The 52,500-nt window shown below is 36.1% G+C and overlaps 4 protein-coding genes across 4 annotated transcripts in view; 2 read left to right on the forward strand and 2 right to left on the reverse strand.

Moving 5' to 3' along the window:
* The window catches only part of LOC109060991 (signal recognition particle subunit SRP72-like), a 10,974-nt gene extending 9,426 nt beyond the window's left edge, over positions 1-1,548 (forward strand). The window contains exons 16-18 of the mRNA XM_019078140.2: positions 323-360; positions 438-597; positions 825-1,548. Coding sequence (XP_018933685.2) covers positions 323-360; positions 438-597; positions 825-996 — 370 coding nt within the window. The 3' untranslated portion in view covers positions 997-1,548. The remainder of the gene's footprint in view (positions 1-322; positions 361-437; positions 598-824) is intronic.
* Positions 1,549-3,336: 1,788 nt separating this feature from the next.
* On the forward strand, positions 3,337-7,335 carry LOC109060995 (ADP-ribosylation factor-like protein 9). The gene is made up of 4 exons (XM_019078146.2): positions 3,337-3,794; positions 4,813-4,981; positions 5,138-5,313; positions 6,655-7,335. The coding sequence occupies exons 1-4, from the start codon at positions 3,588-3,590 to the stop codon at positions 6,829-6,831; spliced, it is 729 nt and encodes a 242-aa protein (XP_018933691.1). The 5' UTR covers positions 3,337-3,587; the 3' UTR covers positions 6,832-7,335.
* Positions 7,336-16,706: 9,371 nt separating this feature from the next.
* LOC122139609 (homeodomain-only protein) lies at positions 16,707-21,943 on the reverse strand. Its single transcript, XM_042737950.1, has 3 exons — positions 21,928-21,943; positions 21,566-21,847; positions 16,707-17,055 (listed from the first exon to the last, which is right to left on the reverse strand). The coding sequence occupies exons 2-3, from the start codon at positions 21,719-21,721 to the stop codon at positions 16,978-16,980; spliced, it is 234 nt and encodes a 77-aa protein (XP_042593884.1). The 5' UTR covers positions 21,722-21,847; positions 21,928-21,943; the 3' UTR covers positions 16,707-16,977.
* Positions 21,944-39,122: 17,179 nt separating this feature from the next.
* The window catches only part of LOC109063798 (protein transport protein Sec24B-like), a 22,620-nt gene continuing 9,242 nt past the window's right edge, over positions 39,123-52,500 (reverse strand). Inside the window, exons 5-24 of the mRNA XM_042737951.1 lie at positions 49,773-49,856; positions 49,521-49,684; positions 49,256-49,440; positions 49,036-49,138; positions 48,080-48,206; positions 47,497-47,606; positions 47,303-47,415; positions 47,103-47,221; positions 46,485-46,540; positions 46,090-46,296; positions 44,599-44,722; positions 44,352-44,510; positions 44,056-44,229; positions 43,831-43,941; positions 43,283-43,458; positions 42,938-43,075; positions 42,060-42,164; positions 41,869-41,961; positions 40,204-40,308; positions 39,123-39,348 (exon numbers count right to left, since the gene is read on the reverse strand). Of these exons, the coding sequence (XP_042593885.1) occupies positions 39,235-39,348; positions 40,204-40,308; positions 41,869-41,961; positions 42,060-42,164; positions 42,938-43,075; positions 43,283-43,458; positions 43,831-43,941; positions 44,056-44,229; positions 44,352-44,510; positions 44,599-44,722; positions 46,090-46,296; positions 46,485-46,540; positions 47,103-47,221; positions 47,303-47,415; positions 47,497-47,606; positions 48,080-48,206; positions 49,036-49,138; positions 49,256-49,440; positions 49,521-49,684; positions 49,773-49,856 (2,567 nt within the window). The 3' untranslated portion in view covers positions 39,123-39,234. The remainder of the gene's footprint in view (positions 39,349-40,203; positions 40,309-41,868; positions 41,962-42,059; positions 42,165-42,937; positions 43,076-43,282; positions 43,459-43,830; positions 43,942-44,055; positions 44,230-44,351; positions 44,511-44,598; positions 44,723-46,089; positions 46,297-46,484; positions 46,541-47,102; positions 47,222-47,302; positions 47,416-47,496; positions 47,607-48,079; positions 48,207-49,035; positions 49,139-49,255; positions 49,441-49,520; positions 49,685-49,772; positions 49,857-52,500) is intronic.

Consider the following 52,500-nt stretch of genomic DNA (forward strand, 5'->3'; position numbering starts at 1 on the left):
ATATATATATATATATATATATATATATAGTATATATATATATATATATATATTTCATTAAAATATTAAATTAAAATCTCATACTAAATTATTTAGCATTTTGTTTGTAGCCCTTGATCATTACACAAGAAAACCTAATGTGTTGTTGCATATTCATTAAAATATAACATTAAAATCTCAAGGGGGCTTTAAGTAAATATTTTATGTCTAAGGGTTTGGCTGACAAATGTCTGGTCTACATGAAACCACTTGACATTTCTAGCCTGTATTTACAGTTCTTTTGCTCTCTTGTTCATTTAACACGTTGTTCTTTTTATTTCAGTCCAGAGGGTGTTAAAAAGAAGAAGAAAAAGAAGAAAGGTATGTCTGCTGCTGATCTCCAAATATTTAATTAGCACTAGCAAAGAATACAAAGTTGTTCATATTTTTGTGCTCAGGTAAACTGCCCAAGAACTACGACCCCAAATCGACCCCCGACCCGGAGCGCTGGCTGCCGATGCGAGAGCGTTCGTACTACCGCGGCAAGAAGAAGGGCAAGAAGAAGGAGCAGGTCGGCCGCGGCACACAGGGAGCAACATCTGGAGCGTGTGCCGAGCTGTAAGTGTACCATACTGCATATGCTACTCCACGCCAGTGTTGTTTTAGTATCATCTTACTGTTTTAATTAATATTTTAAATCAAAAAAAAAAAAATTTTCAATTTCAGTCAAGTTTTAGTCATATTGTTGTAAAATGAAATTATTGTTCGTCCTATAAAGAAGAATTTTTTTTTTAACAAATGAACCGGAAGCAACATCAGAAATACTATTGGCGTGTGTTTTTCAGAGACGCCAGTAAAAGCGCCAGCAGTCCGCCCACCTCCCCTCGTCCCGGCTCAGGAACAGGCACCGCCACGAGCAACGCGGTTCCCCCGCGACAACAGAAACCTGCTGCGGCCGGAGCCACTCGCAAGAAGGCTCCGCAGAAGAAGAAGAAAGGAGGGAAGGGAGGATGGTAGATAGACGAAACGATTTCATCTAACATTTGGTTTGTTTTGTTTTGAAACTCTGAGAAACCGTTGTAATAAAGACGCCGCCACCTGCTCCAGTGGCCTGGAGGATGAAATGCAAACGTTTTAGTCATTAAATTCTGAAGGATGTGGAAAAGGAATGTGATTTTTGATTGGTGTCGTATGGATAAATTGGGAATCCGTTGTCAATGCATTTTTTTAACCATCCAATCCACTGTATACATGCATTACTATCTATGTTAAAGAGTCTGGGGCATTTCTCCTTTGCTTTTTTTCTTTTTTTTTTTTTTTTTTTTTATAATATTTGCTTTTTTTGCCCCCACCCCCCATATGTTCTGGACCTGGAGGATTTCTCTGTTCATCTTTTGTCTGCTTGGTACATGAACGCTTAATAAAGCAAGTGGCTGTTTATGCAAAGCTGAGATATTTATTTTTTAAATCCAGTACTCAACGCTGATTATAATTTTTGAACAAACTCTCCTCAGAAACAGATCTCCAGTGTTATGTCTTAATAAAGAGATTCCTGGAAAAAGCAGTGAACTCTGAATGTCTTGCTCGTTCATATGTAAACTCCTAAAGATCTGTGCAGTAAATATGTTACTGTTCTATATGTTATTGTTCTTTTTATGCACTGGTCCATTTCGAGATTTTAAACTATTTTGCTTCCATAACATGTCCTCTTTCAGACTAGTGGAAAGAAAACATCCAAAATACACATTTATATGTTTACTTTATTACTCTAATCTATTTGTGTCTGTAAATTTCAGTAAATCTTTAATAAGAGTTTTTATTTTTCATTCACTAAGCCAAAAAACTTTACTTTAGTAGCATTTGCATAAAGCAAACTTTACAGTTTTATTCTTATCTATATACTGAAGGCTTTTACAGAGGAGTTTGTTCATAAATCATTTACTGGATCATGTGTATAAAATTTATTCCCTCTATTTCTGGCTGTTGACAGATTTGAAGTGATAAAAATACATGTTTAAACAGTATTTCAGTAAATGTAATACAATGCAATTGTTAAAACAGTAGATTTATTACTTGCAGAAACCAGAGTTAGTTCTGCTTGCTTTATCTGTCTTTGTATTTTTAAATCCTGGTGGATAAAAAAAAAAAAAAAAAATTGAACATTTTAGTACAAATAAATGCATTGTACAGCTCAAATCTGGATGGGATTTTTTATTTTAGAAGTCAGAAAGAGCTTATGACAGGAGCCCCCAGTGCAGAAGAAAGTACGGACATACTGCAACATACATAACACTGTAGAAATGGAATATAACACAAATATAAGAAGATAAACAGAAAATCAAATAATAATAATGCACTATATACAAACGTAGAAGTGTGAAAAAATGTACAGATGTACAGATATGTGACCCTGGAGCACAAAACCAGTCATAAGTGGCACAGGTATATTTATAGCAACAGACATACTAAATACAATGTATCAGAAATAATTAATAATACTTCTATTACAAAAAAACTTATTAGGATATTAAGAAAGATCATGTTCCATGAAGATATTTCGTAAAGTTCCTACTGTAAATATATCAAAACTTAATTCTTGATTAGTAATATGCATTGCTAAGGACTTCATTTGGACAAATTTAAAGGTGATTTTCTCAATATTTTGATTATTTTGATTTTTTTGCATCATCAGATTCCAGATTATTAAATAGTTGTATCTCAGCCAAATATTGTCCGATCCTAACAAACCATACCAAAATTTTAAAAAATTGACCCTTATGACTGATTTTGTGGTCCAGGGTCACATATGCTGATTTACAAATGTACAAATTCCAAATTCTATGTATAAATATGCCAGTTTTTAGTCGTTTTTCATACTGAAATACTTCAAATATTATTATTACATCATAACAATGAAAAAATATGTCAGTATTACCGTCATTTTAGTCGTTTTTCATACTGAAATACTTCAAAGTTTGGTATTCTTTTAGTATGTTGACATCATATCAATGTATAAATAACATTTTGCACAGTGTGGTCGGTCTCTCACAGCTGGTTTTATTTGTAGATGATATGTTTCTTCAGCAGGTGGCGCTGTGTGTGTTCGAGGCGCGCGCCCTCTGCTGGAACCGTCGTGAGTTACTTGAATCAAACATGTCTCCGACGAGTGTGTGCCTTTAAATTAAAAAGACTGGCTCCCGGCGGCAGGTTTGTTTATCTCAGGAGATTACTTGAGCTTTAACTCCCGCTGGTTTAAATCAAACTCAAACTCTCTCGCGATCTGTTGTGATTACCTCACATCTCACGAGACCGCCGCTTTTGTTGTTGATCTCCAGGAAACGCAAACACTCGGGTGACACCTTTTCCGTTTTGGTGGAAAGACGAGAAAATACATTTAGCGCTTTTATATTCCTGCAAGAGTTAATTCTGTTTTTCGCTCGGGTTATTTCCACTCACCGGAAATATCGACCTCTTGAGTTTCTAATCCACTTGTGGCTTCGCACCGAGGCTCGCGTGTGGCGCATCACGTCCGGGGGCATGTAACAAAAAGTATCGTATTTGTTTATATTTAGCTTGCTTTGATTTGGAGGCACGAATTGAGCGTGAATATGCCCGGTGCGCGCGAGATCGGGTTGGTGGGCGCCGCGCTCGCGCTCACGGGAGGAGTCGCGTGCGCTGTGTGCTATCTGATGAGTAAAACACAAAAACCCCAGAAACCAGTCAAAGAGGAGCTGAATGAGGACGGGAGCAGGAAAGAGCACGTGCATAAAGCGCCCAAGACCGACACTGCGCTAAAAACGCCCATAATATCAGAGGTTTGTGGGTTTTGATCCAGTTTTATCCTCTTGGACATTCTTTTACCCCAGTGTTTTAGTTGCACTCGAGGCCTCAAAGCAGTAAGGTATGCCAAAATTAAATTAATTTCAGTTTACAGTGACGTGGTTTGAAATGTCATTCATAATTATTATTTGAACAGGCGCTTAATAGATCATGCATATCTATATCCTCTGAAATAGTAATATTCAGCTATTCTAAATTTTGATATTCATTAACAAAAATAAAAATAATAAAATTTGAATCAAGTTATATATATCATGGAACTTTAATGAATAAATAAAATAAATAACTAAAACCAATAATAATGTAGAAATGTTAATGTTTTTTTTTAAATATAATTTTTAATAATAAATATATAATAAAATAAATAACTAAAACCAATAAAAAAAAAAATAAAACAAAAAAAAACAATATATATATCATGGAACTTTAATGAATAAATAAAATAAATAACTAAAACCAATAATAAACATAATGCTTGAATAGTATACATGGAAATAGCCACACTTAATATTATGATAATATTTATTTATTTTTAAATGTATTAACATTCTAATTTATAATACTTAACACATGCTTAAATAAATGCAAAGTAATAGAAATATGCAACACTGATTAATGTTTTAATAAATGTACAATAATATTATAATATAAATGTATAATAATAAGCTATATATCTTTCAATATAAATAATGTTACATGAAAGTTAATATTACAAAATTATTATGATTTTTTTTTTTTTTTTCAAATAATTTTAGTGTCACCTGGGAGTTGATTTTAAACATTCACTCAAAATAAATTAGCATGCAGGGTTTGTATTTTCGAGCATGGTGCATTGATCAAATCAACTGCTTTTGGTTTATTGTGAGGATCTCCTGTAGTTTAATCCGTCTCGTTCTGTGTGTCAGGAGACATGTGAAGCAGCTTTACTCTCCCATCAAGCTGTGATTTCAGTAAAGTACCGGTAATGCTATGTTTGTTCTCTGTGTTGTTCAGCCCAGGACAGCAGGTACTCAGGTGCTGGTTTTAGGTCTGGACGGAGCAGGAAAGACTAGCTTACTGCACTGTTTTGCCACGGGCAGCCTGGAACAAGATGTGTCCCCCACTCAGGGCTTCAACGCCATCTCCATCAACAAGGAAAAGCTTCAGATCGAGTTCTTAGAGAGTAAATACAGCTCATTTACACACACATACTGTGATTGCTGTAGATCAAACAGTATGGTGCTAACAACACCAAAAAGTCATACAGTAAGTTTATTTTTGTTTTAAGTGAATAGTGTAACAGTGTAATCGTGTCTTTCGTGCGTCCTCTGTCATGCAGTTGGAGGTACGGAGAAGCTGCGTGATTACTGGCGAATGTATCTGTGTAAAGCGCGTGTTCTGGTGTTTGTGGTGGACTCGTCTGACCTCGAGCGATTCCCTCTGGCTAAACGTCTCCTGCACCAGCTCCTGTCGGCCGACCCCTGCCTGCCTCTAGTGCTGCTCGCCAACAAGCAGGTAATCCTCTCTCAGCACGCTCCGTCTGATAGAGTGCGTGTCAGGACCATCTGGACACTCAGACGTGAGGTTAAGGTGCTGAGGCAGTGCGGCTTTTCCTGTTGACGCACCGAATATCTGTTGTGGCAAACACACCTTTAATGGCAAACATGAAATCACACTAACCCAACAATAAATCAGACTTCCCCATTAAAATTTCACTAATCATACATTCAACAATCCTTCAAACAACATTTTTGCAACAATATATTGAATTTTGAAATCATTCTAATAGGTTACATAATGCAAAAGTGTGCATTATCAATGGCTTTTTTGGCAAAGTGAATAACACACTTATAATATTACATTACAATATTATCGTAGACAATACATATCGCACACCTCTGTTCCTGGGGCCTGTACCATGAAGCCGGAATACATGTAAATCCAACTAAATTTAACACCAATCCCCACCAACACTTGCCATCAAATTACATTAAATTAGCTTGGCTTTTGTAACTTACACTCCATGGCTAACCTGCTCTCAAACTGAAATGAGACCAATCAGATGTGAGCAAAATGTCTGACACAAAAAGTCACTCCCCAAGTTTCTCTTGCTCCAAATTAAAGGTCACTAGTACTAAAAAGAAAAAAAATTGTCTGGCTTTAATGAGAATTACTTAGTTATTTTATATGATTTATATAATTATTATATGATTTATGTTATTATTAAGTCATTACACACAAGCACTATTAGTTTAACAGTTATTATAAATCATTTATTTTAAATGAATATTAATATATACAGATCATATGTAATATAAATAAGCTGTAGAATCAATAGAACACACTCTTTTATAAATGTCTATCTGACCTTACATGTTCAAGTCTCTATCACTCTATATTTTCAACTGTATAAACTGACTTAGCAAGTTCCGCTTGTGACTGCACTGATAGAGCAAGATCATTTCTTTTATTTGTCCTCTTTCATGTTTCATATGAAGTTTAAATTTGTCATATTCTTCGATTTCTTAAGCTTTAGTTTTGAATCTTGCTGGGTCTCTCGCGAGAAGTAAATCAAACTTGTGTTGCAGTAACGTCAGTTCGCCACTGATGTTACACATTCATGTGACTCAGTCATCAAAGCCTGAGTTGACAAAGAAAGTTGATGATCCACATCATGGTACCAACAAAACCGGATTGGAGTGGTTTGGTTTTGTCAACTCGAAACTAATCCTGAACTCTGAATTTTTTTCAACTACCGTCATAGTACAGGCCCCTGGTCTTTTTGGACTATTTCATTTGTGTGCCACTCTCTCTTTTTCTCACGCAGGACCCCCCCTGCTCCCTTTCCTCACGCAGGACGTCCCCGGGGCCCGTGGGATCACGGATCTTTACGAGGCGCTGGATCTGGGCAATGTTGGTGATGGGCACCGACTCAGTGTGATTGGTACTCAGGTGAAGAAGGGAAAGTCTGAGGCCAACGCCGGTGTGCAAGACGCTCGTGACCTCATCATAGAGATGATGTCAGATGATTGACCACCAACTGTGTGTCTTAAAATTGTTTCCTTTGGTCACAATTATTTAGGGCTTTGCAGTCACCAAAGAGTCTTCAAACCAAATGACAACTAAACAGCCTGTTCTTTGTAGTAGAAGAGAGTCTAGTGACACTAAAAACTTCAAGACTGCTTAAACTGAGAATGAAAATGGAGCATTTTGAAAAAGATGCCAAAGATAATCATGTTTTTCGGTGTATAGCTGCTGCTGTTGTAATTGTGGATTATGGGATGTTTGAATATCAGTAAACTGATATGGAAGCATGTGTGCTGTTTTTGCTAGATGATAAGATGCTTTAATAGGTTTATAATGTAACTTGCTGACTTGTCAGTAAGAAGAGTCTATAATCGAAATGTCTGTGTACTGATTTTGTAGCTTGACGTTTCTGTCTTTAAATATGTCTGTCTTTAAATGCCAGAAATCAAGTGAAGATTTGATTAAATTGGTGAGGGACTTTTGATAACCATTAAATATTAATTTAAATGACTGAACGTGTTTGTCATTTTTGTAACAAAAATTCTGTAATGTTACTTTTTAGCATCAATGACATGATTTTTAGAATCTTTAGAATTGCTGGAATCATATTTCCTGTTTTGTTTATGATGTCATGGTCTGTTAGGTCAGGCTATTTCAGCTCTTCTGTGATGACCATGTGACTTTGGTTGTCACAGTAACAGCTTCATCAGCAATTACTCTGTGACATTCAGTAAGCTTTTAGTTTCCCAGGATTCCTTTGGGCCTGTACCTGGACAGAATGGACTCGGGTACAGTTTGCATTTAAAACAAAGCCTAAATATGGTCACGTGTTTCATAGTGCATGTTTTTGCTAGATGATAAGATGCTTTAATAGGTTTATAATGTAACTTGCTGACTTGTCAGTAAGTAGAGTCTATAATCGAAATGTCTGTGTACTGATTTTGGTAAAAAAAAAATAAAAAAAAAAAAAAAAAAAATTCTATATATATATATATATATAGATACAGCTCACTCAAAAGTTTGGAAACATTACTATTTTTTAATGTTTTTTGAAAGAAGTCTCTTCTGCTTATCAAGCCCTGCATTTATTTGATCAAAAATACAAAAAAAACAGTAATATTGTGAAATATTATTACAACTTAAAATAATAGTTTTTCATCTATTTGAATATACTTTTAAAAAAAATAATTTATTCCTGTGATGCAAAGCTGAATTTTCCAGCATCATTACTCCAGCCTTCAGTGTCACATGTAACATCCAGTCCTATCACATGATCTTTTAGAAATCATTCTAATATTCTGATTTATTATGAGTGTTTTGGAAACAGTTCTGCTGTCTAATATATTTGATGAATAAAAGGTTAAAAAGAAAAGCATTTATTCCAAAAAAAAAATAATAAATTCTAATAATATATATTCTAATAATTTATTTTCTTTACAATAACTTTTTATCAATTTAACACATCCTTGCTGAATAAAAGTATTGATTTTATTTAAAAAAAAAGAAAGAAAAAAAAGTACTGACCCCAAATTACTGATCAGTAGTGTATATTGTTATTACAAAATATGTTATATTTAAAAAAAAATAGCTACTTCTTTTTTTTCTTTTTTAATTTTATTTTTTTTACTTTTATTCATCAAAGTATCCTAAAAAAGTATCACATGTTCTGAAAAAACCATTAAGCAGCAGAACTTGTTTCCAACTTTGATAATGAATCATCATATTAGAATGATTTTCTAAAGGATCATGTGATAATGATCCTAAAAATTCAGCTTTGCATCACAGAAATAAATGATAATTTAAAGGATAATAAATTTAAAAACAATTATTTTAAATTGTAATAATATAGTACTATACAGTATTACATTTTCTTCTGTATTTTTGATCAAATAAATGCAGGCTTGATGAGCAGAAGAAACTTCTTTCAAAAACAGTAAAAATAGATACAGGTCCTTCTCAAAAAATTAGCATTATATATATATATATTATATATATATATATATATAATTATATATATATATATATATTATATTATATATATATATATATATATATATATTTTTAAATTAGGTTAATATGAATTTTCTGTTTTTATATTTCTGAAAGAGCCTGAATTAAAGTCATCCCATTTGGATAGGTATGTAGCCTACAGCAGAAAGTAAGAAAAAAAGATTTAGTATTTCTTTCATTGCTTTATAATTTGTTTTTTTAAGAATCTGATAACATGTTTGCTTGTAGGATTTCGTATCTAGCTCAACCAAAGAAGTCCAAGACAGTTTGGGCCACAAAACCTTTGTAATTTTTTTATTTATTTAACTTGATTATATAGTATAATTATATTGTCAACCATGAGTACAAATATACCTGAGGCTAAGAGGCTTATGTTTTTCAGCACTACCCAAACATCCAGAAAAACAAAACAAAAAAATATATATAAAACAGCTGTTTCATCCCTTGGTCCAGCTGACTTCTCAGTTGTGCTTGTGTTGTGGGATTCAGGATACTGACATGGGGAAACCAGGAATCGATTCGGCCCCTGTCCCGCTCAACACTGCAAGCCATTCCGAGCCCCAGAATACAGGCTCTGGCCCAGCCTAAGAAAGACTTCTGCCTCCAGATCCAGCTCAGGTAGCGAGAAACAGCACATCAACAAATGTCTTAAAACTTCCTTTTTATTCAGTTATTTAGTTTATTTATGTATATGTACTGTACTGTTCAAACATTTGTGTTAAGATATTTTGTAATGTGGGAAATGATTTTGTACAGTTGATGGGGGGCTTTACAGTTGAGAAGGGGTTCTAATAAAATAATTAAATTGTGTAGGTAAAGAATGCCTAAACCGCAGGTATCTAAACAACATGCAGTTTCAGTCTAACATCGTTTAGATAAAAACATGCCACACCACTGGTAAATGTATAAACAAATGTCCTGCATTTATTGCATTTAATTAAAAAAATATAAATTTACATGGTCACATCCTGAAGTTGATGAACAAAAGAATATATTTTCAAAAAGTTGATGGTCCCATTGACTTGTATTTTGTTCCGTTCTGTGGAAGTCACCGTCTGTTTGGTTACCAATATTCTTCAAAATATCTTCTGAGTTCAGCAGAAAGAAGAATTCATACAGGTTTGGAATAACACAAGGGTGAATAAATAAAGAATTTTCAGTTTTGGGTCAACTATCAAGTGACTGTTAAGTGTGCAGTTATTAAGTATTAGACATGTCGACTGACAGTCCCACCTACTGGCTGGAACAGGTACTGTTTAAATGCAGCTAAATAAGGGCTTGAACCTGCTGTGAGCTACATGAACAAACCATTCACACAGAACCTATTTGTGTTTTTAAAAACGCATACACAATGGAATCTCGTGGCGTGTTAAACACCATACAACCATTAAATCACTGATAAAAGTTTTTGTTTACATAATGTGTGTGTGCTATGTATATAAAAATACACACAGTATATATATTTAAGCATAACATTTTTCTTGAATATATACACATGTAGGCCTGCTGCAATAATCAATATATCGCACAAAATGTACATGACCTCAATCATTTTTGGTGACACAATATATGGGCCATTATATTTACTTGAAAATTAATATCACCATGCTTTTTTGCATTGCAAAGTTATCGTGAAAGGCCTATATACATGCATGCATGTGTGTACATAATAAATATACACAGTACAAACACACATTATGTAAACAAAAACTTATTTTGGATGCGATTAATCCCGATTAATCGCTTGAAACCACTATACAATTTCACAATATTACAGTTTTTATGTATCTGTATTTTTATCAAATAACTGCAGTCTTGGTAAACATAAGATACTTATTTCAAGAACATTACATAATCTTACCAACCCCGGTTTTTTAATGCTACTATATGAAGACAGTTGTTGTGTGAGCTCAGGTTTAGCTGTTTCATCTTAAACGGAAGGAACATTTAGGTTAATAATAATGAATGAGTTGAGGTCAGCATTCAGAATCAAGCATCTATACCTTTTAGAGGAAACGAGAAAGCAATCCACAATTCCTGCCATTCATTTTTGAATGCTTTGGGTCATAGAAGTATACAGGGCATATTTTACACCATACATCATAATTTGATCAAATATGCTCTCAAAAGTAATCAGGTTATTCATTTCTCCTCTGCATTTATCAAGAAACACTGAATTCTTTCTGACCCCAAATTCCTCATTCATATTACGAGGAAAACTGCATTAAAATTCTCACTTTCTCTGCCCAGCTGCCCCTTTTCCACCCAGTGAAGTAAAGTCCTCTGAATGAGCAGGTTGTGTCTGAAGCCAGAGAGATTTTATGAGATAATGGATAAAATGAATTTGGTTCTCCGAGTCCAGCTGGCAAGAGCGTTTCCAGCCCCGTTCTCCACCAGAGAGCATAGAAATCGCTCTTATAAAAGATCATGCTGAGAAATATGGGTGTGATTAGCACAAACACTCTCCAAATCCTACTTTCACTTGTTCCTATCGAGCATCCTGTAACACTCATTCTATTGTCTTGTTTGAAAAGGTGGATTTTTTTCTCAGATGTTAGACGTTCCCTCTGCAATCTTCCTGCAGGAAAGAGGAAGAGGAGGAGAGAAGGATGAAGATCTCCCGCTCTTCCTCTCATGCAGTTCAGTATGAGAACGTTGTCCGTCTTGCAACTCCCAAAACCCGAGGAGGAAGCGCCCAGGAAGTGAAGGAAGAGGTCAAACGAGAACCTGGACACATTCATGAGATCTTTCCAGAACTAAAATTAGCTCCTGCTGAGGAGGAAGCCAAAATTCAACATCTGTTTTTTCAGTAGCGCTCTGTGTGTGTGAGAGAGAAAAAGAGAGACGATGCTGTCAGACAATAGACCACTGTCTGGTGTGTAACCTCTGGCGACTCGTGTTTGACCACAGAGGTCTTTTTAAAATCTTAAATCACAATCTCAGATCTGGGCCCAATTTCATCTCCAAGCTGTTTTACAGACTAACATATCGAGTCAGTTTTGTTTTTGTATAATTTTGTTTGTGAAGACTTCACGTCGCTTATATTTTGCGAGAATTCTGTGGTAAATAAATCATCGGTGCAGGCCATTTTGTTCATTTCTGGATTCAGCTGAACTATTTTTTTGTAACCTGTGGATTTTTGTTACATAACATCTTGAGAACATGTGTGCTGTGAGCTAGAAGAAAGCTTTGATTCTTATCAAAGCAAACGCAGCAGATGATTTTTGCAGGTCTTGTTATAGATAAGTTGCCATATTAGAAAAAAAAAGTGAGTGAGTTATCAGCAATCCAGTATTCAGTGTCACATGGTCCTTCAGAAATTATATTAATATGCTGATTTGCTGCTCAAGAAACATTTATGCTGCTTCATATTTTTGTGGGAATTGTGATACATTTTCTACAGGATTCTACGATGAATAGAAAGTCCAAAAGAACAGCATTCATTTGCAACACTAAATGCCTTTACTGTCATTTTAGATCAATTTTAATGCATCATTTCTTTCTGTAGTTCTCCTCATCCATTGTTATGTGAGCATGACTGTCCCATCTGGCATGTGAGTCCCAGTTTAAGGAACATGGTCGTCTCACCTCGAATCCTCCAGCTGGCCAACCCCAAAACCAACCACCCCAACTTCACCAGCAACAGACAGGTCTGCACTTACAGGAGCAACTTCGCTTTTAAACATAGAACTGGTGCTTGATTCATTCTGAGGCCGAGTTTTACATATCCAAACACCATTCACATTGGCTTTGTGTGCAGAATGTGCAGACATTCATCTCATATGCAGCTCAAACAGCCAAGATGACGTCCAGACTGGAGCAGCTCTCACTGCCCAAACTAAGAAAGACAAGACACTTCTATGACCAGAGAGTCCAATCCGAACTGTAAGAGACACACTGTTATCGCCATTCCTATCCTCACTTTTAACCCAGGGTAAAGGAACATTTCACATTTATAATTTAGAGGCGGGTTTAGCACCGCTTTTAACCCAGGATTATAAATGCAGGATCTTCACCGCAATTCCCACATTAACCCCACATTGCGGTGCTAAACAATGCAGCATTAGAATGTTACGGCTAGATGCTTAGTAACGACAGCCATTCGAGTGCCTCATATTAACATGCTTCAGACAGTCATTGTATAAACAGTCATTTTAGTTTTTGAGGAGAAAAATGTCTAGTGGTGATGGAAAATGTCACACTCTTGTGGAGTGAAGAAAAGAGTATTATTTTTACCTATATAGCCCAAAAAGTCAATTAGGGAAAAACTTGTGGTTAAACCACTGATGTCACATGGACTGTTTTAATGTCTTCACTACCTTTCTGGGCCTTGAAAGTGTCAGTTGCGTTGCTGTCTATGCAGTGTCAGAAAGCTCTCAGATTTCATCAGAAATATCTTAATTTGTATTCCTTCTTACGGGTTTGGAACGACAAGAGGGTGACTAATTAATGACAGAATTTTAATTTTGGGGTGAACTATCCCTTTAAGATGCATTTCTGTCAATCCCATCACAAGTGGACAATGCTAAATAAGGGGTCTGAAACATTTTGAGCTTGTCCACTTTTTGACCATTTCCAGAGATCAAAAACACATTCAACCGGATTGCTTTCATAGTGTAGATGCTCACGTGGTTGAATGGGTTCAAACAGCCACCAGATACCACCTCCTTTCTGCCTACTTATCTAATTGTTAAACATTAAATTGTAAATTTGGTTTAAAGGGCGTTAAAAAAAAGAATGTAAAAAGCACAATGTTTTCTTACCAGTCCTGGTTCTAACACAAACCCACAGCATTTGGTGTAGCTTTGCGGGTATCAGTGAAGAAATAAAAGCTGCTGTTAGTCACTGTTGGTCACGCTTTCTGTTGTTTTTGTTGGTAGTAAGACATGAAATCTGTCTGGACTTCAAATTGTGGGTTGATTCAGCCGTCTTTGGCTTCTCTTACAGCTGTCTAGAGGAGCAAGAATTGCTACGGCGAGTGCCCGAACCCAAGCTTTATCCACTCCTAAAGCCCTCTCTAAAGATTACATCCCACCCAGAGAACCAACATGGCAGCCCTGAGAAAACAAGACAGACCACAAAGCTGTGGTTTCCAGCACATTCATCATCTGCAGTTATTGTATTTTGTCACTTTCTCACCCCTTCCTTTTCCTATCAGGAGCCTGTTGATTGGTTGAGCTCTGGTTTTCTAATCAGTCTCAGATTTTGACTCTGGACTACTTTTGACTGAAACTTAAGTACTACATTATTCTTAGCCTGCTGCCAAAGCTGCCTGGCTCCTCAAACAGGACTGTGTGTTTTACGCCTGTAGTGTTTCCAGTTTGTCTCTTTTTGGATTTCGGTCTAGCCGCCGCTTTCTGTGAGAAAATGCTGCAAGAGTATCTATCAGCATCTGGTTTGAACATCGGTGTAAGTTTTCATGCCTGGACTTTCATTCTACACATCCACCTAGATTACACTTCTGTACTAGAATCATTTGAATTAATAAAAATAATACTACCAGTAACTTAAAAACGGTCACATTTTTGCCCGTGTTTGGACCCTGTACAGTTGCTCGTCACTGCAGGAGCCAGTTGGACCCCAGATCAGTCCAGTTTTCCTTCTCTCTGTCTTTTCCTGCTGTTCTCTCAAAGTCTTTTCTATTCCCATGATCCTCCTCTAACTCTCTCTCTCTGTGACCCATGGGTGACAGATTCCACTGGAGTCTGTTGAGTTGTCTTGGTAACACACAATGCCACGGCTCTCCGTCAGCCATTCAGATTCAGTAAACAGATCTAGTTCCTGTATTAACTCATCAAACAGAACCGAGTCAGAACTCCATCAGACGGATTTAGTGGTGAAAGACTCATGTATAAATAGCATCAGTGATCAAATAGGGGAGGTATTCCAACATATATGTGACCCTGGACCACAAAATCAGTCATAAGGGTAATTTTTTTCAAAATTGAGATTTATACCGCATCTGAAAGCTGAATAAATAATAATCCCACCAATGATTTTTTTTTTATTACAACAATTTTCCGACAAAAAACAACTATATAATAATCAATAATACGACGCAAAAAAAAAAATCTAAATATTGAGAAAATTGCCTTTAAAGTTGTCCAAATTAAGTTCTTAGCAATGCATATTACTAATCAAAAACTAAGTTTTAATATATTTACAGTAGGAAATTTACAAAATATCTCCATGGAACATGATCTGTACTTAGCCTAATATCCTAATGATTTTTGGCATGAAAGAAAAATTAATAATTTTGACCATTGGCTATTGCTACAAATAAAACACACCAGACACTAGACACTTTTTTTTTTGCCAAGGTCAAAACAATGTTTAAAATAATAAAACTAAATATTATGGTTCTGCCTTCTTGTTTTTTTTTTTAAGGTGTTGCAGCGATGTATTACCAACAAGAGACCCCAATTAGAGCCTCAAACAAAGACCAAAAACAACAAACCTGTAGATTATCTTTATGTTTTATCAGCTATTTGGACTCTCATTCTGACGGCACCCACCCACTTTTCTGTGAAACATACAAAACAATTAAAGTAATGCTACACTTTTACAAATCTGCTCCCATGAATAAACAAACTCATCTACTGTACATCTTGGAAGACCTGAGGGAAGATGCAGAAGGAATACTATATATTACAACAACAAAAAAAAGTAATAAAGCAGATGAAAAGAGGCAAGAGAACCAGTCAGTGCTGGAATTTAGCCACCTCAGAGACACGCTAATTTACCGTGCGAGCTTTTTTTAAGCCTCTGTAAACCGGCGCAGCTGAAATCAGTGAACGCCGAGTGTTCTGATTGGTGCAGGAGGGGGCGGAGACTAGTGCAATCAACCAATGACAATGTGATCTAGTAGCTCACTACATTACGCTCTTTCTTTCACTTATATGGATTTTTTAATTTTTATTTAATTTTATTTACCAAAATTTCTTATAATGCATAAAAGTGTCATATTTTAATCAGTAGCTGTATTATTTAATATCTTCCAGGATGTGCCAGGAAACTTGCTGCAGCGTGTTTGTGTTCACTTCAGCTTAGCATCTACGCTGCAGTCAAATGAACACTTTGTTTTTCCGTTGAGGGTGTGGGATGTTTTTTCATGCCCCACTGCTCAAATACACACACACACACACACACACACACACATACTACTGCAGTCAGCTGCACTCTGCCAACCATTTAAAAGTTGCCTCGTCTGTCCGTCCTTTGCTTACTTGGCTGAGTTTAAGGATTTGAATATTTTCTGAAATGCTGCCATCAGCATTTGAGTCTGCCTGAGGCGTCGCTCTCCTTTCACTGTTTTTCACATGGACTCTGTTGTTTAGTCCACTCTTCCACCATCCTTGTCTCCTTAACACGTTTCAGTTAACCTCTCATTCTCTCATAAACACTAATAACAAGCTTCCCAATAAAATCAAATACAATAAAAAAAACCTCAATAATAAAATTTAAATCAGGCATAATTCTTCAATAATTCCTTTTAAGAAATAAAGAGAGAAACAAATGGTCATCGTACAGTAAATAAAATGTGGTGTTTTTTTTTCTACTAATCTGAATGCAGATGCTAATTATTATCTGAGCAGAGTTTGAGACATTATTGAGATTTCTTTTACACTTCTATTGTGAGACAAATGTGAGATTACTGTGAAAATGTGTTCTTCATTAACCTCATATTAGTGTCTAGCACAAACAACTGAGATGATAAAAAATATATTATTTTGTTATTTTTTAGGTTCATAAATAAAGACATAGGTAAAGTCTAACTTTCTCTGCTTTTCTTTCTTTCTCAACTCCAAGATGATTCTCCCAATGAGAAAGCAAACAAGCTCAATACTAATCACTCAACACGTAAAATCAAACCCTGAAAATACAGATGTAATTTTTTATATATAGATGCTTACATTTAGCTTATTTACTTACATTTAATAGTTATTAAGGCAATAAAAATAGGCTATATGGCATACATTTAGCAAAAGATTACAATTTAGATAAAATTTAAAAAAATAAAATAAGACCCATATCGGTCTTCAGACTTCAGAAAACATCCTCAAATAAGAAAAGAAAGACAGTGAGATGGTCTACTGAACAATCAACGGAGCAGAGAGAGAAAAACAACATGAAGATCTTCCATCAGTCCTTCACTGATCCCAGTTCAGCAGGGAGACCTTCTGCTTTCCTCCACTGAGCGTTTCGCATCCTGAACCATTTCTACAGGACAGATAATATGTGAAAACATATCAACAATAAGAATACACATTTTTAAATAAAATGCAATAACATAATATAATATGTTTTCACATATTTTTATCAGTTGGAATAAATCCAGTTTCAGATTCTGAATGCTGTTTATATGAGCACAAGGTATTTTTAAAAATAGTCCGATTCAAGTGTTTACATTGTTTCAGGTTCACAGGTGTAAATTTATTTCAGATCAAGCTCAGTCAGATTTTCAATCCGATTAGGCCACCAATCCGATTGTAGATGGATTATTTGAATACATGCAAATGCAGCTAATGTTATCCATTTCAGCACAAGTTGTAAAACATTTGACTTATGAAACTGAGTAAATATTTCACTTTCACACACACACACACACACACTGATCTTAGAGTATCCTAAATTAGCTGATTTTCAAAGAAACAGACAGTTGCACAACAGCTTTGAGGGACAATGATCTTTAACACTAGCATTGCAACACACTTGCAAAACTGTCAAGATAACAAACCATGACAGTATATAAAAAGCTCTGTATAAAATCCCCTTCTTCGGTAAGGCGACCATATATATCCGCTTTTTTCTGATTTCCAATTTACATAAAATGTCCTATTGTTTTCATACTTGTTAAAGGACTTTAGAGACCATCAACAGGAAAACAAAGCCAAACCTAAGACATTTTAAGCAATTAAGAGGCACAGTCATGCTATTTTTGGTATTTTGTGTGTTCACCTAAAAAACACAAACATTCCATTGTTTTTCAGCAGAAGAACAGCAAACACTGTGTGCACTGCATTTCTGTGTTTGTGTGAACAGCAGAAATCAGAGAGCGCCACTCATCTTCACCTCACAGGTTTTAGTGCAGCATGTGTAGCGTTTGACTCTGAACACTTTACATCAAAGTATCCACCCATCACTAACCCTACAGAGACTGTGTTTACTAGCAAACACGGCGAGCAGGCATGACCGGTTTACAGAGAGAGAAAGAGAGGTCTACACCTGTTCCTCATACCGCTCCCTTTGCATTTTGAGTTTTCTTAGCATGAAAATAATGCAAAGTGGTGATATCATTTCCTCCAGAACAAGGACAGAGTTTGTTATTCAAACCAGTTCTCCCTGGGTCATAATTTGCCTATGAAATACAGCATAGATGAGGCACCACGCTTAGCTTTCATGGCACATTTATAGTCTTGAGAAACGATCATATAGGGTTATTGTGGGTCTTGAAATGTTTTAATTCACGCTTCCACAAATTAAGGCCTTAAATAGTCTTAAGTCCAAGCAGAAATCAGAGTCATGGCATATATCTAAACATACTTTAATCAAGATGCAAAAAGAAAATAAGAAGTCTCCGTTTTCTGTAAGAATCATTAAACTTAAATAAATATCTGCCAAAGGTGTATGAAAACTTAATTTCACTTTGAATTAAAGGGTAAGTTCACACAAAAATGAAAATTAGCCTGTGTTTTACTTTCAGAGTTATATAAAAAATTGTCCTGGCCTCTCCAAGCCTTACAATGAGGTAAGCGGGTGCTTTTTGTCAACAGTCCAGAAGACGTCAAATAAAGTGCATGTATCCATATTAAAACATGCCTCACATGCGTTTTTGTAAGTGAAATATCCATATTTTAAATGAAATAAACACTTTTTTTCTCACTTCCGCTGATTGTCGTACGCTGAAGCCGTTCAGGCGCAACTCTGCGATATTCAGGAGAACAAAGTTTCCTTGCTTTACCAAAGGAAAACCCGTCTCCTCTTGGCTTAAATCAAAATCCTCCGACATTTTTCTTTACAAATCTTCGTTTTGTGCTTCTAATGACCGGTGTTTTGTTTTGTTCTCTCTCCGTATTCGTCATTAATCACTCAACTAGAGCTGGGCGATATATCTAACGATATGATCATACGCAATATTGCGTTCATTATCGCAGATGTATCACCTTCAATAATGAACTCGATATTGCGTAGCTTGTCAGTGAACTACGGCTCTGTCTATTAAATGCCGCTCCATTTGAAAGCAGGTGATGGCGATTTAGCGGTAATCAGGGAACCAGATTTACTGACTAGATGCGCATGATTATATCGTTAGATATATCGCCCAGCCCTACACGCAACGCCAATGTCTTACATCATCCACAGGAACGGCTTCAGCGTACGAGAGTCAGCGGAAGTGAAAAAAATAACTCCAATTGGATTCGTCTGAAAGAAGAAAGTCATATACACCTAGGATGCTTTGAGGGTGAGTAAAACACGGGCTAATTTTCATTTTTGAGTGAACTAACCCTTTAAGTTGATTTTTCTAATCCTATTGGCAGATATTTGTTCTTGTCTTAATCGTAAACTCACTTCATTTTGATTGAATTTCACAGAAAACAAGACTAAGTCATTTTGCTCCTTAAGTAAATGTGTATTGATTTAAGAATCTTTAAACATTTGAATAGGAAAACAATGCAAAATACCTGAGGATAAACGTCACTTTTTTTGCAGTGTGACCAGAAGGTGGTTTTAAGTAGAGCAATTCAAGTCATAAGCCATTTCTTTGTGTTGCTTATCCTTGTTTTGGAAACCGTTATAGGTTGTTTTTATGGATACTTTGATGAATAGAACGTTCAAAAGAACGAAACAAAAATCTTTTGTAACATTATAAATGTCTTTACTGTCACTTTTAATAAATTTAATGCATCCTTTCTGAATAAAAGTATTACTTTCTTTCCAAAACCCTCTAAATCTTTTACCATGTTATATGGTATATTTAATGTTACTTGTGCATGAGTGAATACATTTAAGCACACTGCATACATTCACACACCCCTAAAATGGTGAATTGCTAAGCCTGTTCTATTGTGTAGGATGATTTATCACAAAGGCTTTCACATTTTGCATAAATGCACTTGGTTTTTCACAATCATAGTGACAGAAACAGACCAGCCTCAAGAAGGAATGTGTTTCCAGTAAAAATTCTGGCTAACTTCACGCTGTCAGCGCTGGAAGTGTTGCTCACAAGCTCTATAATATCTATTAGATTCTGTAAGTAGACACATTACAGCATTACTAAATGCCCCGTTACATCATGACTCCTGTGTGGGTTTTTTATTTGAATGAGTGTGTTTAGAAATCAGACACAATGCGTTTGAACATGTTGGCCGTATCCGTAAGAGGGGAGGCGCGTCCGGAGGCAATCTGGGTTGTCTATTGTGCTCCAATGCTCTGTTTATGGTCAGTGTCAGCTCTTCATTCACAAGCCTTTGGTTTTTAACGCTGTCAGTGTGTTATTTTGAGCTGGTGACAGCAAAACAGGAATGAAGACAATGCATGACAGAAGCATGCACCATGGGTAATGTGGCTTAGTGGTTAAAGATCTCATGTGTTCACTGAAAAGTTGTAAGCTGACACCCCAGAAGAGTTGATCCATGCACTTTCATTGTGCAATTAAGAGTTTAACCTCCAGAGGGACTCAATCTGTATAAGTTAAGTCACTTTGAGCAAGGAGAAACACCTCTCTGGAAGCATTATTATTTACTTTAACATGTATTGCTTTCATTAACTTTCCCTGATCAAATAAAGTCAGGCAGGTCATTATGCAATAAAGGCTCATAAACCATATGTCATAGCCTACTAACATGTTGACTGAACCAAAATGTACACTGGTATTACCATATTTTTGGACACACACCATAGGATTATATATATATATATATATATATATATATATATATATATATATATATATATATATATATATATATATATATATTTATTACATCGAGATGTAAATGCCATGGTACAATCCCAGCTAACATAAATATGCTAATAGGCCTACATATTATCACATTATTTATTATTTACTATTAATTATTGTTGTTTTTAGCACGTTCAAAACATACAGTTTTTTAAATGTTCTAAAAAATTGTAAAAAAATTTTATTATGGGTGATGTTAATGTCAGAGAAAACATTAAGGGAAGGTTCAGTTTTATCATTTTGCAAACATTATATGAACGTTATTTTGAATGCTCTCTAAACTAGTAGGCTAGTAAGTAAGTTAGTAGCCGTGTGCAAACGTTTTGAATAATAAGTTTAATAGGAAAAAAATCATAACTTTGAAATAACCTTGTCAGAACGTCATTAGACAAATTTCAGGGAATGTTATATATATTGCAAATCGATATCATACAGCTAGTCATTTTTGACAGGTGCGTTTTACATTATATTATTATTTAAAAAAATACTTTTAATTTTTAGATATGTTTGTATTAAGACAATTCCGCCTACATTAAAATATACATAAAAAGATAAGAATTATTTTTTTTTAAATATATAACGTAGATTTTTGTGCGTTAAAAGAGACGAAACAAAACGCGAGCGCTCCCATTCGACCAATCAGAAAGACGCGGCAAATTTGCAACGCTCCCAACCGGCCAATCAACGTGACGCGTCTTCCAAACGTTCTGTTTTGTTGCGTCGCGTCGCTCGATAGCGCTGTAAATGAGGCTCTCTTGAGAAACTCACCGCTGTCTCCTCTTCGCTGAGCCCGCACTCCGCTGCGATCAGCATCAGCGTGGCATCGTCGGGGTGCTTGCTGACCTTCGTGAAATTCTCCTCCAGAACTTTAATCTGATCCTCCGCCAAATCCATTGCGAACATCGCGTTTCCACTCGCGCTCATGTCTCAGCTCCAAACAGACGAACGGGACTGGAAACTGAAATCACAGCTCGACTGATGCCAGCCTCAGCGTCCCATGCAAATAAAGTCCCAAGTCTGGAGAGGAGCGCCAGCCTCCACGAGGAAATGCTGTGGGAAAGGGAAAGCACGCAGTCAGTGTGAGATGCGCGATGTGGAGTGCGCCGACGCGTCAGGAGTGAGTACTGTACCTGATAATGGCCAAACTCCATCTGCTCTCAGCTCTGCTCTTGCACTGCATTATGTAAACTCCGGGTGACGTCACAGCGGGGCTGAAGTGTGACAGTCCTTTGAAAGTACATCAAAGCTTACCTCATAAAACATGTCCTGGCCATTTTACCATAAAAAAAATCTATGCATATTTTATGTGTATTTTTTATGCCATTAATACCCCTTCCAACCCTTTCTCATTACCATGACAAAAATATAATAATAACAATAATAATTATATTTATTAATATATTAATAAATAATAACAACAACATCTATATTAATAATTATTATTATTATTATCAAAAACATGTTGGACATATATTAGGGTAAAAAAAATGTACGGAGACTTTTATAACAATTTTAATATCAATTCAGTGTAAATTTTACATTTAGTACAACAAAACATACCTTGATGTATAAAAGCTTAAAAATAGAATTGCTTTTAAATAAATTATTATTATTATCATATATTTCACATATTTACCATATTAATATTTATTTAATATATCAAAAATATTTGTAGTAGTATTGTAGCGTACTTTAAAATAAGTATGTAATTGTTATTAAATGGATATGTAAATTAAAAATAATTATTATATTTATTGTATGTAATGTAATCATTTATCAAAACATGAATTAATATTGTTATTTAATTTATGTAACATATTAAGATTTATTTAATATATGAATAATATTTATAGTAGTATAGTAGTGTACTTTAAAAATAATATGAAATTGTTATTAAATATATAAGTATGAATAATAATAATTATTTTTCTTGATTGTATATAATATAATAATTTAACAAAACATTTATTATAATTATTTTTATAGATTTAATGTATTTCATATATTCGTATTTATTAAATATATAAATAATATTTATTGTAGTATAGTAGTGTTTTTTTTTTTTAGCTTGCTCACATGAAATGTTTCAGTCAGCTATTTGATCTAGTTTGTACAAATACAGTTCTTTTATTGAATTTTATAGATTGTAAATTCAGCTAAATTCAACCCCTGGATGTTTTCAGAGGTCTGTCTGCTGTTTGTCCATCAGTGAAGGGAAGGCAGCACTTTACAGCACATGACTGTGAAGCATCAGAAGAATGCTGAGCGGTGAGTTCTCTGGAACAGAAACACCAGTCTGTCATGTCCTGAAAACACATGTCTGCTGTAGAGGAGCCCTCGATGGAGGAGGAGAGGAAATGGGGCACACTGCCACAGAGTCCACTGGACTGATTATATATCACATTACATGCTACACAACCCATACAGAGTAAGCATACACACACACACACACACACACACACACACACACACACACACACTCATCCTGTGGAGCTGCATTCTTTCAGCAGTTAAATCTTTGACAGCATTTTTACAAGTTGATGTCTGGAGTTGTTTAAAAGAGTAGATTTTCATAAAATATGTCATCTTTTTCAGTGCTGCTTTAATGATGATTTGTAATATAATTTGATCTGCTTCAGTCAGATTCCCCTCCCCTGGGGTCTCCTTTATAAAACCCTCCGTAGATTTCATTCTAAAAGTGTTCGTATGCACAAAAGCCAGAACCTGTGCAAAAATCCCTTTATAAATCAGGGGAAGATGTGCATACGTGCATCTCCACCCCGACTCACCATATATGGAGCTTACAACGCCTAATTTTTCTATGCATAACCTCATCTGCATATCATTTCCATGGATATTCCCATCCACATGACACCATATTTAACACCTTAAAGGTACAAGACATCAAGGAAATATGAGATACGGACTATAAATGCCATTTTTATTGCTAAAAATCATCCAGTATTCTTGTTATGTTTTAGCATAAATATATCAAAATCCATAAAAACAAAACGGTTAAAAATTGTTCTCAGATAAATATTTTAGAATAGAGTTGATCTCATTCTTTTCCACTGGCCAAATAGTATTTCAGTTGTTTGAAACAATTCAAATCAAATTTAATTTAGGCAGTTTTGCTGATAAGGTGAACATCTTTTAGCTATTTTTAGCGTATATTTATTGCAGTGTAAATAGAATTGTCGGACTCTGCGCGTCACTGACAAAGTAGCCTGTTTTAAAAACAAAACATGCAAATTACCATTTACCAAGTTGTATCCTTCAAATACAGTGGTATTTTTCATAATGTTGTGGAGATGCCTTCACATGGAATCAACACCTGATCTCTATGATGTTTAGATCTTGCTATAGTTGTCTACTCACATGTGCATTCATTTAAAATATATTTATGCTTAAACTGTTACATGTAAATGGAAGCTAAAGACACTTGTGCAAAGTGGGTCATGAAACCGATGCTCGTCCTTCACTTCTGAGCCGGAACAAAACAGAATCAATACAGACCACTTTTTATTTCTTTGGCATTGTATAGATTCCTGCCCTTTTGGCGTCATTTCTACACCTCCTTTAACCCCTAAGTGTTTTTCTGTTGCCTGAGGAGAGGGTGTCGGGTTTGAATGACTCACAGTATTGTTTTCTGAAGCTCTTTGAAAAGGTTTGGGTAGCAGTGTCCATACTTGCTCCTGTAATCCCATCTCTAACCTGGAGGGCTGTTTTCTGCTCACGCTCTGAGATGTGCGGAAATGCCCTGTTATATATAAAGAGAGGTTTTCATAAGTCAAGGTGCTGTTAAAGTGATACTGTGTCTCAGAATAATGTTGGAGGAACACAGGCAGATGCAGAAGGTCACGTGTTTGTTGACTGTATAAGGGTGGAGAGGTGAGTGTTTGCACAGGAGGAGATGAGGTGTGGACCTCCAGGATGAATCTTTGGCAACATTAGTTAGAGAGAAGACGATTTTAATCAGGTGTGTTTAAGGATGCTTATAGTTAGTCAGCAGGGTGGAGGAGAAGAGCACATATTCAGCTTATGATTTCACACCTGATCGTGTAAGTCAGACACAATATAGTGAAAATATTCAGTTGAATCTAAAATAAAATGATGATAACTTGTGCCTCAAATAAATCATGAAATAAATAGATTTATCAGGTTGTTTTATCCACCAATATTTTGTCAGTTTTAATATTTCCATTAGTCAGTAGTAATGGATTTTGAGTAAATAAAGAGTAAAAGTAGCCATTATTTATTTTATGTATCTCAGAGTATATTGTATAAATACCTATAAATAAAATATATAACAAATAATTGTAATATTACATTTATAAATTATAATTCAGATGTGTAATTTATGTCTAACTTTATTAATAAATATTTATAAATACAATAAATATATTATAAATATAGTAATATTTTATCATGAATTTATTTATTTAGTAAATTTTATTATTTGCATCTGCCAATAATAATGCACAATTTTGGCTTTTGAGTAATTATAGAATATAATTTATAAATATGTATTAATTATAATAAATTACTGAAATTATAATTTAATTTATAACGTATATCAAAATAGCTATAAATTAAATGCACACCAAATAAATGATAATGCTTATGTATAATATAAATTCAAATCTATAAATAAATCAAATGTATAATAATTGAATGTATCACTTTATAAATATCTATAAATACAATAATGTTTATGTATAGAAATTGTAAATATATAATATCAACATAAGCATTCGTCACAGTTTTTCTCGATTGCTAACACACAATTCATAAAACAATTCACTGTTTTCTCACAACTATAAACACAATCTCAAAACTACACACCCAGTTGTGCAAACTTCAAACTTCCAGGTCAATATCAAAAAATATTATAGTCAAAAACAAACTTTGACCTCAGACATGTAAACACCACAACTACAAGATCCAGCTGCTTTAGTGGGAAACTGGTGCTTGACATACTGGTAGAAAAATCCAGTAAAGAGCAGAGCGACAGACGAACGGCACATGGATGTTACATAAGCACACACTCCTCCCTCAGATCCGCTCAACATCTGGATCTCAAACAGAAGCGACCCGAGGAAATGAGACTTCAGAAACTGAAGAAAGAGAGACACATCAACAGGAACACTGTCAATCACTCTTTGCTGACACACTAATAACAGGAAGTAACTAAAGGCTAAATGTGAGGTAAATGGATTTAATAGATGCAGTGTGTGTGTGTGTGTGTGTGTGTGTGTGTGTGTGTGTTATTGTGCAGACTGAAGACATCAGGACATTATAACATCTAAACAGAGTCTGACATATATTACTGTTTCTGTTAATGTGAGTGTGAGTTTTTGGAGAAAGGACAGACTATATGTGAGTTAGATTAAAGTTCTGGTTCATTTTCATAGGATCTTGAGTGAAAACAGATCCAGTATCTGCAGAGCTCTATGGAAAGCTCGGCACATTTCCATACGATTAAAGTAGCATTCAAAACGCTGAACACATGCTTGACCTTTCACTTATATATTTTGATTAGCTTGATTTTTTTTTTTAGTTGAACACATTTTACCTTGCTTAAATCCATTCTGCAAAATGTCACAAATGTCTCCCAAAACCAGCACAGGAAAAAACCAAGAGGATCCACAAAGGAAATTTCTTTAAAAAATAAATAAATAAATAAAAAAAGAGGTTAAATGGCATTCAAAAGCTGAACACATTCCTGACCTTTCACATGGCTATTAATATTTCATAAAACTTTCATACTTCTCTTAATAAAAAACACTTAACATTTTTTAGTTTATAACACTTTAAATCCACAAAATTTCCCCCACAAGATTCCACAGATTTTTCCCAAAGGCAACACAGAAAATGCATGTATATGTTAAAAGAATTATAGTGATATAAACAAAACAAAATAAAATGAAAAAAAAAAAAAATTAAGGGTTTTTGAATCCTTGAGGGAAAATAGAGGAATTTTTTTCATATCCTTTCCACAAAATTCCACAGTTTTCCCCCAAAACCAGCACAGAAAATGCATGCATAAATAAAAAAAAATTATCTTATTATTATAATTAATATAATGATATAAAATGTATGTTTTGAAACCTTAAAGATGCAAAATTAAGTGGTTAAGTGAGAACAAATATAAAAATCCTAATAATCACTTCTTTTTGGCTGTTAACTCATTAAAACATTTTTTATCTTTTCTATTCTGCCATTTTTTTCTATGGGACAGCTATTTTTGTTTTGGTCTTTGTCCTGATTGACATTTAATGCGTAAATAAACATGCGTGTGTATGTGTGTGTACACAGGTGTGTCTGTCTGTGTGTATGCAAGAAATGTTTGTGAAAAACACTGATGATCAGGAAGAGAGCTGATGTGCTCATGTGATCATTAGTGACTCAGGATTCAGTCAGTATGCTGATAAAGATCAATAAACCAACACTGACTAGAGCTGATTCACACATTTATTTAACTGAAAACTACTGGTCGTCACCTTGAACGCCTTTACAGGAAAACTGGTTTGAACCAGTGCATATTATTGCTTACAAGGACCATATTCAGCGATATAAATCTGCTTCATGATCCAGTTACTATTCTGCCCTCATTACCAATGCATCCTCCCGTCCTAAAACAGTTTTCTGTAGTCAACAAACTCACCAACCCTCCTGCACCTGTCATGAGTAACCCAGTAGACCTCTGTGAGTCATTCTTACACTTCTTCCAAAATAAAATAAACCGCATATATAATCTCTTTCCAACAATGTACTCCCCTATCCACTCACATGACTTCCGCTCTAATTTTGTACCTGGTACTTTTACTGATTTTGACCCTCCAACTCCTGCCTGTATATCTCAGAGTTTCTCAAAAAATCTAATCCATCTTTCTGTCATCTTGCCTTGCCTTGCCTTGGCTTGTTATTTTGCGGCCTATTTCATTTCTCATTTCTCAACTTCTCAGCACCGGTGCAGGTGCTGTTCCTCTTGAATTAAAAAGTCAAGTCAAGTCAAGTCATCTTTATTTATATAGCGCTTTAAACAAAAAGATTGCGTCAAAGCAACTGAACAACATTAATTAGGAAAACAGTGTGTCAATAATGCAAAATAACAGTTAAAGGCAGTTCATCATTGAATTCAGTGATGTCATCATGCAGCTCAGTTCAGTTTAAATAGTATCTGTGCAATAATTTGCAATCAAGTCAACGATATCGCCGTAAATGAAGTGTCCCCAACTAAGCAAGCCAGAGGCGACAGCGGCAAGGAACCAAAACTCCATCGGTGACAGAATGGAGAAAAAAACCTTGGGAGAAACCAGGCTCAGTTGGGGGGCAGTTCTCCTCTGGCCAGATGAAACCAGCAGTTCAATTCCAGGCTGCAGCAAAGTCAGATTGTGCAGAAGAATCATCTGTTTCCTGTGGTCTTGTCCCGGTGGTCGTCTGAGACAAGGTCTTTACAGGGGATCTGTCTCTGGGGCTCTAGTCCTGGTCTCCGCTGTCTTTCAGGGCTGTAGAGGTCCTTTCTAGGTGCTGATCCAGCATCTGTGCTGGATACATACTGGATCCGGGTGACTGCAGTGACCCTCTGACTTGGATACAGACTGGAACTGGTGACTACGGTGACCTCGGAATAAGAGAGAAATTGACTAATATTAGCGTAGATGCCATTCTTCTAACAATGTAGCAAGTACATTTAGTGTTATGGGAAGTGTTCCCGGTTCCAGTTTACCTAATTAATGCAGCCTAAAAATCCTTTAACAGATTTGGATATTAGAAGTGTATTAGTATGTTATGTGTAAGCCAGGTTAAAGAGATGGGTCTTTAATCTAGATTTAAACTGCAAGAGTGTGTCTGCCTCCTGAACAATGTTAGGTAGGTTATTCCAGAGTTTAGGCGCTAAATAGGAGAAGGATCTGCCGCCCGCAGTTGACTTTGATATTCTAGGTATTATCAAATTGCCAGAGTTTTGAGAATGCAGCGGACGTGGAAGACTATAATGTAACAAGAGCTTGTTCAAATACTGAGGTGCTAAACCATTCAGGGCTTTATAAGTAATAAGCAAGATATTAAAATCTATACGATGTTTGATAGGGAGCCAGTGCAATGTTGGCAGGACAGGGCTAATATGATCATACTTCCTGGTTCTAGTAAGAACTCTAGCTGTTGCATTTTGGACTAACTGGAGTTTGTTTACTAAGCGTGCAGAACAACCACCCAATAGAGCATTACAATAGTCTAACCTTGAGGTCATAAACGTATTGATTAACATTTCTACATTTGACATTGAGAGCATAGGCCGTAATTTAGATATATTTTTGAGATGGAAAAATGCAATTTTACAAATGCTAGAAACGTGGCTTTCTAAGGAAAGGTTGCTATCAAATAGCACTCCTAGGTTCCTAACTGATGACGAAGAATTGACAGAGCAGCCATCAAGTTTTAGACAGCGTTCTAGGTTATTACATGCAGAGCTTTTAGGTCCTATAATTAACACCTCTGTTTTTTCAGAATTAAGCAGTAAGAAATTACTCGTCATCCAGTTTTTTATATTGACTATGCATTCCGTTGGTTTTTTAAATTGGTATGTTTCGCCAGGCCACGAAGAAATATAGAGCTGAGTATCATCAGCATAACAGTGAAAGCTAACACCATGTTTCCTGATGATATTTCCCAAGGGTAACATGTAAAGCGTGAAGAGTAATGGCCCTAGTACTGAGCCTTGCGGTACTCCAATCTGCAGCTGTCACACCAGTCTTAAAGAAACCCAGACTTGACCCTTCTGATATGGCCAATTACAGACTAATTTAAAATCTCCTGCTTCTTTCAAAGCTACTTGAAAAAGTTGTTGCTGCTCAACTTCAGTCATATTTGTCATCTCACAACTTCTATGAATGTTTCCAGTCCGGTTTTCGCACTCTTCACAGCACTGAGACAGCACTTCTTAAGGTTGTCAGTGACCTCCTAATGGCCACTGACTCAGGCTCCATTAGCATTTTAATTCTGTTAGATCTTTCCTCTGTTTTTTGACACTATCTCTCACAGTATTTTCATCACACGAATCTCTGTTCTTGGTATTTCTGGAACTGGCCTATCTTGGTTCACTTCTTACTTATCTGACCGTCAGCATTACATTGCTGTCTGCCAGGCTAAGTCCACTACTGCTCCTGTCTCTCACGGTGTTCCTCAGGGTTCGGTTCTTGGGCCTTTACTCTTCATCATCTGTATGCTCCCTTTAGGTTACATTATCTGTCATCACAGCTTCAACTTCCACTGCTATGCAGACGACACCCAGCTCTATATCAGTTCTCAACACAACTCTCCCTTTCCCACCAACTCCATATCAGCTTGTAATAATGATATAAATGCTTGGATGACCAGTAACTTACTCAAACTCAACACTGATAAACAGATCTACTTCTCAATTCACCAAAAAATGTTGCTTCTTTCTGTCCTGACAATGTTAACATTGCTGGGATCTTGGTTCGAACTTCCACCACCATTAAAAACCTGGGTATAATCTTTGACTCCTCTCTCTCCATCCTACCTCACATTTCTTTACTCACTAAATATGCCTTCTTTCACTTCCGTAATATCACTCACTTACGTCTTTTCTTAAATATCAGTGATGCTGAGACATTGGTTCATTCCTTTATTACTTCTTGACTCGACTGCTGTAATTCTCTTTTCTATGGTCCACCAAACACATTAAATAAGCTCCAATATATCCAGAACGCTGCAGCTAGGGTTCTCAATTTTTTAAAGAAATCTTCTCACATTACTACCATCCTCCACCAACTTAATTGGATACTGGTCTACTGTTAATTCCACACCACAGGTTAGCATCGTTTGGTGAACTAGCGTTTTGAATCTCTGCCTCCACACTCTGGAATTCTATTCCCAAACACATTTGTGATCTTTCTTCATTACAGGATTTCAAAATCCAACTGAAAACATATCTTTTCCTTTCTTGTTTCTGTGATCTCTGACTTCATGATCTGATTCATGCCATTGATTTCATGTTTATCTGTATTTTTTTTATCTGCTGTCATGTTTATCTGTTTTGATATTGAGTTTGCAGAAAGGCGCTACATAAAATAAATGTATTATTAATAATAATATATAATATATATATATATATATATATATATATATATATATATATATATATATATAAAATAAAATAAAAATATATTTTTTTATTCAGTAAAAGGTCATATAACAGGCAGGAATCTGTCTGGTCAGGATGATAAAAGACCCAGCAGAGTTGATTCAGAGTGACTGTATACAGTAATGTTTTTAATGTTTTTAAAAGTCTCTTATGCTCAATAGTTTGTAATTTTTTTTTTTTTTGATAAAAATACTTCAAATATTCTGAAATCATTACTTTTTATGTGAATATGTTAAAATATAATTTATTCCTGTGATCAAAGCTGAATTTTCAGCATCATTATTCCAGTCTTAAGTGTCACATGATCCTTCAGAAAACATTCTAATATGCTTTCTGATCACTTTTGATCAATTTAATGCATCCTCTGAATAAAAGTATTAAAGGGGTCATATGATGTGATTTCAATTTTTCTGTTCTCTTTGAAGTGTTACAAGCTCTTGGTGAATAAAGAAGATCTGTGAAATTGCAAAGACTAAAGTCTCAAATCCAAAGAGATATTCTTTATAAAAGCTAAGACTCGTCCACACCCTCCTAAAACAGCTCATTCTAACACGCCCCACATCTCTATGTCACTATGCGGGAAGATTTGCATAACGCCGCCTCAGATGTTCACACAAAGAAAGAAGGCGTACCTTTTATTCTCGTTGTAGTATTGTTATTGTTGTTGCCGCCGCCGCCATGTCATATAGACTTTGTTTGGCCTTCCAAAAGAGGACGATATCCGCTTCATCATGCCTGGAGCTGATCCATGCTGGTCACTGAGGAAATACATCAACTTTGCACTGTGGATCGCAGAATGGGCTTTCTCCGTGGACGAAGTGGCATCCAGCCCGGGGTCGTCACATGTGGTTGCTGCAAGCACAAGGTATGCTGCTTCGTAGAATCCGCCTGCCACATCGTTCTCACTCAAGCCGGCCACAGCTCACTCTAGGCCCCCGGCCTCCTCTCACTCAAGGCCGCAGTGTGTGACGCTGTTTCGTTGGGAAAGCAAAACTACTTTGTTTTTGCCTTCCAAAAGAAAACACGACTAGAAATCATGTTTATATCATGTTTACAATGGGTTTTATGTTTATGTCTCGTCGCTCCGGCCGGACAAGGCATCACTATATGTTAAGAGCATAGGCGCAGGAAGTGGGGGTGCTGAGGGTGCTGCAGCACCCCCTGTTTTTTTTTCTGTGGGCAACTGTTTAACTGTTGGGAATAATAAAAAATAATAAAAAAATCAGTGTCTATTTACACTAAGTGCCAATATGTCACCTTGTTGGCAGAGACACCAGGTACATCCACCAATGTGTGTCTATAATCAGCTGGCTAGTCAACTTTACAAAAGACGGTCCTCAAGTGTCAGATTCAGTGGCGTAGGTGATATAGCATGTGTAATGCTCCTTTTGAGGCGATCGACACAGGTTCGAATCTGCCTTATGGTGAACTTTTTTCTCCCTTTTCAAATTTCATATCACATCAGAAAAGCATTTATTTTAGATAAAAATTAAGAAAATAATCAAAAAGTTGAAAATAAAGTATCAGGTAGGGTTAGGGTAGGTCTAGGGCTTTTGTCCCAATAAGGTGCCATCAATTTAATAATTTGAATTAAATCAATATATTTATTTGAAATAAATCAATAAGTTATTATTGCATACTGTTTTATAACATATTACAATGCTGAGGTGCAGATAATTGGCACTATTTGCAACAAGTAATTAGCAGACTATCCTGCTATTTTATCATAGTATAAATAGAATCTAGCTATTTGCACTTAGTGTAAATAGCATAATCACTATAATCACTGTAAATAGGCTCTATCGCACAAACCCCCCTCCCCCTCCCGCGCGTACAGCACCCCCAACCTAAAACATCTTCCCGCGCCCCTGGTTAAGAGTCGTAGCATTTCCATCACACGCTTGAGGCATTCGGCCAATCACAAAGCACTGGATAGCTGGCCAATCACAGCACACCTCGCTTTTCAGAGCGATGAGCCTTGTGAAAATTTGACTCGTTTCAGAAGGCGGGGCATAGAGGAGAAACAATAATGTACAGTATGTGGAAAATATGTGTTTTCTTAACCTTAAACCACATAAACACATTTCATTACACCAAATACACAATATAATGTTCTTTTTAGCAGCATCATATGACGCCTTTAATTTATCTCTTACATGTTATTCTAAACAGATTAAGTAAAGACTGTAAACAGATTCCGCTGTGGATCAGATGATGATTGTAAATATAACCATTGACATTTGTGTGTGTTTTTTTTAAAGAGGCAGGGACCATGATTACTGACCTCCTTAAGATGTAATCTGCCTATTGTGAGGAATACCGCACTCTCCCCTATTTCCTGTCAAACAATACATATTGTGCTCAGACAGGAAATGCCACCATGTTTTTCTGTGTGCTGCGATACATTTAATGCATAAAAACCCATCTATGTGTGCGTGCGTACAAACAACAGAACAAAATGATGCAAAATGTTCCACTGAATAATTACAGAGATCTCAGTGCATGTCATGCTGTATCCAAAGCACAGACGGAAGACAAAGAAATGAGAAACATGCTTGAATCAAGTAAAGGGAAAGTGTGGTCATTTATCAGGGCAGGAGGAATGAGATCATTCCCAAGAGATATCAAAGAGTTCTGTAGTGGAAAAGAGACACCGCCAACAGCAGAAATGTGTGTGTGTGTGTGTGTGTGTGTGTGTATCTGGAGGGCAGCGGGTGAAGTCTGTCCCGCTCAAAATGACCACTTTTTTACAAATAGGTTGTGTGGTTATGAGCCTTGAACGTCACGCTCCATCACTAAACAAGACCTCAGAGAGTCCCATAGGTGTGTCTTAGTGAAAAAAGACCCTCTGTGCAGTCACAAAAAAGTCACACATTACAGTGTATGTAATGTGTGTTCAGTCTCGGCAGGGGAGGAAACGTGAACACCGGCCAACCGTGAACCTCCTGTGTGCATTCATGAACAATTCACGATTCATCAAACCTATAATTTTACATTTTAAATCTAAAACTATCCTAAAAGGCAGTTTAAGCCCAAAGTACACTTCAGTTTTGTTACAAATGCTTAGCATGTGTGTACTAATAAACGTATGATGCGTCCAATTCATGAACGGAACCACAAAGTCGTAAGCACAAGTGGGAAACTCAGAACTGTCTTTTTTATGATAGAATATATAATGAATCAATTCACAGCACCTTTATAGCCTGATTAAGATCACTTAAAAGCAAAAACAGCTAAAATGTACAGTATACATCATCATATTGCTCTGATCAAAGTGACTTGTTGTGCACACTTTGAAATTTCATCCTTGTCCAGTATCTGGACTATTTCTCATCAGAAGCTATCACTCATACAATCTCTTTTGGACCCTTTAATCTAGAGTCTGGAATCATTAATATCACTCTCAATCAGATTGTCACGTGCACAGTTTTCAATGTGAGTTTCTTGTGATTTTTTTTTTCCCCATCAAAGACCATGGGGTTAAATTATGACTCCACAGTGTTGCCAAGTCTGTGGTTTTTCTCCGTAATTGGGCTACTTTTACACTGTTTCTACACTATTTTGATGGAGTAGAATACAAAGAAAAAAAATGCAATTGAGCAAGTTTTGATCAGCAGTTGGGCTGGCTTTGTTTCGTAGACCTGGTAACCCTGCACTACAATATGAGCGTCCTATGCTGCATTCCCGCCATTTCATAATTACTGTAATTTCTAAATGACAACACGTGACGTTCTACTTGGAGCTGTTCACACGCTTGGACTCTAAACTATCGCACATAGCGCCCAATGAATTGTAACTCTCAGAAAAGTCCCAGTTCACAAGTTGTAATTACGAGTTCTACGAGGACGTGAACGCTTTTTACAAGTTGCAATCACGGTAATTACAAATTGATGTGAATGCACCTTTAGACGATTTGAAATTTAGATTTTTTCACTCCTACTTGTAAACAATGCCTGGAACGCCGCTAGAAGTTGGACATCCTACCTGCAAACTCTGGGTATATCGATCGGTTCTTACCTCAGCGAGATGTGTCATTACGTCACTGCTTCTAATGAGCATATTGTGGAGCTACCTTATGTCAAACTTCAAAACATTCATTTTTAGCTGTTGTCAAAATGAACTGCAGCATTTTATGTTCATTTTTTTCTGTTTTTGCCATAATTGACAAAAATATGAAATGTTCTTGTTGTGTCATGGCAACGTGGTCAATGTTAACATGACGTGCGATTGACTGGAACTCTCTGTGGTTAGAAATGGGTCATTTAAATTCGGATGATGATAGAATTTGTCACATGCACTGTTTGCATACTTATTTCATGCAAAAAAACCTAAGTATATGTTAAGCTTTACATAAGAAGTAAACATTTGTCCCCCCGCCCCATATTCCCACCATCTGCATGAGAACAATATGATAGTTCACTACCCAAAACACAACCAACATAACATAACCCCTCTCAACACTCGATGGTAGTTTTCGATCTTAATGATGCGCAGCATGAGAGAGCGCTTGTGTTTATGGTGCATTACCCATGACTGAACCTATGGACCCTAATCTCTCTCTTCAACATAAACTCTCTTGATGGCCTTCACAGGACACTGTTTTACATGGGAAATATAATGCTAGATCTTTACTTTTGAAAAAAATAATACTTACTGTTATGTATTTTTTTAGCAACCACAGTTCGTTTGTGTCATCAATCCGAACCCGAGTTCGATTGCTCTCCCCTCCCCCTGCCCCCGCTGGACTGCGTTAAAATTATTCCAATTCATAACAAACCACAATACGATTTCATATTAATATAAAATAAAATTTACCCCGTTGCTTAGTAACGGCGGCGCAGGAGAAGGCGGCTAATGCATAACATTGCTCTCTGCACTTTTATATATTTACGTATTTGAACCGCCTGTCTTGCGAATGTACTAGAAATGCTCGAAAGAACGCTGAAGGTGAAGAGAAATGAGATATACAGCTCTCTGTTTGCAGCGCGTCAGTCACGCTCGTTAGGAAAGTGAGTGAAACACACACACAAACACATTTTTATCAAATTATACGTCATTAATTGCGGTTCACTTCCGCTATTTGGTATGATTGCGTTCACATCAGCAGCGAACTGTACCAGAGTTCACATGAACCGTTCCCTAGACTACACTTTTTAAGTGGTCTCGGGTACGGTTCACGCGTGTGCACCCGAGTTCGGAAGACAGCGTTCACATCATCCAAACGAACCGAACTCTGACGTCAATCAAACCCGGGTGCGCACCAAAAGTGCTAGTGTAAAAAGCACCCTTGGAATGATAACTATAACGATAAATAGAAAGATATTGTTTTAAAAATATCTATAAATTAAAAAAAGTCCACACCACAAATATAAAGATAACGACACAGATGAACAATATCATCGGAGTCACTTTTACAGAAAGTTTTTTCCCTGCTGATGAACAGCAAAAGAGACAGCCAATCGGAATCCAGCAAACTTTAAAGAGCGCGAAAATTTAAAGCGGCAAAGAACTGCAGCACGTGCTTATGGAACGATTTGAGGAATCATTAATCATGAACAATCTGAGCTGGTGATGGGAAGTTCGGATCATTTTACCGACCTTTTTTTGATTCATTTTGTTCATTTTATCAAAATATAATTAAAATGTTACGTGTTACTTCCCTGACATGTCAAATGTTACTAGTACTTACGCAAATGTTGATCACACTACAAACCATACAAAACTATAATGCTGTAATTCATTGTTTACCTTGGTCTTCAGTCTATGATTAGCTCACCTCACCTCTTATCTGACAAGTCTTCGGGTTTGAGTCGTTCTTTCATCACGTGACAGCCCCATAAGCTTTAACCCAGTGTTTCCCAACCGCGTTCCTGGAGGCCCCCCCATGTCACTGATTCAGATCATCAGCTCATTAGTAGAGACTCGAAGATCTGAATTGGGTGTCTCAGACAAAGGAGGGATACAAAATGTGCAGTGTTGGGGGGCCTCCAGGAACATGGTTGGGAACCACTGCAACCTATGCAGTCTTGAGCCGGAAAGAGACTTAATAATAATAATAACCAACTCTTTATTACCTTTGTTACACCATTCAGTGTCTGGAAAATAACCATCATGACAGAAATTCACACATTTATAAACTGTAAGAATAAAAAGCTACTATTTGAGACCAGAAACGCAGTAACTGTAAGAGTAAATAATAATTATAATGATGATAATGATAATAATAACTATGCACCTGTTTGTAAAGAAGCTTGTAAATTAACTTATGTATCCGATGCTGTCACATCACGTGACAAAAAAACAAACGATAGGTTAAAGCCTTTTATACAGGCTATGGTTAAAGCTTATGGGTCTGTCACATGATGAACGAGTGACTCAAAAAACCCGAAGACTCAAGAGATGAACTAATCAGTTCTCTTTCCTCTGACTGCATTGACTGAAAAAGTTGAACTACTAGACTAATACCAGTAAAGAACCTATAGGATATTGTGCATGCGCGACTGAACGAATCACTCCCAGAGACGACTCTTTCTTCCCGAGTCACATTAAAGATTCGTTCAAAATGAACGAATCGTTCAATAACAACCTATCATTAATCTGAGCATGGGAAGGAAATTCAACGAGGACCAGAATGACTTAGATGTTCTCGGGGGAACATGGAAGGATATATTTTTAGTGTTTGTTGTGGTTAATTACAGGCTGATTCACAGGGAATAGAGAGAATGACGATCATGCGCTCACTTTCCTCAGTAAAGACTGAACTAAGAGTGTTTTATTTTCCTCTCTGCATTGAGGCTTCTAAGAACAGCAAACATGAAAAGTGTTTTGGTTTCACTCCCCCTTGATTATTATCAGTAACAGTTAAAGTAATTCACACACCCACGGGGAAATCCCTGTTAATGGTCTCATTTTAGATCATTAAAAATATTGGTGAGATTACAGAAGAAATTGCTTCCATTTCTGCTTTTTTAGAGGGCATTTTTACAACTGTTAACTAAAACTATTAAAAGCTTTTGAATTTAGATTATTATAACTAAAATAAGTAAAAAATAAATAAAGCTAAATATAAAAGACAAAAACACAAAATTACTGTAAACTTACTAAACAAATTAAAATTAATAAAAACGAAATTAAAAGTGAATTCAAAATATTAATACATACTATACTTCATAATACTAAAATAATACTTTTTTATTATACATCAAAATGGAGTTTATATTCTGATTGGATTCTTTTAATTTTATAAAGTTTCAATCCTCATTTAGAGTTTAGAAAAACATGAAAATAGACTGTCTTTGCTAATAAGATACACATATACACACACACAAACACTGGAACTGACTTGCATGGTTAAATAAATGTAAATAAATATAATAATAATAATAATAATAATAATAATAATAAAAAATATACCCAATTAATTATCTAAAAAAAAAAAATTCAATTATCCAAAGAAACTAACTGTACAAATATCTGCAGCAGACAATGAACCAAACACCCAAACTAGAATTATCATTTAATTTTATTCAATAAGCTTGTCTTAAATTATAGCACATTAAAATATTTTTTGTGTTGAGAGTTACAAAGTGGATAGCAACATTTGTTGGTGGCCTGATCCGTTTTCTCAGAGAAAACAATGCGTTGCCAGCGAGGAACTTCGTAGCGTCATTGAACGGTTTCAAGCAGCTGATGTTAAGAAGACAAGAGAAGTTGAGCAGCCACTGCTGAGTCGATGCTGGATGAAGACACATGAATTATTACACTATCACGACGGACAGGGTTTCACAAGCCACATTACGTAAGGACAGGAAGGGCGGAAGTGACAGGAGGAGAACAAAAGGAGCAAATAAAGAAAACATTGTAAAGCATAAAGTATGAGCGGATGTTTTAGAGTGAATAATAATATGCAAAAAACAACACTTCATGCATTTCATATAAAAAAACCAAAAAAAAATCCTAAAAATAATCCTAACAATGGAAACAAACACAATATAAGATACAGGAAAATGAACACAGAACATGTTCTTCGCTGCATCTGGCTAGGCATGATGATGGCTAAATATGAAAGGGGAGTAAGCAGATGGGAATGACTGAAAACAGCTTGTTCAGTGTCTCTATGTGCAACAGAAGCTAGCCCCAAACCTATAGCCGATCCTATGTGTCTCTGCCTCTCTGCGGTCCAATGAAAGAGCTCCCTTGCTATAGTTGAGCCGCGGAACAGAAGCTAGCCTTAAACCTGGGGCCGGTTCTATGGGGTTCCTCCATTCTACTTCGACATCTGCTGCTGAATGTGAAGCAAGAACTCGTAATAAGAGAAGGCAGATTCAGTGCGGTCCTCCACGAGGTGCTGGAAAAAACTGGTCTTGGTCGAGGCATCGTCTTGGAGAAAAACAATAATTGCATGAGGCTTAAAGTCAACGTGAAATCATAACTGGCCCTATTTTACTGTGAATGATTTATCTGTGCACGTGTCTTCCGATCTTTCATCAAAATGTAAATTGTGATTAATTTTGATATCTGAAAGGACAGTCCATCCAATGAAAATAAAAATTCTGTCATTCAAGAAGATATTTTTAAGAATTCCGGTAACCAAACAGTTTGGGTCCCACTGACTTCCATAGTATGGACAAAAAAAAAAAAAAAAAAAAAAAATGAAAATCACTACATTATTGTAATGACAAAAAAAAAGTTTTAATTTCATGCTCAAATGCATTGCCCAATATTGACTGAGTTATTTGAGACGGTCATATTGCTTTTAGATGTTTCTTTTTAAAAAATACTGATGTTATAATAATAACAACATCACCTACCCTACATTAATCACCAACATTAAATGGAGAAAAATCCTGGAATGTTTTCCTCCAAAACCTTATTTTCTCATCGGCTGAAGAAACAAAACATCTACATCTTAGAAGACGTGGGGGTGAGTAAATAATCAGGAAACTTCATTTTTAGATGAAGCATTCCTTTAAAACTGAGAGAAATGTTAGTGGGCTCTTTTAAAACATGGATTTCAAAACCATGCAACATCTAAAAAAACTTCTGAAGGAATGCAACTCCCACAGTGAGAGGAGGCAGTCTGTGATAGCATAAAAACACAAGATCCTCCCTCAGGAACAATATGCTGCCCTGTGACTATGAATAACAGGGGCGCAAAAGGAGAGATTTAGAGATTGGGAAAGATGGAGGGGAAGAAATCTGTATGGATTTAGGAGAAACAGAGAGAGCAGACATACTTGACCACATGAAAAGCAGGAAGGAAGGTTCTAGACTCCAGCAGCCAAGAAATGAACGCTCGAGTTCGCTCTGAATACGTCGTCTGCAGCTCAGGGATCTCAGTCTGAAAAAAACAACAATAAACGGGTTTTCTATTCATTCAAAAATAATTTCTGCTTTTGTCAATAAGATGAAATAAATTATATTTTATAATATTTTAATTTTAAATTTCATGACTCTGTTTGATCACCACTGTTTTGATAATATATATGTATTGAATCATAAATAAAGAAAAATTAAAACAGACAACAGAATTTCTGAAATCATTTTTTTATTGTGAAACTATTATTGTAAAAAGTTTAATACATTAAGTTGTTTAATTTGATTAGACATGATTTTTGATTTTTATGTAATAATTAAAGTAATTAAACTATTAAATGAAATCCATAAAAACAAAACAAACAAAAAACATAAAAAAACACCAAAAACACCAAAAAACCCAAAAAACGTAACTTATGATACATTTTTAATAAACTGTTGTTAAATTCTATAAATTACATGATTTCAAGTAATTAGACACTTTTGGTCACTAGCATTTAATTTATACATTAAAAAAGAAAAAAAGAATTAGGGGAAAACATTCAACTGATTTCATAGAGTCCTAAAATAGAATTGTGTTAACTTTTAATAAATTGTTAAATTCTATAAGTGAATGAATTTTTATTAATTAGACATGCTTTTTGATTATCAACATTAAAATGGAATTCAGAAAAATGTAAACAATAACAAAACAAACAAACACAGGGAGTACAGAAAAATGAAAAAAGATAAAATGAAATTTGGGGATTTCTTAGAGACATTCAGACGTTTAGGACAGTGGTTTTTGTTTTGAAACTGGAGTGAATTATGTGAGGTTTAGATCATTTAGAGAAAAGATACATGGCCCACAATCCCCTCCAGGGTGAGATAATGCCGACCGACAGTGACGCCTTCCAAAATGAAAAACAAATGCGCTGAACTCGAGACAAACTTTGGTTCATGTTCTAATTCTGATCAGAAGCAGCTTCTGTGTTTCATAATGTGGAGAATATGATCATATGAGCAAAGAGTTTGAGAAACACGAGCCAATGTGTTCCAAACAGGAATGCTGTTTTTTAACACGTAAGAGGCCATAGTCTAGAAATCACTTCCCTGATGTATCAACAACAACAAAAAAGGCAATGAAAATAGTTTTTTTTAATGACCATTGAAGTGTTATTTTAGTATCATTGATATACTGTTATAATTTTTAGATTTTATGATATTTTCTATTAATAATTTAATTAATTTTGAGTAGTTGTTGTTTTTGTCATTTTAAAGTGCTTATATATATATATATATATATATATATATATATATAGATAGTTCAAGCTGTCATTCATTAAGTCACTTAATATTAATTAGTTGTGAATAGGTGGTACCTTTATAATGTCTAACTAGGCAAGACTTCATGCTAATATGCTTGTGTTTGTGACATCTACACAATGTGATTCCTGAAAATGTCATTTTTGTAGCTTTTTCAGAAGAGCAAGAAAATCCTGTTCCTTAGGATAAATATGATACGTCACCTTTAACACGACAGGGTGAAAGAAAATACTTGTGAAAAATGGAGAACAGTTCACCATGCGCGCACACACACACTCACCATGTTGGACGGTAAGGATGCATAATTTTGGAAGCCCAACACGTCACGTATGAACGTCTCATTACAGCACTTCCCCACCCACAGATACATCACCTACAGGGCAAAGGGCAGAAATCACAGTGTAGAATTAATGAGAGAAGCTGTTGCGACACAACATTGCTCTATCCTGATAACTGTGTGGTAATGCTTACGCTGCCACAGTCCAAGAGGAAGGCCCCCTCTCTGGTGAGCTTCTCTGCAGTGAGCTGAAGTAAGGGAGGCTGAGGAATCACAGAGTCATTCAGGTGCAGCGCCGCCTACAGGACAGATACAACACATCACTCTATTCATCCTATTCCACACTTCAATATTATTGGCTACTTTTTAAAAAAAAAACTGGCTGCTGAAATATGACTAGCTGTTGGCAGCGATTTTGATTGTCAGATTGATGCAGGAGGTTTTAGAAAAGGCATGTCAACTTCAACTCCCTTGAAGAGTTGTGTTTTTGTTTGTTCATCAAGTCTGAGAATGATGTATAAGAAAATGTGAGTAAATCTAAACATTGGTAAATATGTATAAAAAAGATTTTTATAACTTTGTAAATGGCAGAAAATGATTACAAGTGGAAAAGTAAATCCATACTAACATCTGTTTAGGTTTAGGTTTTATGTAGGGTTGCACAATTAATTGAAATAAAACCAAAATCATGATTAAGGTCACATAATGTGGCAGTCATCTTCTCAAACTGTACTGAGAAGCACTTATAAACTGATTGTTGACAACAAAAGAGACACTTTAAAGGTTTTAAAGTGTTACTCAACAATGTGTTTGGGTTATTCTAGTATTATAATAATGTCTTTTCATTTCATCATTTAATTAAGCTATTCTTTTTTTTTTATCATAAAGCAGTTTACAGAAAACTAATAATACTGTCACTGATTAAAGGGCCAGCGCTCCCTGAATAACCTGGGATTTAATCTGTTGCTCAAAGGCTCAAGGGCAACAGATGGTGGTAAGGAATATCAATCAGTAGGGATGGACTGTACAATCCTGCATCATTATATTCCACACCCGTTTGAATGTGCGTTACCTGTTCAGTCATGTTGTCGATGCGGTAGAGGTCCGGATGAACCATGCGCATGATCTGCTGGAGCGGCTGACTCTTTAACTCACACATAGAAAACACTCGCTCATCCAGACGGGTGCTGGTGCCGGTTCGCAGAGCTTTCTGAAGGACCAAACAAGCAACATATGAAGCATATCAAATGATTAACAGATGAAAAAACAACAACAATTTATTGTATTCTGACGATCTGGGTCATTTTGCCTTTCACTTTTCCCCCTACGAAATTGATTCGATCCTTTTAATGGCTTTTGAATGACATGTGGTTGGTAAGTGAATCTCTGGTGGTGTATGTGCATTCAGCGCCCCCACCTGTTTGAGCAGAGCAAGTACATATAGAGGGAAGAGACGCAGGGCGGCAGGGGCGATCAGGCCGGAGGGCTGGATGTTTGAGCCGTTAGCACGATATGCCGTTAAACAATCCACCACGGCATTAACTAACGCGTCTCTGGCATCAGACAGACTGGAGGAGATGGAGCGATCGATAGCTGCGAACAGATACAGAGATGATGTTTCCAGCAAAGCAAAACAAACAAAATCAACCTAAATGATAAAAACACAACTCTATAGTGATTACTGTTTTGCTTTAACATCATGTTGGTGAAAAAAATGCTCTCACTAGTGTGAAAATGCATGTCATTAAATTATTTTAAATTAGGGCTGCAACAACTGATTGCTAAAATTGCTACTAAATGATGGAGAAAAAAATAAAGACACAATAAATTTCAATTATCAGTTTATCACATCTCTGCAACGTGCTTGGAAAACATCTACTTCATCATACTAGCAACAGGACACTGTGCAAAGTATATTGACATAATATTCTGCACTTAAAATGTCAATGTGTTTATTCTACTCACCCATGTTGGCCAGAAGGCATGAGATGGCCTGGATATCAGCTCCAGCAAACACTTCACTCAACTGACTGACCACCGGCAGACACAGAGTGTGCACTCGGATTCGACGTTTACCTGTCAATCATAAACGCATACCAATCAGAGGAAATCTTACTCAGTTTGTGGGAGTGGTCTGACGATGTAAACATGTCAAAATGGATTAGTATAACTGCGCAAATGTTTGATTACCTTTACTGGATGTGTACAGAAGAGCAGCCTGAAAACAAGCGAGCGAAGTATCGGCTAAACTCTCCTCGATTGACATCTGCACAGCAAAACCAGAGTCAGGGTTCACGTTGGCCAGAGAGAGCAAATCAGTGGAGCGTACAAAGAAGTTGCCATGGAAAGTGTGGATGGACAAGCCTGTTGACCAATCAGAGAAAGTGTCATTAGAAAGAGACATGAAAATGCAGATACTGGTTAATGGAAGTGTCAATCAAAGCAACTGTGGCACAGAATTAGCTTGTGTAACTCCGCCCCCTCACCTTTGGTGCACCTGATCCTCATGACGGCTTCAAACCCGATCTTCCTGGTGAGGTATCGCTGCAGATCTTTCTGAAATTTCTGTTTCTGTGCCGTATTGTGAATGTGATGGAAGGACGGGTAGTAAAAGACACTGCCGGCTGAATATTTGGACACACATGCTGCACAAGACGAAAAATTATTTCTTGTTTCGCAATTTTGGGTCACATATAAGAGCTGAGAAAGAACATTAAGTGTGTGTATGTGTACCTAAAGAAGCCAGGTCTGAGTACTGGGAGCTCAGTAAGAACAGATCCACTCCGATCTGCTGTCCAGAACAGTCCAGAGCAAGCTTCTTGTAAAAGTCTGTAGCAGGACCCAAGTGCAGGACGTTCTGAACACAAACAAGCAAACAAAACACTCAAAATGCTGAAACATTCATTGAAACATAATTATCTGTAAAGAAAAAATTAAATAACAATAAATCATGTTATCTAACATACTTTTGGTTAATTAATCAAGCACACATTTAACAGCCAAACAGGGTAATTGCAAGTTTAAAATACTCAAGACGTATTACTGAATATATACAAATGTGTACTAAAACTGGTTTATGTAGTAATATACCGATACATGTGAATTGGAGGTTAGTATTGGATTTTGCTACAATAATAATACGGTTAAAAGAAAGGCAATAAAAGATTATTGTGCCGATACTAGTTAAATCTATACAATGTTAGTTGTTCACAGAGAGAAGCCATAAGTGTTGACATAGAATCAATTTCCAGATACAGATCACTGAGTAACAAAAATACCAATATTCAAAATTTTTTTATATATATATATATCTATATATATATATATATATATATATATATATATATATATATATAAAAAATGCAGAACCCTTTAATTATAAACAAGTCTGAAATACACCGACTTCCAGCTGCTCAAAAAGATAAGCAAGATAAAATATGTACTCTTACAACCATCTACAACATTACACTATTAACATCATAAAGTAAACATTGTCAGAATTCATCAAAGGCAAATCATAAAAAATCGCTTGCCATAAATGCATGGTATAAACTGAGTGTAAACTGCGCAACAGCGCCACATTTTGACTTTGCAGCACTAACATTTATTTAATGGAATCATAAACCTTTGAGGTCAACAGTTTAATAATCACATTAGACCAATCTTGTTTTTTGGTCCTCAAAATTTAAGGCCCCTTAAAGTAATAGTTCACCGATTTTAACGATGTCCCTACTACGTTTCTGGGCCTTGAACGTGAAAGTTGCGTTGCTGTCTATGGAGGATCAGAAAGCTCTCAGATTTCATCAAAAATATCTCAATTTGTGTTCTGAAGATGAACAAAGGTCTTACGAGTTTGGAACGACATAAGGGTGAGTAATTAATGACAGAATTGTCATTTTTGGGTGAACTATCCCTTTAAGACTTTTGTTATACTATTTATGACTTGTTATTAATTTCAATTTGTAAAAACTAAATTTTGAACTTTTTTTGGGACTTTTAAAGAAACTCTGAATATTTATGGCCGGAATATTTATGTCATGTCATATTCAAGTCATGACTTTAACAACTTGGTAAAGCCAATTTCTATGCTGGCAAATGTTAATTCCTTTATAACTGGTTGAAAAACGTCCCATGTTTTAATCACTGAGCATCCACTGATATGAAGGGTTGCATTTATGCATGAACAGGATCTGTTTAAGTTGAATGATGATTCAGGGGAGGTACCTTGGTGCTAGATCTAAGGTTGGGGTCTTCCCGTGACTGCAGGAGTCCAGCGCCGAGGGTGGGCAGCTGGGTCTGAAACACAGACACCCGGCCTCCTGTAGGGCACATGAGTTTATACGCCGCCTGCAGAGCCGGACCCAGAGCGCTCTGAGTCTCACGCGTGTGCATGAACATCCCCGGCAGCGCATTCAGCAGGTCCTTCACCAGCTGCGAGCACATGCACAGACACACTTTCTGTCAGATAACCCAGCTTCAAAAATGCTGTCACATATCAAAGCTTGTGTGATACAGAAACAAAAGATGAAGCCAGGAAATGGGAACACAAACACAACTGACCTCACACACACAGAGATATAAGGTCTTAAAATACACAGAGAGAATGATAAGATTCCAACCTCTTTACTCTCTTTGAGATTCACCAGCAGACCACCCAATGAAACAAACAAAACACAAAAAAAAAACACAAAAATAGTCACTATCACTCAACAGATGCAATGAAATGCTCTGTAGGCCTGTTATGAATGCACAATTTAAATAAGCCAATATAGTATAGTATATATGCGAAAGGCAATATAGTATATATATGTGAAAATAATGATTTTTGACCAAATCCTGTGGAAAAAGCCTGTGGTTTTTTTGACCAATATTGCGATTGTGATTTAATATGTGATTATTTTTTAAAGCTCTTTATGTATAAGGAGAGCAGACGTCTCCTTATGCTTTCTCTCGCCGTACTTTGATGTCATACACCGATCGATCGTCAAGTCCAATCGAACACACCTCTTTACTCTCGCGTGTCACGTGACCGAGTGAAATATATACACACACACACACAGCTACTCTACTATATTTTTTCTATTTTATTACATTTTAGGTGTGTAAATGGCTATTATCAATCAAAACTGGCCAATTTGCAGTTCTAAAACTTGATTATTTAGAAAAAAGTCAGTCTTAATGTGCATCAAAGTCGATGAACAGATAAAAAGAAAAATAAGAGGATCACACAGGATTACCATCAATATCAGACACCACCAGCATCTGAGGCTGAGAAAGACCCTCCTGCAGGTTATAGAAGTGGACAGTGCTGTCAAATGTCACAAACCCGATGTGTGTACGAGTATCTCCGGGCAACCTGGGAGAGAGACACATACAGCCACGGTCACATCTGATGTGTGTGACACTCAAAAACATTGAATCAGCTGTAATATCTTACTTTTCTAGGTTGTCCAGTAATGACTGGCAAAACACATTCAAGTAGCCTGACTCCACAGCATTGTGGGATACATCCAACAAGAACAGGTACACAGCAGGCTGAGGAGGCCGAAGCTGGAGAGAGAGAAAGCAAATGTACATTAATAAGCAAGCGTAACATTAAAGGTCTTTAAAGACAGACACACAAACACTCACCATGTAATCAGAGGAAGCGATGAACTCCACAGTTGAATTCTGGACCTCTGGTCTCTTGTGAGGCTCACCATATGAACGAGTTACAGGATTATACATGAACTCATCAGGAACTGATCGAGAAGAAGACAATTTATCAGAACATATCGTAACACTCAAGAACATGTTAATGTGAGAAAACTATTTATTTTAGAGAATTTAATAGTAATTTATGGTACAATAACTGTAACAGACTAAACCAGGGATTTCCAAACCTTTTTGTAATCTGACATAAAAGTTTTACTTGAAGGCTGAGATCAATATTTAATCTCAATAATTAATATTTCTGGTGAGGTATCAAGGCAACAAGTTAATATTTGAATAATTTAACAACACATTTGCATGTTCATGGTTCTCTAATATCAGTAAATGGTCACATAAGATTTAATCTTTTTAAGCGCTTTATTTTTGATAGTTTTTCTTTTAAAATTGTTTATTTTAATATGACGTTCTTCTGATTTCACTCATTTGCTTCATCAACCCTAGTTTGGGAAACCCTAGACCATACTAACTAAAGACTAAACAAACACAACTGTAAGACTCTTACCATCATTGACTCTGTAACACAGATTGCACTTCCACCTGCGCTGATCCAGAAACGAAACAAAAGGGTTTATATACGTCCGACACGAACGACAACGAACTATAGTGTTAGAGGTGATCACTGGTAACTGCTGCAGAGACAAAGAGAGAAAGTCAATGAAGAGATGATTAAACCTGCATTATCATGATCTAATGTTTGTTTCAGTAAAGCTGTTGATAAGACAGTAAGACACCCATTTATGACACCTTTATCTGTAATTCAGATAATCTTTATCTGTAATTCAAAAGCGGAAAATTGTGGGAACTCAGAATCAAGTTTACTAAGATACTGTATATTAAATGGGACAATGTGTTCATGATGGTACAACTATGACAATGTCTGGGGACTGGCTTTAAGTTTTGAACAAATAAGTATTGTTTGACTGGTATGGGGTTTTTAAATGGCCAGAAAATATGACTTCATTTATCCTGATTCAATTGATAATCTTGAAATGGCCAAAACTTATCCAATCAATAGGTCTGCCCAAAATGCTTTCCAGGTCTCTTACACTCAGCATGGCTGCTTTTATTTGATCAAAATACAGTAAAAACGGCCATATTGTGAAATATTATTATTATTATTATTATTTTAAACGACTGTTTTCTTTTTTGAATATATTTTAAAATGTAATTTATTCCCATGATGCGAAGCTGAATTTTCAGCAACATTACTGTGCTGCTTTTTGTTGAAACAGTGATCATTGTTTTTTAGAATTCTTTAATGAATAAAAAGTTCAAATGAACAGCATTTATTTAAAATATACATGTTTGTATATATCTTTAATGTCACTTTTAATCTATTTAATGCATCCTTGGGGAAGTATTAATTTAAAAAATGCTTTTAAATGGAAGTGTACATCTATTAACTTCTACATAGCACATCAACCATGATTTGAGTTTGATTTGTGCTTTTGCTCCTACCGTTAAATCTCTGAAGGGATGCAGCAGTAATCCAAGAGGCAGACGAGCTTTATTCAACAGCGCTTGAGTTTGGGGAATGTTAGTGAGAGTACAGCGAAAAGTGCTGGAAGAGACAGCAAGAAAGAGAAACTGTTAAATAAACCAAGCTGTTTTCTCGGTCTGCACCTGTTGTGTGAAACCACAACTCTGACAAACACATGCGTCATCTCTCTGCTCTTACTCGGGGCTGCAGTTGACCTTGCGCAGGTCGTTGCTCAGGTTGGGCTCAGGTGGAGGTGCACGTTTGGGAGGAAGGATGTTTCTCTCCTGGAGTAGATTCACGGGTCTTAAGGTTTCAGCCTCCAGTTCAGAAACGCCGCCGAGGCCTCCTAACGCTGATGACAGCTCAGACAGAGACGGGAAAGGCTACAAAAACACAAACACAGCCATTTTACACACCTCTTCCAGAATGACACACTTTCTGAATCCCAGTCTAGTGTCAGTACCTGTGAGTACGGCTGGTATCCTGGTGGGTTGTACCCTCCGTGAGAAGGGGAGGGGTTTGGTTTGGGGGCGGGGTTTTGTTGGTAAGCAGGATGCATGGTTGGATAATTGTATCCGAAGGGTGGAGCTTGTTTGGCAGGAACACCAGCAGGAGGAGCTGCAAGATCTGAATAAAGAAAGAGAGAAAGCGTTAGTGAATCATTCAAGTGCAGATCTGGCATTGAGATGTCTCAGTGAGCATCGTAAGGATGTACCCGAGTAACCGCCGCCCTCCAGAGACTCATAACTGTTGGGAACCGGAGAGGCACTGTCTGTGGTTGTAGAAGAGCTGTCTCCACCTGTGAGAGTTTACAAGCACACAGGCAAGAGGCATGTGTGGTTTAGGACTGTTCTCATTTTTATGCCAGTTTCAAGCAAGTAAATTACTCAAAAACTCAAGAATGCATACTTTTGAACTATCACCAAATTGTTTGAAACATTGATTCAGCAATATCAGCAGAGGTCCCTGTGTGTCATATTATGTCCTGAAATAATATGCATTAGAGATTCACGATATATCAGCCACCATATCAGTATCGGTAGATAAATGTTAATTTTAATGTTAGCGTTATTGAACCGATAAGAACATTTTGCCGATATATTAAAGCTGATAAATAATGCATTATTTCCTGAAGAGACACTATAGATGCGCACTGTTCGCCATGATGGTTTTTACTTGCTTGAAATATTATTGGAATCACTTCAAAAAGTTAAATACAGTGGAGTGCAACAAGTGCAGCGCAAGTCTGTCATAATATAATGAGAACATTACTGTTAAATAATTTTATGGAATCTTTGTGCACTCATGTTTAAGCGCGTTGTTACAGGGAGGAGAGCATTCACAATGCATCTGCACCTTCATGAGCAGCACAGTTAAGTTTGCTTGTGCATTTGCAGCCTTTTGTGCAATTGTACGTTGTAATATTATGCTTATTTTATGTATATAGGTCTGATTTATCACATATAGAATGCGTTTGGTTACACATCGAGTTACACATCTGACTAGCGCTTAACTTAGTTCAAGATCACTTGTGCATTTGCGTCTTTTTATGCATACAAGTTATAATATTATGTTTATGTTGTATAAATATCTGATTCTCATATAGCATAATTAACCCACTAACAAAGCGCTTCAGTTTATTCAGCACTTCAGCAACAGCGCACGCAGCTTAAACAGAAATGCTGTTATGTGAAACAATGGTATTATTTCAGATACTTCATTTTCAAAATCATTGATATATTATTAATAATAACCACCACTTTTATTTGTGTCTTATTTTCATCAACAATATGGTTTAATTAAAAATAATTTCATTATTGTCGGTGCGGAGACTATTCTGTTTAATTTATCCACGGCACATGATTTTTGATTATTTTTATTTTTTTACATGCAAGTAATGTTGTCTAGGGACTTGTTTGCATTAATTAATTTATTTGTAAGGCTGCTTTATGTTTGATTTATGTTGAAGTGTTTAATAGCTTTCAATGGTGAGACTTTTTTGTAATCAGGCTCTCAAAAATTATATACAAATTTGGAATAGTTTTTTTTTTAGTTTTCAAATTTGTATAGCACAAAACTAATACAGTGATTATGCAAGGATGCCTTAAGTTGTCAAAAGTGACAGTAAAGACATTTATGTTACAAAAAATTATTTATATTTGAAGACTGAAGTAATGGCTGCTTAAAATTCAGATTAATATACTGTGTATATCAATGTTAAATTAGTATCACTGAGATACTATTATAGTTTTAAAAATTAGATTTAATTTTTATATTTTCTCCTTTTGTGTTCATTTTAGTTAAAGTTTTAATTTTGTTGGGTGTTTTATGAGTGTTTGTTGCTTTTAAAGGGGTCATATGATGCAATTTCAAGTTTTGCTTTCTCTTTGGAGTGTTACAAGCTGTTCGTGAATAAATAAGATCCCTAAAGTTGCAAAGACTAAAGTCTCAAACTCAAAGAAATATTTTTTATAAAAGTTAAGACTCATCCACACCCTCCTAAAACGCCTTGTTTAAACACACCCCCACATGTCTACGTCACTGTGTGGGAATATTTGCATAACACCACCCAAATGTTCATGCAAAGAAAGAAGGCATAACTTTGATTCTCGCTGTAGTATTGTTGTTTCCGCCGCCGACGCCTTGTCTTAGAGACACTGTGTGTTTTGTTGTGAAAGCGAAACTACTTTGTTTGGCCTTCCAAAAGAGGACACAACTAGAAATCAGTGGTTAAGTTGTGTTTACAACACTGTTCCAGAACAGTTCAACCCAGATATTCAGATGTGTGCAGCATATTTTACGGAGGACTGTTTCCTGAACCTGGGAGAGTAGCCTACAATGCTTCTGTGCTCAAAGGCTGTTTCTATAAAGTGGGGCAATTCCAACTTTGCAAGTTCAGTCTAGCGTTTATGACTCACAGCCTGTAAGTATGTTTTCATATTTAAAGAATTTGCCACTGATGATTCAAACGTGAGTTTTGAGCAGTGTAGAGTAGTTCTTGTTGTTTGTCACAAATGCAGACATGGTTTTATGTTTACGCAGCACGATACCCAACACAACACGTAAAAAGACAGTATAATTTATAATTACAGTGTCATTATAATCAGTAATTATGTCCCCACTGGATGCAACAAATGCCTCATGCGTTTTATTGGTTTAGTCTTGTCGAGCTGGGACACGGCATCACAGTATGGTAAGGGGTGTAATATTTCCGTCACACGCTTGAGGTATTCGGCCAATCAGAGCACACCTCACTTTTCAGAATGATGAGTTTTGTAAAAATTGACTCGTTTCAGAAAGGCGGGGCATAGAGGAGCTACAATAATGTACAGTATTTGGAAAATAATGTGTTTTTTTAACCTTAAATTGCATTAACACATTGCATTACACCAAATACACAAAAAAATGTTCTTTTTTTCTTTTTAGCAACATCATATGACCCC

Source organism: Cyprinus carpio, chromosome B14 (genome assembly GCF_018340385.1).
Source record: "Cyprinus carpio isolate SPL01 chromosome B14, ASM1834038v1, whole genome shotgun sequence".
Lineage (NCBI taxonomy): Eukaryota > Metazoa > Chordata > Actinopteri > Cypriniformes > Cyprinidae > Cyprinus > Cyprinus carpio.

Excerpts from the sequence above, each read along its gene's own strand:
- LOC109060995 (XM_019078146.2), top strand. The coding sequence starts at position 3,588 with ATGCCCGGTGCGCGCGAGATCGGGTTGGTGGGCGCCGCGCTCGCGCTC. Across the intron at positions 3,795-4,812 it reads AAACGCCCATAATATCAGAG|CCCAGGACAGCAGGTACTCA; the intron begins GTTTGTGGGTTT and ends TGTGTTGTTCAG. Across the intron at positions 4,982-5,137 it reads TCAGATCGAGTTCTTAGAGA|TTGGAGGTACGGAGAAGCTG; the intron begins GTAAATACAGCT and ends TCTGTCATGCAG.
- LOC122139609 (XM_042737950.1), bottom strand. The coding sequence starts at position 21,721 with ATGAGCGCGAGTGGAAACGCGATGTTCGCAATGGATTTGGCGGAGGAT. Across the intron at positions 17,056-21,565 it reads TCAGCGAAGAGGAGACAGCG|AAATGGTTCAGGATGCGAAA; the intron begins GTGAGTTTCTCA and ends TCTGTCCTGTAG.